The sequence below is a fragment of the Bombina bombina genome, chromosome 4 (genome assembly GCF_027579735.1).
Source record: "Bombina bombina isolate aBomBom1 chromosome 4, aBomBom1.pri, whole genome shotgun sequence".
In the NCBI taxonomy this organism is placed as follows: Eukaryota; Metazoa; Chordata; class Amphibia; order Anura; family Bombinatoridae; genus Bombina; species Bombina bombina.
Window position 1 is genome coordinate 165430950 of NC_069502.1, and position 61079 is coordinate 165492028.

Consider the following 61079-nt stretch of genomic DNA (forward strand, 5'->3'; position numbering starts at 1 on the left):
AGGGAGTTTTTTTGCTTCAAGATTAAGTTCTAAGGGTAAATCTTAAGCTTATATCAGTTTTTGTTCTTAATAAGGAACAGAAACCTAATTCTTCTCCAAGTAATATGTTTCTAATTGGAAGCTTTCTTCAAAATGGAATGAATTCAAGCCATTTAAGAGATCAAAGCCAGCCCCAAATTCGCATGAAGGTGCGGCCCTTATTCCAGCTTAGCCGGTAGGGGGCAGGTTAAGATTTTTCTAAAGTTGTTTGGTTCAATTCGGTCCAGACTTCTTAGATTGGGGTACAGAATAGGATTCAGAGTAAGACCGCCTATGAGAAGTCTTTTTCTCTCTCACATATTCCAGCTATCCCAGTAAAGGCTCAGACTTTCCTGAAGTGTGTTTCAGACCTGGAGTTATCTGGGGTATTCATACCAGTTCCGTTTCAGGAACGGGGTCTGGGGTTTTGTTCAGAACTATTCATTGTCCCAAAGAAAGAAAATCTTTTGAATTGTCATGTAAGAGTATCATCTTTCAGAATGGCGATTATAAGGTCTATTCTGCCTTTTGTTCAGTAAGGGCATTATTTGCCTACAATAGACTTGCAGTATGCATATCTTCATATTTTGTTTTCATTCAGATTATTTTCATTTTCTGAGATTCTCTTTTCTCTTGTAAGATGTATCGAGTCCACGGATTCATCCTTTACCTGTGGGATATTCTCCTTCCCAACAGGAAGTGGCAAAGAGAGCACACAGCAGAGCTGTCCATATAGCTCCCCCTCCAGCTCCTCCCCCCCAGTCATTCTCTTTGCCGGCTCTAAGCAATCGGAAGGGTAAAGTGAATGTTATAGAAAAATTATAGTTTTTATTTTCAACAAGCAAGAAATGGTACCAGTGTGTACTCTTTACTCTCTAGCAGAAAGGAGATGAAGATTTCTGCAGGGAGGAAGATGATTTTAGCATGTTGTAACTAAAATCCACTGCTGTTCCCACACAGGACTGAGGAGTACAAGAAAACTTCAGTTGGGGGGAACGGTTTGCAGGTTAGGCTGCAATAAGGTATGTTCAGTCTTTTTTCTTCTAGACAAGACTGTGATAATGCTAGAGAAGACTGATAATATCCCCATGAGGGAAGGGTAAGCTGTATTCAGAGACTAAGTATGGAATTTCAAGCTTACATAACAGGGCTAGTTTATGCTGGTTGACACTAATTTCAAGGCAAACGGTTTTTTATTGAAAATATCGTTTTTTGAGACACTTTGAAGGTTCCTTTGGGTTTCTTACAGGGGTTGTTACCCACATGGCTAATATTTAAACACTTTGGAGTGTTTCTTTAGGCCTCACAAGCACCGTAGTGAGGTGGGAGGGGCCTAATTTCGCGCCTCTGTTGCGCAGTTATATTTGACTAGAAGTTCAGGCTGTTTCACATGGAGGGTCCTGCTGCAGTTTGAGGGCCTATAAGAAGCTTTTTCCCCACAAATCTGGTTCCTAAGGGAAGGTAGGGCCACAGCAGAGCGGTGGCAAGGTGCTGAACGTTTTTTAACCGTTTTTTGGCTTACTGTCGATCCGGTTTGGGCATTAAGGGGTTAATCGTTTTTATTGCTAGTGGTGCAATCTTACTAATGCTTTAGGTACATACTGTAAAAATTTCGAAAAGTTTGCTGCATTTTTCACTGTTTTGCAAAATTGTGTTCCTTTTTTTATCTCTTAAAGGCACTGTAACGTTTTTTTCAAAGTGTGTTTTTACTTGATTAAAGTGATTTCCAAGCCTGCTTATTTTACTACTAGTCTGTTTAAACATGTCTGACACCAAGGAAAATCCTTGTTCAATGTGTTTAGAAGCCATGGTGGAACCCTCTCTCAGAATGTGTCCCACTTGTACTGATATGTCTATACACTTTAAAGATCATATTGTTACACTTAAAAATGTGGCCCAAGATGATTCTCAGACAGAAGGTAACGAGGTTAGCCCATCAACCTCTCCCCAAGTGTCAGTTACGCCCGCTCAAAGGACGCCTAGCACCTCTAGTGCGTCTAACTCTTTTACCTTGTTCTTATCTGTGTTCTTATCTAAACTTACCTGCAAAGCGTGATAGCTCTGTTTTAAGAACAGATAATGAGCATTCTGACGCTTTAGTAGCCGTATCCGATATACCCTCACAACGCTCTGAAGTTGGGGTGAGGGATGGGCTGTCTGAGGGAGAAATTTCCGATTCAGGAAAGGTTTCTCCTCAGACAGATTCAGATATATTGGCTTTTAAATTTAAACTAAAACACCTCCGCTTATTGCTCAGGGAGGTATTAGTTACTCTGGATGACTGCTACCCTATGGTGGTTCCAGAGAAATTGTGTAAAATGGACAAGTACCTCGAAGTTCCTGTTCACACCGATGTGTTCCCGGTCCCTAAGAGGATTGCGGATATCGTTACTAGGGAGTGGGATAGACCAGGTATTCCCTTTGTTCCCCCTCCTGTTTTTAAGAAAAAGTTCCCCATATCTGACACCATGCGGGACTCGTGGCAGACGGTCCCTAAGGTGGAGGGGGCTATTTCTTCACTTGCTAAACGCACAACCATACCAATTGAAGACAGTGGTGCTTTCAAAGACCCTATGGATAAAAAATTAGAGGGTTTACTTAAGAAAATTTTTGTTCAACATGGTTTTCTTCTCCAACCTATTGCGTGCATTGTTCCTGTAACTACTGCAACTGCTTTCTGGTTCGAGGCGCTGGAAGATGCGCTCCAGACGGAGACCTCATATGAGGACATTATGGACAGAATTAAGGCTCTTAAGCTGGATAATTCTTTTATCACAGATGCCGCTTTCCAACTAGCTAAGTTAGCGGCAAAGAATTCAGGTTTCGCCATTTTAGCGCGCATGGCACTATGGCTAAAGTCCTGGTCGGCCGATGTGTCGTCAAAATCCAAACTCTTGAACATCCCTTTCAAAGGAAAGACCCTCTTCGGGCCTGAATTGAAAGGGATTATTTCAGAAATCACTGGGGGAAAAGGCCATGCTCTCCCTCAGGACAAGTCCTTCAAGTTAAAGAACAAACAAAATCATTTTCGTTCCTTTCGGAATTTCAGGAGCGGTATCGCTTCATCCTCCCCTGCTGCAAAGCAAGAGGGTAACTCTTCCCAACCCAGGGCAGCCTGGAAACCTTACCAGGGCTGGAACAAGGGTAAACAGGCCAAGAAGCCTGCAGCTGCCTCCAAGACAGCATGAAGGGGTAGCCCCCGATCCGGGACCGGATCTAGTAGGGGGCAGACTTTCTCTCTTCGCTCAGGCCTGGGCAAGAGATGTACTCTATCCCTGGGCCTTAGAGATTGTATCCCAGGGATATCTTCTAGAATTCAAGGACTCCCCTCCAAGGGGAAGGTTCAACATTTCTCGTCTGTCTACAGACCAGACAAAGAAAGAGGCGTTCTTACGCTGTGTAGAAGACCTACATACAATGGAAGTGATCCACCCAGTTCCAATGGCGGAACAAGGGATGGGTTTTTATTCAAACCTGTTTGTGGTTCCCAAGAAAGAAGGAACTTTCAGACCAATCCTGGATCTCAAAATTCTAAACAAATTCCTCAGAGTCCCATCATTCAAGATGGAGACCATTCGGACAATCTTACCAATGATCCAGGAGGGTCAATATATGACCACCGTAGATTTAAAGGATGCGTATCTGCACATTCCTATCCACAAAGATCATCACCAGTTTCTCAGGTTCGCCTTTCTGGACAAGCATTACCAGTTTGTGGCTCTCCCTTTCGGGTTGGCCACTGCTCCCACAATTTTCACAAAGGTGCTAGGGTCCCTCCTGGCGGTTCTAAGACCGCGGGGCATAGCAGTGGCGCCTTATCTAGACGACATTTTAATTCAGGCGTCGACTTTCCAAAGAGCCAAGTCTCACACGGAAATTGTATTGGCCTTTCTGAGGTCTCACGGGTGGAAGGTGAACATCAAAAAGAGTTCTCTCTCCCCCCTCACAAGAGTTTCCTTCCTAGGAACTCTGATAGACTTGGTAGAAATGAAAATATTTCTGACGGAGGTCAGAAAGTCAAAAGTCTTAACCACTTGCCGAGCCCTTCATTCCATTCCTCGGCCATCTGTAGCTCAGTGCATGGAGACAATCGGATTAATGGTAGCAGCAATGGACATAGTCCCTTTTGCACGGATACACCTCAGACCACTGCAACTATGCATGCTCAAACAGTGGAATGGGGATTATGCAGATTTGTCTCCTCAAATACAGCTGGACCAGGGGACCAGAGATTCTCTTCTCTGGTGGTTGTCTCAGGATCACCTGTCTCAGGGAATGTGTTTCCGCAGACCAGGGTGGATCATCGTAACGACCGACGCCAGTCTGTTGGGCTGGGGTGCAGTCTGGGACTCCCTGAAAGCTCAGGGCTTATGGTCTCGGGAAGAGGCTCTTCTCCCGATAAACATTCTGGAACTGAGGGTGATATTCAACGCGCTTCAGGCATGGCCTCAGCTAGCCGCGGCCAAATTCATCAGATTTCAGTCAGACAACATCACGACTGTAGCTTACGTCAATCATCAGGGAGGAACAAGGAGTTCCCTAGCAATGATGGAAGTAACCAAGATAATCAGGTGGGCGGAGGATCACTCCTGCCATCTCTCAGCAATTCACATCCCAGGAGTAGACAACTGGGAGGAGGATTTTCTAAGTCATCAGACTTTTCACCCGGGGGAGTGGGAACTCCACCCGGAGGTATTTACCCAGCTGACTCAGCTATGGGGCACTCCAGAATTGGATCTGATGGCGTCCCGTCAGAACACCAAACTTCCTCTTTACGGGTCCAGGTCCCGGGATCCCCAGGCGGTGCTGATAGATGCTCTAGCAGCGCCTTGGTCATTCAATCTGGCCTATGTTTTTCCACCATTTCCTCTCCTCCCTCGTCTGGTTGCCAGAATCAAGCAGGAGAGGGCTTCGGTGATTCTGATAGCGCCTGCGTGGCCACGCAGGACCTGGTATGCAGACCTAGTGGACATGTCATCTGTCCCACCATGGACACTACCAATGAGGCAGGACCTTCTAATACAAGGTCCTTTCAAGCATCCAAATCTAATTTGTCTGCATCTGACTGCTTGGAGATTGAACGCCTAATTCTATCAAAGCGTGGTTTCTCTGAGTCGGTTATTGATACCCTGATTCAGGCTAGAAAGCCTGTCACCAGGAAAATCTACCATAAGATTTGGCAAAAATATCTTTTTTGGTGTGAATCCAAGGGCTACTCATGGAGTAAGATTAGGATTCCCAGGATATTGTCCTTTCTCCAAGAAGGATTGGAGAAAGGATTATCAGCTAGTTCCTTAAAAGGACAGATATCTGCTTTGTCTATCCTTTTACACAAACGTCTGGCAGAGGTACCAGACGTTCAAGCGTTTAGTCAGGCTTTAGTCAGAATCAAGCCTGTTTATAGACCTGTGGCTCCGCCATGGAGTCTGAATTTAGTTATTTCAGTTCTGCAAGGGGTTCCGTTTGAACCTTTACATTCCATAGATATTAAGCTTTTATCTTGGAAAGTTTTGTTTTTGGTAGCTATCTCTTCTGCTCGAAGAGTTTCAGAGCTATCTGCTTTACAGTGTGATTCACCTTACCTGGTTTTCCATGCAGATAAGGTAGTTTTGCGTACCAAACCCGGTTTTCTTCCTAAGGTTGTGTCTAATAAGAATATTAACCAGGAAATTGTTGTTCCTTCTGTGTCCTAATCCTCCTTCGAAGAAGGAACGTCTGTTACACAATCTGGATGTGGTTCGTGCTTTAAAATTCTATTTACAAGCAACTAAGGATTTCAGACAAACACCTTCATTGTTTGTTATCTATTCTGGTAAGAGGAGAGGTCAGAAGGCGACTGCTACCTCTCTTTCCTTTTGGCTGAAAAGCATCATCCGTTTGGCCTATGAGACTGCTGGCCAGCAGCCTCCTGAAACAATTACTGCTCATTCTACCAGAGCAGTGGCTTCCACATGGGCTTTTAAAAATGTGGCTTCTGTTGAACAGATTTGTAAGGCAGCGACTTGGTCTTCGCTGCATACTTTTTCCAAATTTTACAAATTCAATACTTTTGCTTCTTCGGAGGCTATTTTTGGGAGAAAGGTTTTACAAGCAGTGGTGCCTTCCGTTTAAGGTACCTGTCTTGTTCCCTCCCTTCATCCGTGTCCTAAAGCTTTGGTATTGGTATCCCACAAGTAAAGGATGAATCCGTGGACTCGATACATCTTACAAGAGAAAACAGAATTTATGCTTACCTGATAAATTACTTTCTCTTGTGATGTATCGAGTCCACGGCCCGCCCTGGCTATTAAGTCAGGTCGTTTTTTTGTTAAACTACAGTCACCACTGCACCCTATGGTTTCTCCTTTTTCTTCCTAACCTTCGGTCGAATGACTGGGGGGTGGAGCTGGAGGGGGAGCTATATGGACAGCTCTGCTGTGTGCTCTATTTGCCACTTCCTGTTGGGAAGGAGAATATCTCACAAGTAAAGGATGAATTTGTGGACTCGATACATCACAAGAGAAAGTAATTTATCAGGTAAGCATAAATTCTGTTTTTTAGACAAGCATTACCAATTTGTTGCTTTTCCTTTCTGGCCTAGCGACAGCTCTAGGAATCTTTTCAAAGGTTCTCGGTGTTTCCTTATTTGGACGATATCGTGGTACTTGATCAGTCTTTTCGTTCTGCAGAATCTCATACGATTCAACTTCTGTTGTTTCTTCAAAGACATGGTTGGAGGATCATTTTACCAAAAGTTCCTTGTTTCCTCAGACAAGGGTCACCTTTTTTTAGGTTTCCAGTTAGATTGTATCAATGTCTTTGTCTCTAACAGACAAGAGACAATTTATATTGGGTTCAGCTTTTCGGAACCTTGAGTCTCTATTATTTCCTTAAGTAGCTATATGCATGGAAGTTTTAGGTCTTATGACTGCAGCATCGGATTCGATTCCCTTTGCTCATTTTCATATGAGACCTCTCCCGTTTTTAATGCTGAATTAATGGTGCAGGGATTATTCTAGGATATCACATTTAATATCCTTGAATCCCAATATTCAACTATCTCTGACTTGGTGGTTAGATCACCATTGTATAGTTCTACGGGTCTCTTTGGTTCATCCAACCTGGACCGTGATCACAACAGATGCGAGTCTTTTAGGTTGGGAAGCTGTCTGGGGATCTCTGACAGCACAAGGGGTTTGGAAATCTCAAGAGGCGGGATTACCAAACAATATTTTGGAACTCTGTGCGATTCTCAGAGTTCTTCAGTTTTGGCTTCTATTTGAAGAGAGAGACGTTTATTGGTTTTCAGACAGACAATGTCACAACTGTGGCGTATGTCAATCATCAGGGTGGGACTCACAGTCCTCGGGCTATGAAAGAAGTATCTCGGATACTTGCTTGGGCAAAATCCAGCTCCTGTCTTAATTTCTGCGGTCCATATCCCAGGTATAGACAATTGGAAAACGGATTATCTCTGTCGTCAAGCTTTACATCCGGGAGAATGGTCTTTTCACCCAGATGTGTTTTTTCAAATTGTTCAGATGTGGGGGCTTCCAGAAATAGATCTGATGGCATCTCATCTAAACAAGAAACTTCCCAGGTACCTATTCAGGTCCAGGGATCCTCAGGCGGAAGCAGTGGAGGCATTGACACTTCCTTGGAGTTATCAACCTGCCTATATTTTTCCGCTTCTAGTTCTTCTTCCAAGAGTGATTTTCAAAATCATCATGGAGCAATCGTTTGTGCTGCTGGTGGCTCCAGCATGGCCGCTCAGGTTTTGGTATGTGGATCTTGTTCGGATGTCCCGTTGCCTTGGCCACTTCCATTAAGGCCAAACCTTATATCTCAAGGTTCGTTTTTCCATCAGGATCTCAAATCATTAAATTTGATGGTATGGAAATTGAACGCTTAGTCATAGAGGTTTCTCTGACTCAGTGATTAATACTATGTTGCAGGCTCTTAAATCTGTCTAGAAAGATTTATTATCGAGTTTGGAAGACTTGCATCTCATGGTGCTCTTCTCATATATTCTCTTGGCATTCTTTTAGAATTCCTAGAATTTTACAGTTTATTCAGGATGGTTTAGATAAGGGTTTGTTTGAACTGATATTCATTGTTTTGTACAGGCTTTGGTTCGTATCAAGCCTGTCATTAAATAAATATCTCCTCCTTGGAGTCTTAATTTGGTTTTGAAGGCTTTACAGGCTCCTCCGTTTGAGCCTATGCATTCTCTGGACATTAAATTACTTTCTTGGAAAGTGTTGTTCCTTTTGGCCATCTCTTCTGCTAGAAGAGTTTCTGATTTATCTGCTCTTTCTTGTGAGTCTCCTTTTCTGATTTTTCATCAGGATAAGGCGGTTTTTGCGGACTTCGTTTACATTTTTACCTAAAGTTGTGAACTCCAACAACATTAGTAGAGAAATTGTTGTCCCTTCTTTGTGTCCTAATCCTAAGAATTCTCTTGAGAGTTCCTTACATTCTTTGGATGTGGTAAGAACTTTGAAATATTATGTTGAAGCTACTAAAGATTTCAGGAAGACTTCTAGTCTGTTATCTTTTCTGGTTCTAGGAAAGGTCAGAAGGCTTCTGCCATTTCTTTGGCATCTTGGTTAAAGTTTTTGATTCATCATGCTTATTTGGAGTCGGGTAAATCCCCGCCTCAGAGGATTACGGCTCATTCTACTAGGTCAGTTTCCACTTCCTGGGTTTTTAAGAATGAAGCTTCTGTTGATCAGATTTGCAAAGCAGCAACTTGGTCTTCTTTGCATACTTTTACTAAATTCTACCATTTTGATGTTTTTTCTCTTCTTCAGAAGCAGTTTTTGGTAGAAAAGTACTTCAGGCAGCTGTTTCAGTTTGATTCTTCTGCTTGTAATTTCAGTTTTTTTCATTATAAGATTAAAACTTTTGATTTGGGTTGTGGATGATTTTTTCAGCGGAATTGGCTCTCTTTATTTTTATCCCTCCCTCTCTAGTTCCACATCTTGGGTATTTGCTATCCCATACATCACTAGCTCATGGACTCTTGCCAATTACATGAAAGAAAACAATTTATGTAAGAATTTACCTGATAAATTAATTTCTTTCATATTGGCAAGAGTCCATGAGACCCACCCTTTTTATGGTGGTTATGATTTTTTTGTATAAAGCACAATTATTCCAATTCCTTGTTGATGCTTCCGCTACTTATCACCCCACTTCTTGGCTATTCGTTAAACTGAATTGTCGGTGTGGTGGGGGGTGTATTTATAGGCATTTTGAGGTTTGGTAAACTTTGCCCCTCCTGGTAGGAATGTATATCCCATACGTCACTAGCTCATGGACTCTTGCCAATATGAAAGAAATTAATTTATCAGGTAAATTCTTACATAAATTGTTATTTCTCAGTACCACGACCAATATTGCATTGCTGATCTTCAGGACAGTACATGTTCTATGTGTTTAAATGGCAATGTGGAACCCCCTGTAACTTTTTGTCCCTCATGCACTGAGAGGGCATTGCAGTTTAGAGAGCAGATTTTCTTTAATAAAAGTATTTCTAAGGCGGATGTTTCTCAGACTGATGAGACTCAGAGTATGCTGCAACCTTCTCCCCAAGCGTCACAGCCCTTAACGCCCGCTCAGGCGGCGCCAAGTTCCTCTACAGTTTCTGCTGCAATTACTCTGCAGGATATTGCTGCGGTCATGTCATCTACCCTTTCTGAGGCGTTATCTGTCTTTCCGGCTCTCCAGGGCAAACGCAGTAGGAAGGATAACCTCATGGTCAATACAGCTTCTGATGTACCCTCCCAGGGCTCTGAATTGGAGGTTCTATCCGAGGGGGAACTTTCTGACTCTGATCAAGTAGCTTATCTCCAACGGATCCAGATGCGGTTTCCTTCCAGTTTAAACTTGAACACCTCCGCCTGTTGTTGAGGGAGGTTTTGGGGACTCTGGACGACTGTGATTCAATTGTGGTTCCTCCAGAGAAATTGAGTAAGTTGGACAGATACTTAGAGCTCCCTTCTTATTCGGATGTATTTCCAGTTCCTAAGAGAACTTCAGAAATGATTGCTAAGGAATGGGAGAGACCGGGTATTCCTTTTTCCCCTTCTCCCGTTTTCAAGAAGATGTACCCTATCGCGGATGCCATTAGGGACTCATGGCAGAAGGTCCCTAGGGTGGAGGAAGCTATTTCAACCTTTACTAAACGAACTACTATCCCTTTTGAGGATAGTTGTGCTTTTAAGGACCCTATGGATAAGAAATTGGAGGGTCTGCTTAAAAAAATATATGTTCATCAGGGGTTGCTATTGCAGCCGGCAGCCTGCATTGTTACAGTTACGACTGCAGCTGCTTATTGGTTTGATGCTTTAGAGGAGTCTCTTAAAACTGAGACTTCTTTGGAAGAAATACAAGGTAGAATTAAAGCTCTTAAGTTAGCTAATTCTTTTATTACAGATGCTTCTTTTCAAATTACCAAATTGGCGGCTAAGAGTTCAGGATTTTCCATCTTAGCACGCAGAGCTTTACGGTTAAAATCTTGGTCTGCTGATGTTTCATCTAAGTCTAAGCTTTTGGCTATTCCTTACAAGGGAAAGACCCTGCTCGGGCCTTACTTGAAGGAGATTATTTCTGACATCATGGGAGGTAAGGGTCATTCCCTCCCTCAGGATAAGAAATACAAACAGAGGGGTCGACAGAGTAATTTTCGTGCCTTTCGAAACTTTAAGGGAACCCCCTCTTCCTCTAAACAAGAAGGTAACTATTCGCAAGCAAAATCTACCTGGAGACCAAATCAGTCTTTGAACAAGGGTAAATAATCCAAGAATATTTATTTAGAGATAAAGGGTTGGGGGGAGTAGATTTATGGAAATATTGCCAGGTTTTACCCGAATTAACGTTTTACATATAATATTCAGATACTGGAATTATTGATTCTGCAAAAAAGCAAAACCTGGAGTGGATTACTCACTAAGAAACCTAACAACAACTAGACAAACTAGTTGTAACTGAGAGTACAACAAAGTTATAAAGAGAGAGTAAATCCACTAGTGTATAATCACACTGTAACATCTACTGATATCATAAGGTTTTCCAAAAAAATAGTATTGAAAAATTAGTTCCCATTCATTCATACATTATAGTTTATTAATAAGGCTAAGGAACTCATACAAGTAGCAAAAGCTGTGAATTAAAACCACTTGAACTCTGTGATTAGCATAATAGCCTTAAAGTTAATATGTCACTATTAAATATCCTCAATCCAGATAGATTAAAGTTAACTAAACCCTTACAATCCGAGGGCTGTTTTACTTTTACATATGCAATAAAGGATATGAGGATATAGTATTAACTATTTAGTACATAATTTGTCACAAGAGTAAGCAAAGTTAAAAACGGACGATAGGAGAGACAAAGCTGCCCTAGGGTGATTGCTCGAGTCAAACAGGAGAGGGCTTCAGTGATCCTCATCGCTCCTGCGTGGCCTCGCAGGACTTGGCATGCCGATCTGGTGGACAAGTCATCTCAGCCACCGTGGAGGCTTCCATTGAGGAGAGACCTCATTCAGGGGCCCTTCCATCATCCAAATCTAGTTTCTCTGCAGCTAACTGCTTGGAGATTGAACGCTTAATTTTATCTAAGCGAAGGTTTTCTGATTCAGTTAGAGATACCTTGATTCAGGCTCGTAAGCCTGTTACTAGAAAGATTTACCATAAGATATGGCGTAAATATCTTTATTGGTGCAAATCCAAGGGCTACTCATGGAGTAGGGTTAGGATTCCCAGGATTTTTTCTTTTCTCCAAAACGGATTGGAGAAAGGGTTGTCAGCAAGTTCCTTAAAGGGACAGATTTCTGCTTTGTCTATTTTGTTACACAAGCGTCTGGCTCCTCCTTGGAATTTATAATTTAGTTCTTAAAGTTCTTCAAGGGGTTCCGTTTGAACCTATGCATTCCATAGATATAAAGTTATTATCTTGGAAAGTTTTATTTCTGGTTGCTATTTCTTCTGCTCGCAGAGTATCTGAGATTTCGGCATTACACTGTGATTCTCCTTATCTTAGTTTTCATTCAGATAAGGTGGTGTTACGTACCAAACCTGGTTTTCTTCCTAAGGTTGTTTCAAATAAAAATATTAATCAGGAAATTGTTGTTCCTTCTTCTGCAAAGGAGCGACTGTTACATAATTTGGACGTGGTCAGTGCCTTGAAGTTTTACTTACAGGCCACTAAGGATTTTCGTCAATCATCTTCCCTGTTCGTTGTATTTTCGGGGAAGCGTAGGGGTCAGAAAGCTACGGCTACCTCTTTCTTTTTGGCTGAAGACAGAGTATCATCCGTTTTGCCTATGAGACTGCTGGACAGCAGCCTCCTTAACGAATTACGGCTCATTCCACTAGGGCGGTCTCTTCCTCATTTGCAAAGCTGCAACTTGGTCGTCTCTTCACACTTTTTCCAAATTTGACACTTTTGCCCCGTCTGAGGCTGTTTTTGGGAGGAAAGTTCTTCAAGCAGTGGTGCCTTCCATTTAGGTTCCCTGTCTTGTCCCTCCCTTTTCATCCGTGTACTATAGCTTTGGTATTGTATCCCATAAGTAAGGATGAAATCCGTGGACTCATCGTATCTTGTAAAAGAAAAGGGAAATTTATTCTTACCTGATAAATTTGTTTATTTTACGATACGATGAGTACACAGCTCACCCTGTTTTTTCTGAGACAGGTCTTTAATTTGTTAAACTTCAGTCAACTCTGCACCTTGGCTTTTCCTTTCTCTTCCTAACTTCGGTCGAATGACTGGAATGGGAGGGAAGGGAGGAGCTATATATACAGCTCTGCTGTGGTGCTGTTTGCCTCCTCCTGCTGATCAGGAGGCGATATCCCATAAGTAAGGATGAAATCCGTGGACTCATCGTATCGTAAAAGAAACAAATTTATCAGGCAAGAATAAATTTCCCTTTTTATTTCTACTCTTTTAAAAGAATTTCATCAAATTTTTGACTATAGTGTCTGCTACTATGTATTTCATTGCCACCAGATAAATACACATGCACGCTCCTGAGCTCAACTAAGTTTACTCTTTAACAAAGCATACCAAGAGAACTAAGCAAAATTGAGAATATACAGAAATTGTCAGGTTAGTCCCTTTCACTGCAAGAGAAGTAAGCAAATTAAATAATAGAAGTAAAGTGTAGAGTTGTTAAATTGTATGCTCTGTCTGAATCATGAATGTCTAATTTGACTTTACTGTCCCTTTAAGTGTATTCTAAAATGTGGTATTTTATTTGTTTTAACCCCTTAGTGACCAGACCACTTTTCAATTTGTTGACCATCTGGGACCAAGGCTATTTTTGCATTTCTGCGATGTTTGTATTTAACTGTAATTTTCCTCTTACTCATTTACTGTACCCACACATATTATATACTGTTTTTCTCGCCATTAAATGGACTTTCTAAAGATACCATTTTTTTCATCATATCTTATAATTTACTATAAAAAAAAATATAAAATATGAGGAAAAAATGAAAAAAAATGCACTTTTTCTAACTTTGAGCCCCAAAATCTCTTACACATCTACAACCACCATAAAATACCAATGCTAAACAGTTTCTAAATTTTGTCCTGAGTTTATAAATACCCAATGTTTACATGTTCTTTGCTTTTTTTGCAAGTTATAGGGCAATAAGTACAAGTAGCACTTTGCTATTTCAAAACCATGTTTTTTCAAAATTGGCGATAGTTACATTGTAACACCAATATCTGTCATGAATCCCTGAATAACCCTTCAAATGTATATATTTTTTAAAAGAAGACAACCTAAGGTATTAAACTTGGGGTATTTTGACTTTTTTCATGCAACCATTTTACCACCAATCTATGCCAAAGTTTGGGGGGGAAAAAAAAATAATTTGATTTTTTGACAAAATAGCAATTTAAGAATACATTTACTGATAATATTAAGGGTTACTGCCAAATAACACCCTCATATGTCTTCAGCAGCATCTCCTGGGTACAGTGATACCACCCATGTATAGGTGTGTCGGGTTCTCGGGGGGCTAAAAGCTCTTATTTTTAGGGAGCGCATTCCAGTTTTTCAACTTGGAATTTTCACATCGGTCATCATGCACCCATGTCCTATTTGGGACATTTCTGAAGCTGGTCAATGGAATTTACCCCCATCAAACCATATATTTTTGAAAAGTAGACACCCTAGGGTATTTCAAATGCTTGTATTTTAACACTTTCCATGCACTAATTCAACCACCAGTCTTTGTCAAACTTTTGGGTAGTCATTATTTTGTGTTATTTTTCACACACATTGTACTTTAGGCATGGATTCTCAGTTCCTGTTATGTGTTACTGCCAAAAAAAACCTCAATATGTGTTCAACAACATCTCCTGAGTACAGTGATACCACCCATGTATAGGTGTGTCGGGTTCTCTGGGGGCTAAAAGGCCTTAATTTTAGGAAGCGCATTCCAGTTTTTCAACTTGGAATTTTCACATCGGTCATCATGCACCCATGTCCTATTTGGGACATTTCTGAAGCTGGCCAATGGAATTTACCCCCATCAAACCATATATTTTTGAAAAGTAGACACCCTAGGGTATTTCAAATGCTGGTATTTTAACACTTTCCATGCACTAATTCAACCACCAGTCTTTGTCAAACTTTTGGGTAGTCATTTTTTTTGTGTTATTTTTCACACACATTGTATTTTAGGCATGGATTCTCAGTTCCTGTTATGTGTTACTGCCAAAAAGCACCTCAATATGTGTTCAACAACATCTCCTGAGTACAGCGATACCACCTATGTATAGGTGTGTTGGGTTCTCTGGGGGCTAGAAGGCCTTATTTTTAGGAAGCGCATTCCAGTTTTTCAACTTGGAATTTTCACATCGGTCATCATGCACCCATGTCCTATTTGGGACATTTCTGAAGCTGGTCAATGGAATTTACCCCCATCAAACCATATATTTTTGAAAAGTAGACACCCTAGGGTATTTCAAATGCTTGTATTTTAACACTTTCCATGCACTAATTCAACCACCAGTCTTTGTCAAACTTTTGGGTAGTCATTATTTTGTGTTATTTTTCACACACATTGTACTTTAGGCATGGATTCTCAGTTCCTGTTATGTGTTACTGCCAAAAAAAACCTCAATATGTGTTCAACAACATCTCCTGAGTACAGTGATACCACCCATGTATAGGTGTGTCGGGTTCTCTGGGGGCTAAAAGGCCTTAATTTTAGGAAGCGCATTCCAGTTTTTCAACTTGGAATTTTCACATCGGTCATCATGCACCCATGTCCTATTTGGGACATTTCTGAAGCTGGTCAATGGAATTTACCCCCATCAAACCATATATTTTTGAAAAGTAGACACCCTAGGGTATTTCAAATGCTTGTATTTTAACACTTTCCATGCACTAATTCAACCACCAGTCTTTGTCAAACTTTTGGGTAGTCATTATTTTGTGTTATTTTTCACACACATTGTACTTTAGGCATGGATTCTCAGTTCCTGTTATGTGTTACTGCCAAAAAAAAACCTCAATATGTGTTCAACAACATCTCCTGAGTACAGTGATACCACCCATGTATAGGTGTGTCGGGTTCTCTGGGGGCTAAAAGGCCTTAATTTTAGGAAGCGCATTCCAGTTTTTCAACTTGGAATTTTCACATCGGTCATCATGCACCCATGTCCTATTTGGGACATTTCTGAAGCTGGTCAATGGAATTTACCCCCATCAAACCATATATTTTTGAAAAGTAGACACCCTAGGGTATTTCAAATGCTTGTATTTTAACACTTTCCATGCACTAATTCAACCACCAGTCTTTGTCAAACTTTTGGGTAGTCATTATTTTGTGTTATTTTTCACACACATTGTATTTTAGGCATGGATTCTCAGTTCCTGTTATGTGTTACTGCCAAAAAAAACCTCAATATGTGTTCAACAACATCTCCTGAGTACAGTGATACCACCCATGTATAGGTGTGTCGGGTTCTCTGGGGGCTAAAAGGCCTTAATTTTAGGAAGCGCATTCCAGTTTTTCAACTTGGAATTTTCACATCGGTCATCATGCACCCATGTCCTATTTGGGACATTTCTGAAGCTGGTCAATGGAATTTACCCCCATCAAACCATATATTTTTGAAAAGTAGACACCCTAGGGTATTTCAAATGCTTGTATTTTAACACTTTCCATGCCCTAATTCAACCACCAGTCTTTGTCAAACTTTTGGGTAGTCATTATTTTGTGTTATTTTTCACACACATTGTACTTTAGGCATGGATTCTCAGTTCCTGTTATGTGTTACTGCCAAAAAAAACCTCAAAATGTGTTCAACAACATCTCCTGAGTACAGTGATACCACCCATGTATAGGTGTGTCGGGTTCTCTGGGGGCTAAAAGGCCTTAATTTTAGGAAGCGCATTCAAGTTTTTCAACTTGGAATTTTCACATCGGTCATCATGCACCCATGTCCTATTTGGGACATTTCTGAAGCTGGTCAATGGAATTTACCCCCATCAAACCATATATTTTTGAAAAGTAGACACCCTAGGGTATTTCAAATGCTTGTATTTTAACACTTTCCATGCACTAATTCAACCACCAGTCTTTGTCAAACTTTTGGGTAGTCATTTTTTTGTGTTATTTTTCACACACATTGTACTTTAGGCATGGATTCTCAGTTCCTGTTATGTGTTACTGCCAAAAAACACCTCAATATGTGTTCAACAACATCTCCTGAGTACAGTGATACCACCCATGTATAGGTGTGTTGGGTTCTCTGGGGGCTAGAAGGCCTTATTTTTAGGAAGCGCATTCCAGTTTTTCAACTTGGAATTTTCACATCGGTCATCATGCACCCATGTCCTATTTGGGACATTTCTGAAGCCGGTCAATGAAATTTACCCCCATAAAACCATATATTTTTGAGAAGTAGACCCCCTAGGGTATTTGAAATGCTGGTATTTTCACACTTTCCATGAACTTATTTAACCACCAGTCTTTGTCAAACGTTTGGGTAGTCATTATTTTGTGTTATTTTTCACACACATTGTACTTTAGGCATGGATTCTCAGTTCCTGTTATGTGTTTACTGCCAAAAAACACCTCAATATGTGTTCAACAACATCTCCTGAGTACAGTGATACCACCCATGTATAGGTGTGTTGGGTTCTCTGGGGGCTAGAAGGCCTTATTTTTAGGAAGCGCATTCCATTTTTTACACTTCCCATTTTCACATCCCATGCACCCATGTTCTATTTAAGACATTTCTGAAGCCGGCCAATGTAATTTACCCCCATAAAACCATATATTTTTGAAAAGTAGACATCCTAGGGTATTTCAAATGCAGGTGTTTTAACACTTTCCATACACTAATTCAACCACTAGTCTTTGTCAAACTATTGGGCATTCATTTCTTTGTGTTATTTTTCACATACATTGTACTTTAGACATGGATTCACAGCTCCTGTTATGTGTTACTACCAAAGAAGACACCAATATGTGGTCACCAACATCTCCTGAGTTCAGTGATACCACCTATGCATAGGTTTGGTGGCTTGTTTGGGCGGTGCAATGCCAAATGTCTGACATGTGTTTGTGATTTTTTTTCACATTTAACATATTTTCTTTGCCTATCGTCTTTTTTTGGGGGTCTTTTAACATACCCCAATTTATTTGTTTTCCATAAATGTGATTATATTTAAAAAGTTGACCCCCCAAGGTATTATACATGGAGTGGTTTGATGACTTTGATGCAACCGTTTTAGCCCAAAAAATTGGAGAAAGTATATGGTGGTAATTTTTCAATTTTCATTGTTACAGACACATTGCTTTTTTACTATGATTTAGGAGAGACTGTTGTAAGTTATTGCAAAAGAATACTTTAGGTTGTTTTCTGCAAGGCACCCTGAGTACACCTATGCCCCCCATGCATAGGTTTGCCAGGATTTTGGGAAGGTTATGTTACATGATTTTAGTTATTAAAAATGAGAGTATTTCTTCTGATAGGCCTATCTTTAGTTTGGGGCCTATCACATACCCCACTTTTATTTATTGCATTCAAAGTGTATATTTTTTAAATGTTGACACCCCAAGGTATTGTATATGGTGTGCTTTGATGCCTTTGAAGCAACCGTTTTAGCCCAAAAAATTGGAGAAAGTATATGGTGGTAATTTTTCAATTTTCATTTTTACAGACACATTGCTTTTTGACTATGATTTAGGAGAGATTGTTGTAAGTTATTGCAAAAGAATACTTCAGGTTGTTTTCTGCAAGGCACCCTGAGTACACCTATGCCCCCCATGCATAGGTTTGCCAGGATTTTGGGAAGGTTATGTTACAATTTTATGACTTGTGATTTTAGTTATTAAAAATGAGAGTATTTCTTCTGATAGGCCTATCTTTAGTTTGGGGCCTATCACATACCCCACTTTTATTTATTACATTCAAAGTGTATATTTTTTAAATGTTGACACCCCAAGGTATTGTATATGGTGTGCTTTGATGCCTTTGAAGCAACCGTTTTAGCCCAAAAAATTGGAGAAAGTATATGGTGGTAATTTTTCAATTTTCATTGTTACAGACACATTGCTTTTTTACTATGATTTAGGAGAGACTGTTGTAAGTTATTGCAAAAGAATACTTCAGGTTGTTTTCTGCAAGGCACCCTGAGTACACCTATGCCCCCCATGCATAGGTTTGCCAGGATTTTGGGAAGGTTATGTTACATGATTTTAGTTATTAAAAATGAGAGTATTTCTTCTGATAGGCCTATCTTTAGTTTGGGGCCTATCACATACCCCACTTTTATTTATTGCATTCAAAGTGTATATTTTTTAAATGTTGACACCCCAAGGTATTGTATATGGTGTGCTTTGATGCCTTTGAAGCAACCGTTTTAGCCCAAAAAATTGGAGAAAGTATATGGTGGTAATTTTTCAATTTTCATTTTTACAGACACATTGCTTTTTGACTATGATTTAGGAGAGATTGTTGTAAGTTATTGCAAAATAATACTTCAGGTTGTTTTCTGCAAGGCACCCTGAGTACACCTATGCCCCCCATGCATAGGTTTGCCAGGATTTTGGGAAGGTTATGTTACAATTTTATGACTTGTGATTTTAGTTATTAAAAATGAGAGTATTTCTTCTGATAGGCCTATCTTTAGTTTGGGGCCTATCGCATACCCCACTTTTATTTATTGCATTCAAAGTGTATATTTTTTAAATGTTGACACCCCAAGGTATTGTATATGGTGTGCTTTGATGCCTTTGAAGCAACCGTTTTAGCCCAAAAAATTGGAGAAAGTGTATGGTGGTAATTTTTCAATTTTCATTTTTACAGACACATTGCTTTTTGACTATAATTTAGGAGAGACTGTTGTAAGTTATTACAAAAACATACTTCAGGTTGTTTTCTGCAAGGCACCCTGAGAACACCTATGTCCCCCATGCATAGGTTTGACAGGGGTTTTGGTTAAAAAAAAAAACAGGCCCAATTTTAGAAAAAAATAGAGTAGTGAAATGTAAAAATCTGGCACAGTAAAAGTAAAAAAAACAAAAAAACATCTAACTATAAACATAACCAAAAAAATATATATATATGTAACAGCAAATGTATTTATTTTTTTTAAAAATTGACCATTGTATGGTACCGCTTGAAGCAGTCCCCAATGCAGAGTGCAGGCTGTCCAGGGCAATCAGGACAGTAATATATGGTGTCCCTTCTCTTCCCCCTCTTGGTACAGACTCTGCATTTTTTTTGTGGTTTCTGCTTTGTGGCATTAGGGGGGATTTTAAAAATAAAATGGGTAGCCCCAACTCTGCTCTCTCCCATCACCGCCCGGGGAGCAGGTGCATCATGGTACAAAATCCCCGTAATAATCTGGAGCTGAAACTGTAAAAAAGTCTTTTTAACTCTGGGGTTTGCTTTTTTGAACAACAAAAAAGCGTTGTGGGTTGCAATCTGCATTAGGTAAATTGCAACCTTTTTGTACCAGGCCCTTGTCTTCCGCATAATTAGATAGGGCTGCAGCAGCTGATCAGCCAGATCAACCCCACCCATATGCCGGTTATAAGACTTGATGCACACTGGCTTCCTTATGATCTCAGCTCTGCCACGTACAGAAACCGCCACCGTCCTCTCTGTGTGGATGGTGGTAAGAAGGTATACATCCTTCTTGTCTCTGTACTTCAGTGCCAACAGCTCCTCTTGGCGCAGAGCTGAGGTCTCCCCCCTTCGTAGCCGGGTGCGTACAAGCTGTCCTGGGAAACCTGCGCGGTTCTTTTTAATTGTACCGCAAGCTACTGTATCAAAGCAATACAGTAGCTTGAACAAAAGGACACTTGTATAAAAATTGTCTAAGTACAAGTGATACCCTTTGTTCATTAGGGGTAATATCAGGTCCCAGACAATCTTGCCAGTGGTTCCCATATGTTCTGGGCAACCTGGAGGGTCAAGGTGGCTATCCTTTCCCTCATACACCCGGAAGGCCTGAGTATACCCAGTCTCGCTGTCACAGAGCTTATACACCTTTACCCCATATCTGGAGCGTTTGGAAGGAATATACTGCTTGAATCCCAGCCTTCCCTTATACTTCATTAGGGATTCATCAACGCATATATTCCTTCCAGGTGTATAAGCCTCTGCAAACCTGGCAGAAAAGTGGGTTATCAGGGGGCGGATTTTATACAGCCTGTCAAATTGGGGATGCTCCCTAGGGGGGCACAGGCTGTTGTCGCTGAAGTGCATGAAATGCAGAATCATTTCATACCTCTTCCTCGACATAGTCTGGGAGAAAATGGGGGTAGAGCAGATGGGGCTAGTACTCCAGTAGGAGCGAATGGAGGGTTTCTTTATGATGCCCATCAGCATAGTCAATGCCCAGAATTTTTTGAATTCTGGCACATTGATGGGGGCCCATTGCTGCTTTGCCAAATATGTTCCAGGCTTTGCAGCACGGAACTGATGGACATATAAATTAGTTTGGGCGACAATGTTCCCCAATATATCATCGCCCAGAAACACTTCCAGAAACTGCTGGGGGCTAAAACCTGCCACATCTATATTTATGCCAGCATTTGCTGTGAAGGGTGGGATATCTGGCCTCTGGAGATGAGGCGTTACCCACTCTTCAGCAGCAATGGCAGCAACACGCCTCCTTCTGGCAGGGGGGCTGGCAGGGGGGCTGGCAGGGGGGCTAGCAGCCACAGATACATCACTATCAGTTGAGACTGCATCTAGTGATGTATCTGAGCACATGGCAGGGTCAAAATTGGGGTCTGAGTCAGAAATAGAGGCATCTGACTCTGACGCAAGGATGGCATACGCCTCCTCAGCACTATATCTTTTCTGTGACATTTTTGTATCACAGAAAACAATTACTAAAAAAAATTAAATTAACTAAATTAATTAACTAAATTAACTAGCAAAAAAGTACAGCTATGCTACTGCCAGTGATTTATAGCGATCACTGGCAAGCTAGAGGTTAATGGCTCTGAAAATTAAATTAAATTAACTAAATTAATTAACTAAATTAACTAGCAAAAAAGTGCACCTTTGCTACTGCCAGTGATATATAGCGATCACTGGCAAGCTAGGGGTTAATGGCTCTGAAAATTAAATTAAATTAACTAAATGTTTCTGAAAAGAGCCTTTGGGTTTTTAAAAAATTACAACAACAAAATTAACCCCTAAAAAAATGCACAGACAGCAAAATGCAGCAAAAAAAAAGTGCACCTTTGCTACTGCCAGTGATATATAGCGATCACTGGCAAGCTAGGGGTTAATGGCTCTGAAAATTAAATTAAATTAACTAAATGTTTCTGAAAAGAGCCTTTGGGTTTTTTAAAAATTACAACAACAAAATTAACCCCTAAAAAAACGCACAGACAGCAAAATGCAGCAAAAAAAAAGTGCACCTATGTTACTGCCAGTGATATATAGTGATCACTGGCAAGCTAGGGGTTAATGGCTCTGAAAAGAGCCTTTGGTTCTATATTTTTTAACAAATAAAAGAAATAAATCTCTCTCTCTGCTAAATACAGGTCTCTCTCTCTCTCCAACAAAATGGCAAGTGAGGAGAGGGAGGGAGATCCACACTGATCATAGTCAATATTTACAAATATTGACATGATCAGACAAATGGGGTATTTTATTATTATTTTTTTTTTTAGGGTGGGAGGCTCAGATTGGGTGACCCTAGCTTGCCCCTATGATGATGCAGGCTAGGGACACCCCCAGAGGCCCCATGATGCACTGGGCATCGCCATCTTGGATGCCTAGTGAAGGGGGAGGGGGGGGGGCTATTTAGGGCTTTTTTTTTTTATTATTCGTTTTTTTTTTTTTTTTTTTTTATTTTAATTTATAACTAACTAAGTGCCTCGACCCACCGAGGCACTTAGCAAACAAGCAGAGCATCGGAAGCGTGTCCGATCGCTTCCGATGCTCTAAAACACTGCCGGGCTCCACGTGGAGCGAAACCGGAAGTGATCACTCGTGGGGGAGTGATCAATCCGGTCCCGGCACTCGGGAACAGTATTGCAGGATGCCTAGACCTCAAGGCAAGCCTGCAATACTGTTAGAGCAGCTGGAAGCGATTTCGATCGCTTCCAGTGCTCTGTTAAACCGACGACGTATGCCATACGTCCTCGGTCGTTAAGTGCTTTTTTTTTGAGGACGTATGGCATACGTCGTCGGTCGTTAAAGGGTTAATGTATGTTATTGGTAAAACATCCCAAAACAGTGTTAATTGTCCATAGCAGCCAGTGAATAATCCATCCCATGCAGGTGGTGTGCACAAACCTGTATGTCCTGTTTCAAAATAAATGTTTGTGCAAATAAGTAAAATACAGTCTTTAAATAAACAATTTTATCTTGTTTAATGTTGTATTTGAACAAGTGTTTATGTGATGCTGTATTCAAGCAACATTTCAAAACAAACCAGCTTTTTGTAATTCTTTGTTTTATTTGCAGAATTGAATAAGCAGAATATGTGAGGGTAATGCTTAGATTGGTGTCACACCTTTTATCTCTAAAACAAAGAACTGTTTCATCCAACAATCATTACAAATGTATCAGTAGTGAAACCCCCCACCACCATCACATTGCTGTCTTCTATATACACACACTCAGTGACAGCTTCTAGGTAGCTCCAAGTATATAGCAAAAGAAAAAAGGAAGCAGTAATTGTATCTTGCATTCATGGGCATTAATAACCTTAGACCAACTACATCCAAGTCTAGGCAGATAATTTTTATGATATATATATATATATATATATATATATATATACACATATACACACACACATACACAATCGCATACATACATACAGTTGTGCTCATGAGTTTATATACCCTGGCAGAATTTATGATTTCTTGGCCATTTTTCAGAGAATATGAATGATAACACAAAAACTTTTCTTTCACTCGTGGTTAGTGTTTGGCTGAAGCCATTTATTATCAATCAACTGTGTTTACTCTTTTTAAATCATAATGACAACAGAAACTACCTAAATGACCCTGATCAAAAGTTTACATACCCTGGTGATTTTGGCCTGATAACATGCACACAAGTTGACGCAAAGGGATTTGAATGGCTATTAAAGGTAACCATCCTCACCTGTGATCTGTTTGTTTGTAATTAGTGTGCGTGTATAAAAGGTCAGTGAGTTTCTGGACTCCTGACAGACCCTTGCATCTTTCATCCAGTGCTGCACTGACAATTCTGGATTCTGAGTCATGGGGAAAGCAAAAAAAATTGTCAAAGGATCTGCGGGAATATGTAGTTGAACTGTATAAAACAGGAAAGGGATATAAAAAGATATCCAAGGAATTGAGAATACAAATCAGCAGTGTTCAAACTCTAATAAAGAAGTGGAAAATGAGGGGTTCTGTTGAAACCAAACCACGGTCAGGTAGACCAACTAAAATTTCAGCCACAACTGCCAGGAAAATTGTTCGGGATGCAAAGACAAACTCGCAAATAACTTCAGGTGAAACACAGGACATGTGGTGTGGCTGTTTCAAGATGCACAATAAGGAGGCACTTGAAGAAAGATGGGCTGCATGGTCGAGTCGCCAGAAGAAAGTCATTACTACGCAAATGCCACAAAGTATCCCGCTTACAATACGCCAAACAGCACAGAGACAAGCCTCAAACCTTCTGGCACAAAGTCATTTGGAGTGATGAGACCAAAGTCAAGCTTTTTGGCCACAACCATAAAAGCTACATTTGGAGAGGAGTCAACAAGGCCTATGATGAAAGGTACACCATTCCTACTGTGAAACACGGAGGTGGATCGCTGATGTTTTGGGGATGAGTGAGCTACAAAGGCACAGGAAATTTGGTCAGAATTGATGGCAAGATGAATGCAGTATGTTATCAAACAGAACGCCTCATTTTCCACTTCTTGATTAGAGTTTGAACACTGCTGATTTGCATTCTCAATTCCTTGGATATCTTTTTATATCCCTTTCCAGTTTTATACAGTTCAACTACCTTTTTCCCACAGATCCTTTGACAATTCTTTTTCTTTGCATAACCAATCAAATAATAAAGCAGCAGGCACCAGCTTGAACAATTATATACGTTCCTTTATTGGGTGATAAAATAACATGGAAGTAAACGGGTTTACAACTTCAAACCCTTCAAGCAACAACAAAGTGGATGGTGGTACTACATGTACCCTAACGCTGACGCGTTTCGGCTATTGCCGTAATCGTAGCTGAAGGGTATCTCTACCAAACTTGTATTTAAACCATATAACATTAAATCATTGGTTAAAAATTGTACCATGTGACAGACACACCTCCACTTACCAAATCATATGATCACTCCTATGTCTTGCCTGTTCTGCTCGGTTGCCAAATCACTAACAGCACTATAAGTTAAATTATAAGTATAACACTTCACGGTCCTAGTGCTCATCTCCTATATTGACAGCCTGGTTTATCTAACATATGGATGTGGGTATATGGGTATGGGTATATGTATACTGTGTGATGTTTATGACCTTATATCATATCTTGGTGTTAAGTTCACTTTACTTTCAGAATGTTAAATAGAAATACCTATTTTATATTTTTATATCCCTAGTCATTTACTATCCATTATAACCCATACCCTCACATATATATGTAAAAGATTCAGAGGTGAATCTAAGTTTTATCCTATACAATCTAGAGGCCACCTTTTGGAAAAGTTTCACAAAAGGGTTGAAGAGGATCTCAACAAATTGGCTTACACCTCTGAATCTGGGTCAAAAGACAATTTGACCCCCAAAGAAAAATCTGCACTAAAATCTTTGAGTGAAAGTAAAGATCTGGTGATAAGAACAGCAGATAAGGAAGGCTCTATAGTGTTGATGAGTAGAGATTTCTTTGTGAAGGAAGCACACAGACAGTTAGAAAATCCTCAACAATATACCATATTAGCTTTTGATCCAACTATTAGGTTTCAGAGAGAATTATCTCACCTGATAGATGATGGTAAAGAAGCAGGATTTTTAGATGAGGATACCAGCAATTTCCTTTATAACAAAAATCCCAGGGTTCCTACCTTCAACCTTTTACCAAAGGTACACAAATCTTTGGTGAATGTTGAGGGTAGACCTATAATTAGTGGGATAGGATCTATGCTTGAGCCACTCTCTAAGTGGCTAGATTCGCTACTCCAACCATTAGTTGGGGAGCTTTTAAGCCATTTGAGAGATACAAAGCATCTTCTAAAGGAAATAGAAGAGATTACCTGGGAAGAAGGCTATGGCTGGTTAACCATCGATGTTAAAGCATTATATTCATCCATTCCGCATGATCGAGGTCTGGAGTCCATTGCCTTCTTCCTCAGGAGATCCACTATCTATGATACACCTTTCATCAGGTTTGTTCTAAAAATAACAGAATATCTTTTGACACATAATTTTTTTGAGTTTGAGCAGGTATTCTATCTCCAGAGATGTGGCACGGCTATGGGGGCGAAATTCGCCCCCTCATACGCCAACCTATACATGGGTTGGTGGGAGCTGTGCCACATTTTTGGAGATAGAAATAAATTCAAGGACAATATTGTCTATTATCGTCGTTATATAGACGACCTGCTCATTGTCTGGAAAGGCAACAAAGAGGAAGCACAGGATTTTGTAAATAGTTTGAACATAAACAATGCCAACCTCCAATTCACATATGAATATCGGAAGTCCAAGATAAATTACTTGGATGTAACTCTCCTAGGAGAAAGGGATGAAAAAGTGAGTGTTGAACTCTTTACAAAACCGATTACAGGGAATACCGTGCTGCACGCTAAGAGCAGCCATCCCAAGCAGGTATTCAGATCTGTTCTCAAGGGACAATTCACTAGAGTGAAGAGAAATTGTTCCAGAGACATTGAATATTTCAAGCATGAGAAAGAGTTGTCTAAGAAATTCTTAGAGAGAGGGTACCCTAAACAAGAAATAGACAGAGTACGTAAGGAAATAATGGATAGAGACAGAATGAACCTTTTGGAGGATAAAGTAAGGCCCACAAAAAATGATATTGGTTGCAAACAGATAACGTTTATCACGCAATATAGCAAACAGTACAATCAAATCTTGAACATCATACGCAAAAATCTTACAATGCTAAAAGCAGACGATGACTTGGCACAGGTGGTGTCACAAGGATGTAGATTTGCTTTTAGGAGAGGAAAGACACTAGGGAATCACCTAGCACCTACACAACTAAAAAAAGACACAACCAGGGACTCTACTTGGTTAAGATTTAAAGGGGTATACAAATGCAGCTATGGAAACTGCATAGCTTGCAAACATGTAAAAATGGGGAATGTCTTTAAGAGTGCATACACAGGTGAAGTTTTTTCACATAGAGCACTTTTTAATTGCAGATCCTCGTATGCAATTTATATACTAAACTGCGACCTATGCAATATTCAATATACAGGCCTAACGACCCGCCAAGTTAGGACCAGGATTAGGGAACATATAAGCGACATCAAACAAGGTAAATTAACAACAGCATTAGTTAGTCATTTCAAAGACAAACATAATCAAGATCCCCTATCCCTCTCATGGACTATTGCAGAAGTGGTACACACTGACAATAGAGGAGGGGATAGGGAAGCTCTCCTTTCTAAGAGAGACATTTTCTGGATACACAGGTTAAACACCAGAGTTCCCAATGGGTTCAACTCTGAATTTGATTTAATAAATTACTGGTGTTGACCTGTGTGTCCAAAGAAAATATGCTGTTCATTCATTTAGCTTATTATATGAATATATGATAAGTAATGTAAATAGGTCTGACCTTCCTCTGAAATTTAAGAATTTGGTGCTTCAAAATATCTCCAGCTGGGCTTTTTGATCTCTTTTACATATATATGTGAGGGTATGGGTTATAATGGATAGTAAATGACTAGGGATATAAAAATATAAAATAGGTATTTCTATTTAACATTCTGAAAGTAAAGTGAACTTAACACCAAGATATGATATAAGGTCATAAACATCACACAGTATACATATACCCATACCCATATACCCACATCCATATGTTAGATAAACCAGGCTGTCAATATAGGAGATGAGCACTAGGACCGTGAAGTGTTATACTTATAATTTAACTTATAGTGCTGTTAGTGATTTGGCAACCGAGCAGAACAGGCAAGACATAGGAGTGATCATATGATTTGGTAAGTGGAGGTGTGTCTGTCACATGGTACAATTTTTAACCAATGATTTAATGTTATATGGTTTAAATACAAGTTTGGTAGAGATACCCTTCAGCTATGATTACGGCAATAGCCGAAACGCGTCAGCGTTAGGGTACATGTAGTACCACCATCCACTTTGTTGTTGCTTGAAGGGTTTGAAGTTGTAAACCCGTTTACTTCCATGTTATTTTATCACCCAATAAAGGAACGTATATAATTGTTCAAGCTGGTGCCTGCTGCTTCATTATTTGATTGGTTATGCTGAGGACATGAGCAAGGCACAGATGAACTTCCTTTGATATCCAGCGGCACATCGTGTCTCCCGAGAAGAACGGCATCTGGGGACGCAAACTGAGTATTCCCCCAGTTCACCTACACCACTCCCCTCCCCCTGGACATACGTCAGATGCCAACTTAGCCAGAACCCGGAAGAGGGTAGAAGTCCTTCTCACACACACACACGCGCTACATGCCATAGGGACCACTGCTACGGAGACCGGTCAAGGGTTGGCCGGTAAACAGACGAGTGTGGACAAATATCCCCAGGACTGGCAGTATGCATCATTTGGAGATAGTAAGTACAATGATCTTACTACATGTGTGACTGTTTGTTCTGGCTAACATAAGTAATATTGAGGAGGGGAGTGTCGAGCTGAAGCCGTAACAGGGGTAAGACATGAAGGCAATATTCATATGATATATATATTTATACATGTGTATCACGGACACAGCAGGTGCTACGAATGTCATTTGGTAAATTTAATTATTTTTCTTTCCCCATGACTCAGAATCCAGAAACCTCAGTGCAGCACTGGATGAAAGATGCCAGGGTCAGGAGTCCAGCAACTCATTGACCTTTTATACACACACACTAATTACAAGCAAACAGATCACAGGTGAGGATGGTTACCTTTAATAGCCATTCAAACCCCTTTGTGTCAACTTGTGTGCATGTTATCAAGCCAAAATCACCAGGGTATGTAAACTTTTGATCAGAGTCATTTGGGTAGTTTCTGTTGTCATTATGATTAAAAAGAGTAAGCACAGTTGATTGATAATGAATGGCTTCAGTCAAACACTAACCATGAGTGAAAGAAAAGTTTTTGTGTTATCATTCATATTCTCTGAAAAATGGCCAAGAAATCATAAATTCTGCCAGGGTATGTAAACTTATGAGCACAACTGTAAATACACCATACGGGAAAAGTGGCACACACCATCCAAACGGCTGCCTGGTGCACTGCTGTAGTAGAATTGTACAGAATCCTAGTATCCCAACCCTGGCCAGAGGTGAATGGTAATACCAATAGAGCAGGCAACACAGTAACAAGTATCAACAGAAGCCTTTAATCCATAATACGGAAAATAACAGGTAGGGCCTTAACCCATAACGTTTCAGTTCAAATTCGAACCTTTGTCAAATGGAGGCTGTGACAGACATGGGTTAAGGCCCTACCTGTTTTTTTTCTGTATTATGGATTAAAGGCTTCTGTTGATACTGGTGTTGCCTGCTCCATTGGTATTACCATTCACCTCTGGCCATGGTTGGGATACTAGGAATATATATATATATATATATATATATGTGTGTATTATAAGGTGTCGACAATATATGTTCATAGTCCACATTACAATAACACTCAAAGTACAATATGTTGTAAAACAGTCAAATACTGTAGAATCATTTAAAAACAGCTGTAATACTATTCATTTTGCCGTTATGCTTTTAACTATTCTGAGTAAATGGGGGAGAAACATAACAGACCAATCAGTTGTTGAGGAAGATCATTTTGAAACTATACAGTCTAAACAAGCATGTTGTGGGAATAGTTTATTCAGAACTATTTTGAGATGCTCTTAAATTGGAGTAGTCCACAGATGTGGTAACAGCTATCACATTCTACTAGTAAAAACAAGAACAGTAACTGATCATTGCAGCTATAAGATTTTCTACTAGAAATAAATATAGCAAACCATGAATTTCATGCACAAGTGTACATTTTTGCTGTAGCAAGAATATAAAAGTCCAATATGCCGTTAATTTCCTACATTAGCAAATATAAACCTCCTTACCAAAACTATAACAAAATAAACACCTAACTGAAAATATAATCTAAGTAACCCTTCAACATGTGTATATACAGTGTCTCAATATATTCATACACCTTAAAATTACAAAAATAAATCTTGCCATTCAAAACAACATTTAGACATATACTAAGTCTACCACTTATTAAAAAAAAACTTCCTGACACTGTGCAGTAGTGTGCAAATAAACATAACAAGAGTTCTATTATCTGAAGGTCACCTTTACATTAGTACAACTTTAATAATCATGTGATGAAAGGGCCACCTGTGTAGGAGAGAGGCTGCGTTATCTGTGATGACATGAAGAACGGAGCTAAAGTATGTCGTTTTGTCTACATATGCAGTGCTTGGCTAAATAATCCATTCATGGTGGCTAGTTTTTAGTGGTGTTATATTGTATGTGGTGTGGATATGTGTGTGTGTGTATATATATATATATATATATATATATATATATATATATATATATATATATAGTTACCGTCCACCAGATTATTCACTCTCGTCTGCTAGTATGCTCTAGGAATTTGTTAATAAATCACAAAGACTAGCACTTGGATTGTATTCAATTGACTTTAAGCCCAGCAAGTACTTGTCTTTGGGAATATATATACTTATCAAAACACAACATATATATGTATCATTATTGCCTTACGAATGTGTTAGCATATAGGTACATAGCAGGACAGACCACTGTATGTGCTTGTAGTCCCTTTATCCTGACAATGAACAATTCTCAGTTGTACATACTGTTAGGTACTTTTTTTTTATCTCCCTAACGCTTACTGGTTAAGTTTCAGAATTTTTCTTGTACTGACCACTCTAAAAATTAATTGACACAATGGGATGTTCCTGTAATCAGTTTTAAGAATAAATGAAAAACACTTGCTTAGAAGGGGGGAAAAGTGTGATTTAGTCAGTTTTCTCGGTTTTCTTTCTGTATTTTAGTATAGCTGATGTGACCCACACGTTGAGAAACAGCATCACAACGAAACGGAGAAGAACTAAAGAGGGAGACAGAGATAAATGATTTAGTTATGAATTTCAACATCACTCATGGAGTAGTTGACCAACAAATGTTATTTTTCTTTACATCACAGGTTGATGTGTATTTAAAGTGGACAGCAGGGAACATGAGAAGCGAAACACTGGTATATATATATATATATATATATATATATATATATATATATATATATATATATATATATATATATATATATATATATATATATATATATATAGATAGAGAGCACTCTCACTTACAGAACTTGATGCCAGGGTGCCTGCAGTTAAATATACACGATGAAGGAAGGCACTCGCTGGTCTTTAATTCAAAAGAAAACTTTTAATAAGCGTGACGTTTCGGGGACAGGGGAGTGTGTCCCCGAAACGTCACGCTTATTAAAAGTTTTCTTTTGAATTAAAGACCAGCGAGTGCCTTCCTTCATCGTGTATATATATATATATATATATATATATATATATATATATATATATATATATATATATATATATATATATATATATATATATATATATATATATATATATATATATATATATATATATATATATATATATATATAGGTCTTGCACTTTAAGTTTGGTAGAAATGACCAGAAATAATTTTACACAAATATACATTGTAACTGGTATTAGTTCTGTTTTTACCAATATGGTGTTGAGTACTGAAGATTTGTTTTTCCCACAAAGAGGAGAAGGAAGAGGGTGATGTTCTCTCTTAAGAATAGAATACCTCTGCAGAAAGCACTGGATACAGTGAGGGTATATACTCTGATTTTACTGCCATGAACTGTGTTTTATTCCCTGGGGTATTACACTCTTAGACAGCAAGGTGTGTCTCAGGTGTGCCCAGAATGTTAGATCTCCGCCTGTCCTGATTGCCTTTCTGTAACTACAGTACTCTAGTGGTCTAACAAAAGCACATTAGGTTATATGTTCCTCTTACTCTTTTGGGCAGTTTGTAAGTACATGGTTCTGTGCCCATATTCCTAGGGTATTATAGGGTATGTGTGCCAACGCACGGTAGCATTTCCTTATGTTTTAACATACATATTGTTTTTTTTACATGCTTCTGTTTTCTCTTTCCCATGTGCTTAGAGCAATCACCTTTGTTGATCTCTGACCTTTTCCCTACAATTGGGGGGGAACTTCTTTTTGATTGCCTTGCAAATTCAGGACCAGCTAAGTGCAGATTACTTATATTCACTTTGGTAAAGGTACTATTTTTAGGGAGTGATTTACTAATCCAACCACAGATTGAAGTGGATTTAGGGATCCACAAGAAGGAACTAGACCAATCAGAATATATATGGTCTGTTTATTGTGCTCTCCTGGAAACCAGGAAATACATAAACCAAGATAAAGATAGTGTGTGTGTGTGTGTGTGTGTGTCCAATGTTAATAAACCATATTCCAGATTGAGTTATATTTAACTGATCAAGAATTCTCACTACTGACTGAAAATAAGATTTCCCCCAAAACCTGCTATTACCATTTTATGTGAGATTGTTCAAATACACCGCTCACACCTATTTTTATGACAGCCCAGTAGCCCCTTTACAGTTATGTAAATGTTCAAAAAAGTTTGAGGGACAAATTAATTATAGTGGTAAAACAAACAGCCAAGAGTACTCAACGGTAAAATTAACAAATGTAGATTTATTAACATAAATTAAACCCTACTGATGTATCAATGTACCTATCAGTATACATACTAATCATTAGGTCTGTGCAAAATTTGTTGTTCAGATATCCATATGTCAAACGAATTCCAAAATATGGCTGCGGGCAGCAGCATTCGAACATTTTCAGCACCGGATATATTAGTGTCAAAGATCTGTGGCAATCCGCTAACATATCTAGCTCTGAAACTAGCCGAATACTACTATTACCATATTTGCAATTTGTTTGTGAAACCTACCAATCAGCACCCAGTATAATTAGTGATTGGTACACCGCAAATTCATGTGGTGTAGATCTCGGGTTTGAAGGACTCAACATTATAATAGTAGTTACTATGTAGATATTTCCTTATGTCCATGTTTTCTATTTAAATCAATGTGGTGTGTGGGCAAGCAAATTGTGAAAATGTTTTGATTCTATTTTGGCAATTCTAATTGTATTAATTTTTTTTTTATATTTATTATTTTTTTCTCCCCATGATTGCTTAAAGAACTTTAGTGTCCAACCTTAAACTTGATGGTTTGCAGCAGGTGATACATGAAAGTTGCTATAACCTCATATTATTTAGATGTTATATAAACAACAGTGTGAAAATAATACACTTGATGCAAATATGATATATACATAATAGATACGGAAAACCAGAAATGTAATTCTTACCGGCAATGTCTGTAGTGGTCATAAAAGTTGTAAATATTCTTGCTGTAACAAATAAAACTCTTGTTACAATATACATTTTCATAGAAAGATTTTAAATTATTCACTACATTGGTTCAGATTTATTTATATGGTGATTCTGCTTAAAGGGACTTAAAAAACAATTTTTTTATTTAGTGATAGAGCATGTAATTATAAACAACTTTCCAATTTACTTCTATTATCTCATTTGTTTTGTTCTCTTACTAGTCTTTGTTAAAGGGACAGTAAATGCAAAAAATGTTACATAATTCTGCACATAGTGCAGAATTATGTAATATTAACTTAGCAACAGGTTTAAACATCTAAACATTTTAGAGATTTTACCCCTCAAAATTGAACTTACCTGGTCTCCTCTCCAGAATCTTCTGATCGTATCTTTTTTTTTTTTCAAAAGCACTTCGCCCGATCGCGCTATTGAACTGAATGTAGCCCGCTCCCACTCTGGTCTGGTAGCGAAAGCGCACTACATTCACTTCAATATCGCGTTTGGGCGCGCTGTGCTTTTGAAAAAGTAGATACGATCAGAGGATCCTGGAGAGGAGAACAGGTAAGTTCTACTTTAAGGGGTAACATCTAAAAAAATCTTTAGATTTTTAAACCTGTCGCTAAGATCATTTTTTACACTTACTATCCCTTTAAAAAAAGAATACCTAGGTAGGCTCAGGAGCTGCTGATTGGTGGCTGCACATATATGCCTCATGTTATTGGCTCACCCAACACATTAACTAGCTCCCAGTAATGCATTGCTGCTTCTTCAACAGAGAATATTGATAATAATTAGATAATAAAAGTAAATTGGAAAATTGTTTAAAATTGTATTCTCTATCTTAAAGGGCCAGTAAACATAGAAAATAATGTTATATAACATTATATTAGTGCTAGCTTTATGTAATCTAATATTCCCTGTGAACTTTTATTAACAAAGTGTTTTCCAGACCCGCTCTCTGTGCTCTACTGAGCGGGACTGTTTTTTTACATTGAGCGCATCAGGCTCCGTGCAGCTCGCTCCTGCTCTGTCTGACAGCAGGAGCGAGCTGCACTGCGTGTAATGGCGCTGTCGGGCCGGGCTGTGACTAGACAGCTGGTCAGATGCGCTCAATGTAAAAAACAGACCCGCTCAGTAGAGCACAGAGAGCGGGTCTGGAAAACATTTTTTAATAAAAGTTAACAGAGAATATTAGATTACATAAAGCTAGCACTAAAATAATGTTATATAATTCTGCACTATGTGCAGAATTATATAACTTTATTTTCTGTGTTTACTGGCCCTTTAATCATGAAAGAAAAAAATGTGGGTTTCATGTCCCTTAAAATTTAAATGGCCCTATTATGTGTATACAGTTTTCTTTCATAAGGTGGTGAGAGTTCACAAGCAATCACATTTGGGAATTAAGCTCCCTCCACCAGGAGGCAGGCAAACATTACCCAACATATAAAGAGCTTTAATCCCTCCCACTTCCTGATTCCCCTCCGTTTTTCATTTTTGCCTTCACAAGAGAACATTGCTATTTATTTATGACTGAAAGTGGTACTCAAATTGTCTCTGAGGCCTGTTTATCCTCCTCAGAGAGCTGAGAAAAGCCAGAGGTGCGGTGAGTGTAAATCTTCTGCGAAAGTTATTCACCAGCCTACCATAGTGGGTACTAGAACTGGTCCTGAGTCACCTACTGTTTTTGCCATGTCTGGGGATGGTGACATCTGTGTATATGGGTTGAGTGTGGGCATGAATGGGGTTAATAGCCTCTGGTTCTCTTACACCTTTCCTATACAAGGACCTAAAGGGACACTAAATTAACCCCAAATGCTGCCTATATCACCCCAGATTTACTATGCTGCTGTCACCACCCCAAACTTTAGATAAGGGTGTCTACAGGAACCCAAATTACACTCTAGTAACATTCAAAAGAAAATGATGTCAGTTTGGGACATAAACTAAACACAATACATACACTTTGAACATATCACTAAGCTACCATTAGACGTCATTCACATGTTGTCCCAGTGAAGTTTTGATCCAATTCCCTTTTCCTTATTACTAATGTTCGAATTTTCCTTTGGCTTGTCAAAAACCGCCCCCTTGTTAAATACAACCACTTTTTGGAATTCCTTTTCTAACAGTACTAAGATGTCCCAGACACAACAGGAGGGGTGAGGAAAAGGGGGGGTCTAGTTCAATGCAGGCTAGGAGAGAAACAGATCAAGTTAACCCTGGCATTGCTGGGAAACCACACCACCTCTGCTGGGTGGCTATTCCAGGTAGTTACTATTCCTCACAAGTGTATCATGACAACATCTAACTAGGATGATGGCATTGCTGCAGGAAACAGGTATGTGTAGCTGTGAGTGCCTATAAGGTAAGTAGCTAAACACAGATACAGAGGTGCTGCACAGAGCCTAAGGGGACTTCGTTTTAGTGGGGAACTTTATTATGATATAGCTGGGGACTGAGAGATTACCCATATTTTAGCTATTGACGCGGGGGGGGGAATAATGCAGACAGTGGAGATTTTGGAGTGCTCTGTTTTAATAATACTGGGGTACGAGTGAGTGTTCGTGTATACTGATATTGATGCCTATGTGTGTATTCTTATACTGGAGCACATTTTTGAGAGACAAGTCTGAGGTTTTTATATTTAGAGTACTGTGAGGGAAAGTTTTTAATTGAGCTCTTCTCAGAACTGTTCCATTCATTAGTTTTCAGTTCTATAACATTATGGCAGTAGCATATATGAATAATCAGGGTTGTACTCGCAGTGGATAGTGATGAAAGAGTTTTCGTTATTAACTTCTCTTAAGAATTCTAATAACGTATTTTGCATAATTTAGATGTAGTCAGAGCATTGCAATTATATATTCAGGCTATCTGCAGTCTAAATCTTTAATTCATTTTTCATGTCAACGTAAGGGCAAAAAGGATTTAGCAATTTCTTGGGCTTCTTGGATAAAGCAGCTGATTTGCAAGGCTCACTTGGAGGCAGGGAAGGTTCCACCATCTCACATTATGGCTCATTCCACATTTTGGGCCTTAGAAATTAAGCGACTATTGAACAAATGTGCAAAGCTGCTACTTGGTCTTCCCTACACATGTTCACAATGTTTTATTATTTTGATGTTTTCGCATCTTCAGAGGCAGCTCTTGTCAGGAAAGTTCTTCAGGCGGCAGTTTCTGGTCAATGATGTGCATTCTCAGTTTGTCCCAACCTTTTGTTTCATGGTATGATGGACTCAATGGCTTTGGTATTAGATCACAAATGTTATGACTCTCACCACCTTATAAAAGAGAACCCAATTTAGTCTTACCTGAAATCTTTCTTTCACGGTGGTGAGAGTCCATGAGACCCACCCAATATTTTTATGTTTAGTCATCCGAAAGTTCTGCATGCACCTCATTGCCCGCCTTTGTTCTGCTTTCTTGCCTATACATAAACTGAGGGAATCGGGAAATAGGATGGATTAAAGCTCTTGATATATTGGGTAATTTTTGCCTACCTCCTATGGGGAGGAGCTTAATCCCCAAATGTTATGGCTTGTGGACTCTCACCACTAAAAGAAAGAAATGAATAAATCGGGTAAGAATAAACTGTTTTTGTTTTTTTTTAAATTCCAGATTTGTTTTTCTTTGTGTAATAATTTATGCTATATATCAGCATTTGGAGTCAGGTACAAACTTCCTTGCACAATGGGCCTAGACGGATATGGCTGCACCTCACTGATGAGGCACAAACGAATGTCTGGGTTTGTCATTTCCCTTGTTCAGAAGAGAATTGCTTGGTATTTCAGGGCTGGACTGACCAAGCTAGGCGGGATATACAGTACTTCAGGAAAGTTCTCTGTGAAAATCACAATTGGGCCATAGAACAAGCCCCTGAGCTGTTGTTCGTTCCTGGCAGATTGCGTCTCTTTCTGTATGTATAAGTGTTATGACTATAGGGAAAGTCTATCTAAGGGTGATGGGATAAATCATAAGTGGACTCCTTGCTCAGGGTGCCTAGACTCTGGGAATTGGCTGCACCTCACATACATGGGTGAAGGGATTGTCTGGGGTTGCGATTTTCCGTGTTCAGAGGAGAATTGCCTGGTATATTGGGGCTGGACCAGAGTGATAGACTTTAGGCAAGTTCTCCTCCGTGAAAAGCACAATTGGACTAATATAACCTACTCCCAGGTGGTAATCGGGTCATAGAACAAGCCACTGAGCTGTTTGTTCATGGCAGATTGCTTCTCTTTCTGTATATAGAAACTTTCCAGAAGTCTATCTCATTTAATAGACAAATATTTACATATTTATTTAAAATCTGGTAAGACTAGTGTCACCTTCTCATTGGCTATAGTGACAGTCATTCCCCTTTAACACTATAAATACCCTGTTCTCTCTCCCCAGCTTCAGTCCTGTATTTACTTATTTGGAAGTATGTTTTTGAACAGATGTAGAAAGATTGTAACCAAAGCTGCCTGCAGCTGACTGGACCCAAACACATATACTGCAGCACCCAATATAATCCTTCCATATAATGCTTGTATGCAGAAACAAAGTGTACTAAAATGGTTTGGTATCCCAAGACATCCTATTTTATGTGCCCTCATGTATTATAAGTCTATAATACAATATTGTTCAAGCTACATTCTTTGAAAACATCCGGTATTATGTTCTAAATTTTAGAGACTTTTTTATGGTCAATAGGTTCAAGGTCAGTAACCCTTCTTCCCCTACATTCTTTAAGAGCATCTTTCTCTGTGCATTTAGACTAGTGCTTAGCTGCCTAGCATGCTTTCTATAACATCTGCTGTAACAAAACAAACACTGTATGACTTAAAAAAGGTATATGAAACCCAAAATTTCTTTAATCAGATTGTGCGAGTCCATACGTGTGGGAATATTCCCCTCCTGACCACTAGGAGAAGAGACACCCCAACACACCAAAGCTTTACATCCCTCCTACTTACTATGATACTCAGTCATTTTGTTTTGCCTCTATGATGAGGAGTGAAGTGAAAGTGATGTACTTGTTGTTGAGATGCAGACAAAGAATTATCAGCAAGGCAGTGAAAGGTGTTTTTTTTTTTTTGTTTTTTTTTTTTGGGGGGGGGGGGGGGTTTATCAATGAGAAATGACTTTCCTTGACAGAAAAGAGAAGGCTGAAGTTAGCAGCCTCAAATGCTATTCCTTTTGCTCAGTTTCACATGAGACCTCTTCAGCTTTCTATGCTTCATCAATGGTGCAGGGATTACAATAGGTTGGCTCAAAATATTTTGGATGCCAATACAATCCCTTTCTTGGTGGATCAATCATCGCTCCATTGGTCTCAAGACAGATGCAAGTGTTTAGAGCTGGGGTACAGTTTGGGGGTCTCAGAAAGCACAGGGAGTTTGGTTACTTAAAGTTACCCATAAATGTTGTGGAACATTTTCAGGGCCCTTCAGTTTTGGCCTCTCCTGAAAATAGAGATTTTTCTACGATTCCAGACAATGTCACAGCGGTGGCTTACATAACTCATCAGGGGGGAACTCGCAGTTCTCTGGCGATGTGGAAAGTTTCCCAAATTCTAACTTGGGCAGAGAGCAATTCCTGTATAATTTCTGCAGTTCATATTCCAGGGTTGAGCAATTGGGAAGCGAATTTTTTCAGTCGTCAAGCACTTCACCCAAGAGAATTGTCTCTTCGTCTTGAAGTCTTCAGTCAGATTGTAGACCTATGGGGTCTTCCAGAAGTGGACATGAGGGCTTCTCATACATGTCTCTATGTTTTTTTTCTGCTATTTCGGAGCAACTGATTTTTCAGATAGGGAAAAAACCTTTACACAGGCCTCCTTTGAAATGGATAATTGGGACATTCTGGCTTGTAATGTGTATTCTAGTCACAGCAGGGGGTGTTTGTGTCATCCTGAGATTTTACAGATTTGAGTTAATTTGTTCTTAGATGTTCTGTTAATCAGGAAAAAGGGGGGTTGGTCTGTTATGGCTATAGCCCACACAATTCATGTCAAATTTGATATTAACTAAAATGAAATATCAAATCATGTGGTATATCTGTAGTTTATTTTATGTTACTCACAGATACCCTGACAGCTCTGATAGATGCTCTGGCGGTTCCTTGGTATTTTGGTTTAGCATACCTGTTTCCTCAGTTTGCGTTCCTTCCACAAGTTATTGCTCGTATCAAACAGGAGAGAGCATTGGTAATTCTAATAGCTCCTGCATGACCTCGCAAGATCTGGTATGCAGACCTAGCGAAGATGTCATCTCAGCCATCTTGGAGGTTGCCTCTGAGGAAGGACCTTCTAACTCGGGGTCCGTTCCTCCATCCAAATCTCATTTCTCTGAAGCTGACTGCTTGGAGATTGAACGCTTAGTTCTGTCTAAGTGTGAATTTTCTGAGTCGATCATAGAGACCATGATCCAGGCTCGAAAGCCTGTTATTCAAAAAATGTACCATAAGGTATGGTGTAAATCTAAGGGCTACTCTTGGAGTAGGGTCAGGATTCCTAGAATTTTGTCTTTTCTCCAGGAAGGTCTGGAGAAAGGGTTGTCAGTCAGTTCTCTGAAAGGTCAGATTTCTGCATTATCTATTTTGTTACACAAGCATCTGGCGGATGTGCCAGATGTTCAATCTTTTTGTCAGGCCCTGGTCAGAATCAGACCAGTTGCTCTTCCTTGGAGCCTTAATCTTGTTCTTAAAGTTTTGCAGCAGACTCCGTTTGAGCCAATGCATTCCATAGATATTAAGTTGCTATCTTGGAAGGTTTTGTTTCTAATTGCGCTCTCTACTGCTCGGAGAGTTTCGGAACTCTCGGCTTTGCAGTGCGATTCGCCTTACCTTTCATGCACATAGGGCAGTTATTCGTACTAAATTGGGGTTTCTTTCTAAAGTGGTTTTGGATAGAAATATTAATCAGGAAATTGTTGTTCCTTCTCTCTGTCCCAATCCTTCTTCTAATAAAGGACGTCTGTCTGATGTTGTGCATGCTTTAAAATTCTACCTACAGACGACTAAGGATTTTCGACAGTCTTCTGCCCTGTTTGTTTCTCAAGAAAGCATAAGGGTAAACAGGCTACTGCTACTTCTCTTTCCCTCTGGTTGAGAAGTATAATTTGTTTTGCTCATGAGACTGCTGGACAGCAGCCTCCTGAGAGAATTACAGCTCATTCCACTAGGGCTGTCACCTCTTCTTGGGCTTTCAAAAATAAAGCTTCTGTGGAACAGATTTGTAAGGCTGCAACTTGGTCCTCTCTGCATTTTCCAAATTTGATACTTTTGGGAGAAAGGTTCTTCAAGCGATGGTGCCTTCTGTTTAGATTTGCCTGTCTTGTTCTCCCTCCCTGTTCATTCTGTGTCCTCTAGCTTGGGTATTGGTTCCCACTAGTAATTGAATGACGTTGTGGACTCTCCATATCTTAGGAAAGAAAACAAAATTTATGTTTACCTGATAAATTTCTTTCCGGATATGGAGAGTCCATGACCCCACCCTTTATTAAGACAGTTATTTTTGATAAACCCAATACATACATACATACAGCTCTACACCGTTGTGTTTTTCCTTTTCCATTTCCCTTTGGTTGAATGACTGGGAAATAATTGGTAGGGGAGTGACACTTAACAGCTTTGCTGTGGTGCTCTTTGCCTCCTCCTGCTGGCCAGGAGTGATATTCCCACTAGTAATTGAATGACGTTGTGGACTCTCCATATCTGGAAAGAAAGAAATTTGTTTTCCATGATACTCTGGATTCTTTTTTGATTCCTGCAGTAATATCTCACTCCTGATGAGGTGATAAGAATTGCTAACCTTGTGGCTTAAAGGGAAAGTCTACTCCAAAATTGTTATTGTTTAAAAAAGGTAGATAATGCCTTTACTACCTATTCCCCAGTTTTGCACAACAAACATTTTATATTAATATACTTTATAACCTCTAAAGTTTTGTCTGTTTCTAAACCCCTGAGCCTTTATCTCAGTGCATTTTTATAGCAAGACACTTCTAGTTCATGTGTGCCATATAGATAACACTGTGCTCACTTCTGTGGAGTTATTCATTAAACAGCACTAATTAGCTAAAATGCAAGTCTGTAAATAGCACTGAGATAAGGGGCAGTCTGCAGAGGCTTAGATACAAGGTAATCACAGAGGTAAAAAGTATATTAATATAACTGAGTTGGTTATGCAAAACTGGGGAATGGGTAATAAAAAGGGATTATCTATCTTTTTAAACAAAACAAATTTTGAAGTAGACTGACCCTTTAAGCCATGGTTTTCTATCTCCCAATTTTTTCCTCCAACTTTTTCCAATGATCCATTTTACAAATAAGTCATTTTACTTTATTTTGGCATTTTGAATAGCTGATTTTTTTACTGTGGTATCCCTGTCTATTCTAAAAGTTTCTATACTTAAAAGGGACAGTCAACACCAAAATTGTTATTGTTTAAAAAGATAGCTTATGCCTTTACTACCGATTTTCCAGCTTTGCACAACCAACATAGTTATATTAATATACTTTATAACATTTAAACCTCTACATTTCTGCCTGTTTCTAAGCCACTACAGACAGCCTCTTATCACAGTGCATTTTATTAGCTTTTCACAACAAGAGACTGCTAATTCATGTGGACCATATAGATAACATTGTGCTCTCTCCCGAGATGTTGTGACGGACACTGCACTAATTGGCTAAACTGCAAGTCAATAGATAATAAATAGCCATGTGATAAGGGGAGCTGTCAAAAGAGACTTAGAAACAAAGTAATCACAGAGGTAAAATATATTAATATAACTGTGTTGGTTGTGCAAAACTGGAGAATATGTAATAAGGTATTTATCTTTTAAAACAAGAACATTTTTGAAGTGGACTGTCCCTTTAGGTATAGGCTAATGAAAACCTGTGTAGACATAGCCAGCAGATGAAATTACACTCCCAGTAGGATGTAGATAAGATACACAATAAAATGTTAATTTTATAGTATTGGGCTTTGGTTTACAGAGAGAATATAAAGAAGTATGTGTGTGAACAGAAAGTGATAAACTAAGAATACTGGATTTCCCTGCAAAAACAACCCAATTTGATGGGTTGTGGTTTCAAAGAACAAAAACAGCTATTTCAAATACAAAAATACACATGAATGGTTAATTTCTTATACATGTTATACTCAAAATTTACTTTTTATACAAGCTGCAAACACATTAAGGTGAAAATAATTTTACAGAACACTGTCCCTTTAAAATCTTACATGTTAGGAAGAACTAAAGAAACACTACTATAGCTAAAACAAAACTCTCTTACTTGCACTGGTGTATGCAGCAAAACCCCAAGTCAGTGCACTTGCTTGGCCGGAATCTTTGGTCTGCCATATATACTGCAGCTGTAAAACCTTGCTTGAAGCACTGATCACAGTGCACAGATTCTGCAGAAGAAGACAACAGTAAAGAAGGATAAGATAGTAACACAATTCTAACTAGCTTTGCTTCAGCATATGTAACTATTCAAATTATCTTGACTTACGGAACAGTGCATTGGTTTAGTATAAAGCAAATTGTTTCTCAGTTATCTGAAAGCCAATTAGGGACATATGTGTAGCAAAGTTAGCCTTTCATATTCCGAGAATTAGAAACTGCTCAACTTTCAGTGCTACAGAATTTTGCGGCGCTATACAAATAAATAATAATAAATTATATAATTTATACTTACTTGATAAATTAATTTCTTTCAAGGTGGTGAGAGTCCATGATCCATTGTTCCTGGGAATTACACTTCCCTGCCACTAGGAGACACCTCACTGGTAAATCAGTCTGACGTATAGCCAAGCCAATAAGATGGGAAAAGTAATAAAAGCAAGAAAATAGGAGCAGCGAAAAAAAATAAAATAAACTAACACTTGTATGAATGAAATTAAGTTATAAGGTAAGCATAAATCATTTTCTTTCATACAGGTGATGAGAGTCTACGACAGGCCTCGACAAACCCATGGAGCCACTAACTCCTAGAAGTTTACCCCTGGCTCCTAACTTTTTGAATTATTCTCCATATATCTATATACAAATACCACTGCCTGGCTCCTAAATATTCTTCCTGGCAACTAAATTTTAAACACATTTGTCAACCACTGGTCTACGATTCATTACTCCTGGGAACTAATACCCAAGCAGTGGAGTCCACGAGTAATAAGAAATAAGGGTGGGATAAAAAGAGCATTTAAAACAAAATCTACAACCCAAAAAGAACCCAAAGAATAAACAGGGTAAATATACCACTGATCTGTTAGAATGAGCAGTAATCCATCTTAAGAGAAGGCTGACTCATCTCCAAATAAGTCTAAGGATCAAAAAGTAAAACCATGAATCAGTAGAAGCTTTCTGCCCCTTTCTGGAACCGGAAAAGAGAACAAACAAACGAGAAGTTTGCCTGCAAGCCTTAAAAGCAGCTGCATTGTACTTCAAGCCTATTACAACATCTAATTTAAGAAGACTCTCTGAAGTACTCTTAGGATTATGACATACAGCAGGGACAACACATTTCCGACATATAATAATACAAAGACACAACCTTAGGTAAGAAAACAAATATAGTCCCGAAAACTGCCTTGTCCTGACAAAAAAAGAAGATACTCTGACTCTTTTAGCAGAATAGCCAAAAGAAACAAAAACCTTCCAAGAGAGAGAGGCTTAAAAACCACCTTATGCATAAGCTCAAAAAGGCAAAGCCTTCAATGCCAGATTAAGATTCCAAGGAGGAGAAATTGGCATAACAGGTGAAATTCTAACCAAAGCTAGAACCAAACTATGAATGACAGAAAGAACAGGAATCTGACCTTTTAAAAACAAAAACAAAACAAAGCTGGTAAATAAACCTTTATCTAAACCATCTTGCAAAAAATTGCTATGAATTCTAAACGAATGCCAGGAAAAATAAAAGGTCTTTTAGACCTTATAATAATCTTTATAGTCCCAGGAATGGGGGCCTGTAACAAAGTCTCAATAACAGAAACAAAAAACTTCTATGCCTGAGAACCAATTGTTCAAACTCCATGCCATTAAGATTAAAAATTTAAGATTCTGATGAAAATAATTGACCTTGAGACAGAAGGTCTGTACGCAGAGGAAGTAAACATTGAGGGCAACTGGACATCAGAATAAGTTCTACAAAGCCAAGCCAGAGTAATCGGATTACTGATAATGTCTCTTGCCTGATCCTGACAGTCACACTGGAAAGAGAACCAGAGGGGGGAAAAAACATATGTTAGCAAAAATAACAATGGGGCTATTAGAGCATCCACAAGCTTCCGACTGAGGGTCCCTGGACCTCACATAATATCTGGGAAGTTTGTTGTATAACAGAGGCCATAAGGTTTATCTCTGGAAGACCCCAAAGATCCACTATGAAAACATCCAGACGAACTACTACTGTGACATAGTCTGTCTGAAAATGCCACCCTTCTTTGGAACAATGAAGAGACAGAAACCAAGCCCCCTAAAAAAGGCAGAACTTGCCTTTACCAAAGACTCTGGATCAGAGGACCTGTATTCATGCAGACTTGGATGAGGAGAAGATTTTTCTGACTGCTCGCCCTGTTCCAGCTTGAACTAGGATTCCAGGCAGGACTGGAGAAAATTAGTTACTGACAGAAAAAAACCTCAATTGTGTTGTGACAAAAAAGAGCAAAAAAATCTTATTAGAAGCTTTGGACCACTAATCCTGAAAAAGAAAAAAAAAACTCCCTTACAACCAGTTACAGTACAGATAATAGAATACAAACCAGAATCAAACAACATCTTTCCCTGAAAAGACAAAGATAAAAGCCTGGATTAGAAACCATATCAGCCGACCAAGACTTAAACCATAAAGCCCATCTAGAATATAATGCCAAAAACATGATTTTAAAAGCAATCTTAATGTCAAAAACAGCATCAAAAATGAAAGCTTCAGAACATTTAAACAATTCCAAAAGATTCAAAAAAATATTTACCAGCAGAATCAACAGAAAACTGCTAAGAAAAAGTATTTAACCAAATGGAAGAAGCAGCGGCCATACCAGCAATAGAAACTGCTTGCAGGAAAACCCTCCTAAGGAAGGAATCTATTTTCCTATCTAAAGAGCCACTAAAGGAATAGCTATCTTCCAAAGGGATAGTAGTACACTTATCCAAGGTAGAAATGGCCCCAACAACTTTAGTAACAGTTACCCAAAGTTCAGTAATAGAAGCCGGAAAATGATACATATTCTTAAACCTTGCAGAAGGAATAAAGGTATTACCTTGCTTAGCCCATTTCCAGGAAACTATCTCAGAGACAGTATCAGAAAAAAAAACCTCAGGAGATTTAACCATAGGCTTAAAAAAGTCTAAATGATCTACAGACTTATTCTCAGTAAAATCTTCTTTTAAAGGACCAGTCAACACAGTAATTTGCATAATCAACAAATGCAAGATAAGACAATGCAATAGCACTTAGTCTGAACTTCAAATGAGTAGTAGATTTTTTTTCTGACAATTTTAAAAGTTATGTCTTTTTCCACTCCCCCTGTACCATGTGACAGCCATCAGCCATTCACAAATGCATACATGTACCATGTGACAGCCATCAGCCATTCACAAATGCATACACGTACCATGTGACAGCCATCAGCCATTCACAAATGCATACACACTTATTCTTGCACACTCAGTAGGAGCTGGTATCTCAAAAAGTTTAAATATAAAAAGACTGCACATTTTGTTAATGGAAGTAAATTGGAAAGTTGTTTAAAATAGAATGCTCTGAATAATGAAAGTTTAATTTTGATTGAGTGTCCCTTTAACAGTGAACGAATATGTTCGACTTTAAACAGAAAAGAGGATGTCTCATGATCAGGGAAATACCCCTGAACATTAGAGATAACCTCTCCCTCTGAGGACTCAGCAACAGAAACATTAACATCAGCAGGTTTAGAGCAAGTAGAAGGTAAATAATAAACTGACCTTTTATGCTTACTTGAAGGCAGCATAGCAGTCAACATTTCAGATACTGTAGAGGGTACGAAGTCCATAACTCCCAGAGCAAAATCTGACTGACTAACTCCACTGTAAGGAACAAACAAAAGAAGCAGTAACACCTTAAGAAGCAAGAGCAGCATTAGATTAAATGGACATTATATCCAAATATTGAAGCAATTGAAAGTGATGCAACATAGCTGTAAAAATCTGACTAAAAAAATAACACCTCAATATCTATTTTTTTATATGTAAAAAAGGAAGGATATTTACTTCATAATTTCATTCACACCCTATTGTAAACAGACTAGTCCCAGGACTTGCAAGGGAGTGTGTATCTCATGTTATTTTTTTACATAGAGATGTTAAGGTGATATTTTTTTGTCAGCTTTTTACAGTTATGCTGCATCACTTTCAAGTTTATTTTAGACCATGAGAACGCCTCTCTCTCTGAAGAATAATCTGCACATCTTCATTCTTCACCTTCCTCCACCAGAGGCAAAGACAAGACTGATTTACCAGTGAGGTGGGAGGGCTTTTATAGGGCTCTTGGGGTGTGGGAATCTTGGCAGAGAAAAGTAATTTCCAGGAGTAAAGGATTGTGCACTCTCACCACCTGTATGAAAGAAAGGGGGGGGGGGGGAATAATGACAAGATATTACTAAGTTACTTCATTACATATAACTAAACATTTGGTATAAAAATCTCAAGGTGTTCACTGTCCATTTAAAGGCAGGAGCTCATTCATACAAAAAATAATGGCTTCATCATGAAGCTGCTGTTTAACTACTGTGCAAAGAACTACTGGCCTTCTTTGCTCATGCTGATTACGTTTTCCCATTTATAGGTTTGCACCATACAATGAGCATGTTAGAAAGGTTTTCCTTCTATGCAAGTCACAGAGAGGCAATCTTTATAATCTCCTACCTATACCTTTATAAGGCAGCATAATGACATCACAAGAGTATAAGAAAAAGCAGATTTATTTAGTTAAAAGGGACATGAACCCAATATTTCTCTTTTCATTATTCAGACAGAGCATACCATTTTAAACAACTTTCCAATTTACTTATCCATTTTTCTAGTTCATTCTCTTGGTATCCTTTATTGAAGCAGCCCTACTGGGAGCTAGCTGATCACATTGGTAAGCCAATGATAAGAGGTATATATGTGCAGCCAGCAATCAGCAGCTAGCTCCCGGCTCCTGAGCTTACCTAGGTATGCTTTTCAACAAAGGGTATTCCAAAGAATAAAGCAAATTAGATAATGGAAGTAAATTAGAAAGCCGTTTAAAATTGTATATTCTCTCTCACTGGTTTTTAAACCTGTCCTCAGGCCTCCCCAACGGTCCAGGTTTTCTTCATTACCTTGGTTGAGAGCAGGTAAAATAGCCATATTTACTTATTAGTTGATTATTTCACCTGTGCTTCTGTTCAGATATCCACAAAATGTGGCCTTTTAGGGAGGCCTGACGGGTTTGAAAACCAGTGCTCTATCTGAATCAGGAAAGTTTAGATTTTGACTTCTATGTCCCTTTAATATGGAACTATGATGAACTTAAAACAACACATCTATACTGTGTTAGCTCACCCGTGCCTTTAAATGATTACTTCTGGCTCCCAAACATTTTAAAGAAAATGGTTAAAGATCCATTCTAAAGATAAAATCAAATTCATTCATTACAGCATGTCGTTTTATCACTAGCTACACAGCAAAGCTGCGTGTTTAACATCCGCAAGGGATTAAACACGCATAAAATACCACTCGAGACCTGCACAGCACTGCTGGTCCAGAGTGGAAACTGCCACTAATCCAAATCGGCAGCGCTACTTATACAGCTTTATCATGTGAATAGCACTGCTGATTGGATTAGTGGCAGTTTCTGATCATGACCAGCAGTGCTCTGCAGGTCCAGAGTGGTACTTTTACTGCGTGTTTCACATAGCTTTGGTGCGTCACTAGTGATAAAAATTGGAAATTAACAACAAAATATAAGCAATTTATATATCTTGGCCTATACCCTGGGCAATACTTACCAGTGAGACCCCTCTCCAGAGGGGTGTGGATAGAGCTATCCACTCCCCTCATTTACCTTAAAAGCTTCAGTGAAACACCACCCCTTCCTCCTCCTAGAGAGGTCCAGCCAAAATAGGTGAACCAAACAAAGGGAGGGAGCCTGGTAAGCATTACCCAGGGTATGGGCCATTTTGTTGTTAATTTCCAATTATCTTGGCCCCCCTGGTAATACTTACCAGTGAGAGAATACAGAGCAATAAAAAAAGAAAGGGTGGGAGGGGGAGCGTATCCGAACACCGACCAAGATGGCTGTTCTTTAATTTCGGCTGAGCTTTGGAGCTGATAAATCCGTTGAATATCGCTCCTCTGACCTGTTCTCCAAGCCCTACTTGGACAGCCAAGCAGTCCTGAATAGATGTGGTACGCAACAGAGGCCCAGTGAGCGGCCTGAAGTCTCATCTACACTCCATAATCCCTGACATGTCAGGCCCAAAAGCTACATGAGCTGTCCTAAACCCTTAAAATACTGACAAAGAAGATATAGGGGGACAACCTCTACTTAATCATTACCTTAGCATGAGCCGCGCAAAAGAATCCAGTTATGGAAGAGATTCTCCAGGCTATGCAGGCCCTGTTGGGAAAATTTGAAAGCAAGATATGCAATATCATAGAAGAAGCACAGAATCCAATAAGCCAGAGATCATCTAGCTGTGATGTAAGTCACAAGGTTTCGGGAGGGTGAAGATTAATTTCCGATCACATACTGGAACTCCTCAGAGAATATAAGAGCCCCAGAGATAACTATGTCTGTCCGACACCGAATTAAACCTCTTCCTACCCACTTACCTCCTACTATCGAGTCGGCGTTTTACCCAGAGAGTATGCAGAGGGAGCCTTGCGCACCGAGAAGATCGCCAGAGGTGTGGTATAACGGAAATCCGACCGACAACATGTGCAACTCCAACATGGGCCTATTGTTTTTTTGCACACAGGGCAGCATGGCTGAGCTACAAAGCTACGTACCAGATGAGTATGGGGACTGCAGATGACTGCCCTGGTCTTCATTTTTCCCTGAAACAGCTACCTAAGACCCCCGATCCAGAGATGATGATGAAAATGGGAATCGAATAGGTTATTTCAAGCCACACGTTATTGAGGCAGGCATCTGGAATTGCTGGAATGCCTTTCCTGTATTTTTATGTGAGACCCCAGTAGCTATGATGTCTGCTTTGTTGCATCAGTTATATTTGCATCCGCTGGGTTGATCTGCAACTTAAAAGTGCTGGCATACATGAATACTATGTGTTTGAGATTTTATCCAATGCTTCAAGTTTATGCTCTCTGGACACAGCTTGAACAGATAGTGGATTACTTTACTCCAAGTGTACTACCTTTACCTAGTGAATATGTGTATATTGTTTTCCAGACATATTCCGATATATCATATATGGGGATTATCTGTTCTTTCATTATGTATATTAAGCGGTACTGCCCCTTTTTCTATTTTACTAGCAAAGGGTTTGCTTGTGTCTTTTCACATATGTGCTTAAGATGGGATGCTATAGTCTAGAGTTCAGAATTGCATGACATCAACTTTATCGATTTCCAAAGTGTCCTACTTTGTATATTGCTGGCACACACACTCTAATGCTAGACTGTAGGATGATGGCATTCTATGTTAAGTGCTGAACACTGGTGACACTACATTCCTTAAGTGAACTTATAGGGGTCTATTTATCAAGCTCCGAACTGAGCTTGATGCCCCGTGTTTCTGGCGAGCCTTCAGACTTGCCAGAAACACAAGTTATGAAGCAGCAGTCTAAAGACCGCTGCTCCATAACCTGTCCGCCTGCTCTGAGGCGACGGACAGACAGACATCGCCGAAAATCAACCTGATCCAATACGATCGGGTTGATTGACACCCCCTGCTGCCGCAAATTTGCAGGGGGCGGCGTTGCACCAGCAGTTTACAAGAACTGCTGGTGCAATGATAAATGCTGACAGCGCGTATGCTGTCGGCATTTATCGATGTGCTGTCGGACATGGTTCGCTATATCGATCATGTCCGTCCGCACAATGATATATATATATATATATATATATTATATAATGGTTTGCTTTTCCTTTAGGAAGGAATTCAGGAACAGTACGAAGAACAACCTTATGATAAGGAAACTTCACATAAGGGTTCAAAGGGTGATCCCAGAAGAGAGTCCAAGACTAAAGGCAGGTCCCAAGATGGAATTCGTGTTTTGATAGATGGACGGATATGGGCAAAAGCTTGGAAGAATTGAATTATCAAAGGTTTCTGAGCCCACCTAATATGAGTTCTAGCACTGAGACCCTGAAAAACAACATTGTGTAGAAAATCAAGCAGATGGAATATCTTGATTGTTGCTGTAGAAATATTATGTGAAATCATCCATGATGAGAAGATGTCCCAGATGCGATAGTATGCTTTAGATGTAGTTCCCTTTCGGGCCTGTAGAAGTGTCTGAATGACAGGTGCTGAAACTTTCAATTGTTGTAATCTGGAGACCTCAGCTAACCTCAAAGGGCGTGGATTCGGATGAACCACTGGTCCTTGGTTCAGCATGTCCCAAGAGACAGGGAGATGCCATGGAGTTTGAATTGCCAGTTTGTGTACCAGAGGAAACCAAGGCCTGTGAGGCCAGAAGGGAAGGATGACAATGAAGGTTGTAGATTCCAGAAGAATCCTTTTCAACAGTCTCGGGATGAGAGGAATTGGAGGGAAGACGTATATGAGATGGTATGACCAATTTTGGAGAAAGGCATCTACGCGTAAGGCAAGAGGTGTCAGGTAACGGCTGAAAAACTTTGGGACCTGATGATTCAAAGCAGAGGACATGAGATCGATTTCCAAAAGTCCCCAGAAGCTGATTATCTTTTGAAACAGCCATCTGTTCAATTGCCATTCTGTTGGAGTAATCTGACTTCTGCTCAAGTAATCTGCCGTGACTTTCTCCGTCCCCGGAACATGGACTTCAGAGAGGAACTGAATGTGGCGCTGTGCCAACCTGAAGATTGGAGAGACCTCTTTCAAGGCACTTAAACTTCTTGTTTTTCTTTGAAACTGGAGATAAGCTGTAGCTGTCCTGTTGTCGGTGAGTATTTTTACTGCTTTTCCCTCCAACAGTTTCTGAAAGGCAAGAAGAGCTAAGAAGACTGTCCTGATATCCAGGATGTTGGATGGAAAAGATTGAAATTGTTTCTCCCATGTTGCTTGGGCAAATTTGCCTTGGCAATATGCTCCCCATCCAGTCTTGCTGGCATCTGTTTGTACAATGATCCAATTCAGCTCCTGAAGAGGAAGTCCCTTGGATAGGTTATTGGTCTGGAACCACCAGAGAAGGGATATTCTCAAATTCACAGGTATCCTGATGTGTTGGGACAGTCCCTTGCTTCTGTTGAATCCTTGTAAAAAAAAAAAAAAAAAAAAAAAAAAAAAAAAAAAAAAAAATGTATCTGAAATGGACTCATTCTCCATCTGGCCCATCTCACCATATGAATCACTGATGACATATGACCCAGAAACTTCCATTGGCGAGCTGTGAGGTATTTGACATGACAGAACAGCTGGAAATATTTCAGTAGAAATTTGAAGCAAACTTCTGGAAGAGAAACAATCTCTTTTTGGGTGTTGAAGTGTGCTCCCAGGAACACTAGCTTTTGACAGGGTCGAAGCTCGCTTTTTTGAAAATTTATGTTAAAACCGTGATCCTGAAGGAACTTGAGTAGGATAGTCTTGTGGGCATATGCCTGTTGAGGTGAATTTACCAGGAGAATAATATCGCCTAAAATGTGGATGACGAATAACCCGCTGACATGTAGCTCTGCTATGAGAGGAACTAAAACCTTTGTAAAGACCCTTGGTGCAGTAGATATTCCGAAGGGGAGAGCTGAGAACTGAAAATGGTGGTCTCCGACCACAAAACAGAGGAACTTTCTGTGCAGTTCTGCAATAGGAATATGGAAGTATGCATCCTTGAGATTTACAGAAATCAGATAACTTTTGGAGGGATAAGATTGATTACTGAAAGAACGGAGTCCATCTTGAAGCACTGAACCCTGAGAAAGGTGTTGAGAACCTGAAGATCCAGAACAGGCCTCCAGGAACCGTCTTTTTTTTTACCAGAAAAAGAGGTGAGTAAAAGCCTTTGTCATGAGCTTGAATTGATAGGTGTTGAATAACACCGTTGCACATAAGTTTGCTGAAAAACCCGAGAGTGGCCTTCAGTTTCACAGGATCCCTGGGGAGTGGAGATTTTACTAAGCAAGGAAGACCTGGGTTTTTTTTTGTTTTTTTTTTCGGAACTCAAGGTGGTACCCGGTTTGAAGAATCCCCAGAACCCATCGGTCTGATATACTGGACACCCAGACCTCTCTGAAATTGTATAATCTTCCTCCTAGAGTAAAGATCTGGGACAGCTCATCATCATTGCTTTTTAGACTAAAAGGACTGAAAGGAAGGAAAGGACTTACCACATCCCCTGCCTCTAAGCTGAAAGTTAGACCTTCTATCCTGAGGTTGAAAGAATTCTCGTTGTGAGGAAACTTAAAAATGTTGATGTATATTGTGTTGCCTGTGAGCATAAGAGGGCCCCTTCCAGCCTCTGGTAACCTGCGGGAGAAATGGACTCTTACCTCCTGTTCTCTTAGATATTAGAGTTTCCAATTGCTTACCGAACACCATATCCCCTTCAAAGGGAAGACTCAGCAAATTCATCTTGGAACCTGGGTCAGCCTCCCAATGACGTAGCCATAGGGCCCTTCTGACAAGATTAGCAGTAGCCATAGACTTTGCATTAAGTTCCAAAATATTGGCAGCGGGTGATAAGCAGAAAGAAGTTACCATATTAAAATATAAATGAAAAGATGTAACATTTTCATTGTCTTGCATAGTATGAGACAAATTAGAAGACCACACCTCAGTAGCTTTAAGGTTGAAAATTAAGCAAGCAGAGGGTGAAATAAGGCCCTTTGTCGAAGATAATTTTTTTTAAAATTCTGCTCCATTTTTTTAATTTTTTTTTAACCATGACATCTTTAAATGATCCTGCATCATCTACAGGAAAGATCATCTTTTTTGAAAGTCTAGCAATTGCAGCGTCAATTTTGGGAGGAGAAACAAATTGGTTATGCGAAGGTTTTTCCAAGGGAACATTTTTATATATTTTATCAGGAACTCCAAACTGTTAATCTGGTTTTGCAAAAACATTTAAATTTATAGACTTCAAATTATCAGAAACAGGAAAGAACTGATCTGGTGCAGAACTTGAATTAAACCAATCAGATGGTACTTGAGACAGTTCATTTTCAATGCCCAGAGAACTCTTAATCCCTTTAATAAACTCCAAAATATTTGCAGTGTCAAACACCATAGGTAAGTCAGATTCTAAATCTTCACCATCAGAGGCACAATCAAGATTTTGCAAATTATCCATAGAACCCTCAGATGATTGAGAAAAGCTTCCACCATAAATCTGCCCAATACATACTTTACAAAGTTTATTGTCTTGCCGGCAAGGGTTAGCACACAGGGAACAGGTGGGCATAGGTTGGGCTATATTGTTAAGAAAAAAAAGCAAAAACCAGCCATAAATAAATAGTATGTAAACATTACTAGGAAAATGCACACGCATAGTAAAATATCATACCTTATAGTTGCCCCTGATTCCTCCTGGGCTGTAACAGGTTGAGGCTCAAGCTGAGGTTGATCACCTTCACCATCCATAATAAGGCTGGATATACAGATTATGTAGATGTATTAAGCCCTAGAAGCTTATGTAAAAACGATCCCCTTTTTACATTTCTTTAGTGCTATAAATGAGCACTCACCGGTATACAGAGACGCTAAACTCTAGATGCTGTGTTGAGGTTCAAAAATCTTCATTAGGGAGAGAGGTACGCTGCAAGTTGAAAGCTACGCTAAGGCTTAAATGTATTCATGCACGCGAAAATGACAGCCCTCTGAAGCGGCCCCCACAACGTCCCCTACCAGTGATGTCACAGTAACATGGTGGCCCCCACAAGGAAACTATAGTGAACGGAATTCCACCGCCTATCACCACAACAGTGACCGCGGTCACAGAAAAAATGGCGTCAGACAGCTGGGTAGATTGCCAACTCTAGAAAATAGCCTAAGTACGCTATTCAAGTAAGGAAAATGTTTGTTGCCCAGAAGGAAAGAACGGAGAGGGACTTAGCAGGCTGGACAGAACTAGGAGGAGGAAGGGGTGGTGTTCCACTGAAGCTTTTATGGTAGAGGGGAGTGGATAGCTCTGTCCACGCCCCTCTGGAGAGGGGGTCTCACTGGTAAGTTTTACCAGGGGGGCCAAGATATTATGTGATGTAACAAATTAGAACATTTCATTGTATCACTATAATAGCCCTTTAACTTTGTTGACTACCCCACACTGAAGATTATTTCAAGCTCAATTTAATGATATTTGTCTAATGCTACCAATTCCCACTCATTCCTTGTTTTGCATGAATGTTATCATCTAGTTTTCATACTCACCAATGCTAGATAAATTAGCCAGCTCTGAAGAACTAAAATGTGCCATAAGCCAAAAAATCTTGTTTGTAATTAAGGAGATTTGCGCTTTATAATAAAAACATGTATTGCTACAACAGTATTACTTATAGGTAAAATAAAGTTATCAAACACAATGGGAAGTAAACTAAAATTCCTAAGTAGACAACGTGATTGGAATACAATTTCAGTATTTTCCCCAGGACCTTTTTAATGCAAACAACTTTCCAATTTACTTATATTAGTTAATTTGCTTCCTTCTCTTGTTATCCTTTGCTGAAAGGTTTATCTAGGAAAGCTCAGGAGCAGCAAATAACCTAGGTTCTAGCTGCTGATTGGTGGCTGCATATATATATATATATATACATACATACATACATAAACACCGATTGTCATTGGCTCACCCATGTGTTGTTAGAAACCAGTAGTGCATGCTCCTTCAACAAATGATACCAAGAGAATGAAGCAAATTTGATAATAGAAGTAAACTGGAAAGTTTAAAATTTTATGTTCTATCTAAATAATGAAAGAAAAATTTTGGGTTTCATGTCCCTTTAATCTAAAATGCCCTCATATTAAAATGTTCCAATGTTTATTACATAAATAATCATTAAATAATTGTTAAATTATGCAACTCATTTTGCTTCGGATAGCAGAAAATTGTATTACAAAGTATTACACTGATCCTACCTAGTGGTAAAAATATTCTTTGGGGAACCCTGTAAATTAATTTAAATATACAATTCCTATATATTCTGATTACACAAATATAGTTACAAGCTTGATTCAAGATACAGTGTCCTGTTGAAATTTCTTTCCGTGCTTTACGCATGCGCAAAATGAGGTTACCACATTCAACATATGATCCTAACGCATGTGTGTAATGCACAGACGTCTTGTTTGCTCATGCGCAAATCACTTGGTAGGAAATTTCGACTGTTAAGAAAAATGTACTCCTGCATTCCACATGAGCACATGCGCATTTAGCTGGTATTATTATAGTATGACTTTGTAAGTGTGACGGAGCCACGCCTATGCTTGTGCAAATGCCCTGAGACAGTTTTTCCCCCGTCGAAATTTGCTACCAGATGATTGCGCTCGGCTACGTTATCACATTCATGAGGAATGCCGGTGTACATTTTTCTCAACTGTCGAAATTTCCTACCATGCGATGTGCGCATGACCAAACAGATGTCGGTGCATTCCACACTTGCTTAGGATCATATGTGGAATGTGGTGATGTCATTTTGCACATGCGCAAAGCGCTGTAGGAAATTTCAACAGAGTGGGAAATCTCGAAAGAACACCTGCTTGTTAGTGGATGCGTATTTTGCTACAATCCATATCAATGTTTATTAAAAAAAAAAAAAAAAAAAAAAATTACAATAGAAAACACAAACCGTGTAAAAGCTTTTATCTTAGCATGGAAACCACAAGCAAATTTAAGATCATTTTCATAAACTTTTCAACTATAAAAGATAAATGTTCGCAAAGGATACATTCCAGCATACAATAAAGCATTTTTCAGATTTCCGTTATAGAGAAACATTAAAAGTAAAAGGACAGTATCTGAAAAATAAAATAAATTCAAATTTAATAATTCAGTCGCGCAGTTGTACATTAGCAAAAATATCATTTTCACGTGAGAAACAATAACTGTACCTTGCACAATAAGCATTGGATATTCTAGGTGGGTTTCCAGAGGGTAGTTGTAGTATATTTGGTATCTCAGAAATACAATGAATCTAAGGATTAAGATAAAATTAGATTAATAGTTCAGATGTTCAAATCTTAAAGGGCCATAATAGTCGAAAAAAATACATGCTCACTTAACCCCTTAGCTGCTTTTCCATTTTCCATCCCTGTGCTGAGCTTTCTTGGTGTTTTTTAAATGATCACATAAAAGCCCTACTGTATGTCATCTTTTAGTATGAAACTCGCACATATTATATATTGTTTGTTTCAGCAGACCTAGCACATTCATACTATACCTTTAATGTATTATCATATGTGAAATCTGCAAGAAAAAAGTGTGAAAAATGCATTTTTATTAAAATTTTAATAAACTAATAGTGTGTTTTTCTCCTAATAACTACAGTCATATGAAGAGGTTCCCCTCATATAAATTGATCTGCTTATATGGGGCTCCCATGAGTCTCTACTTATGTATGTATGGGGTACTTGTAAAGCACAGCTAATCACCCTAAGGGTCTCAAGGCGCTGCTCATTTTATCGACCTCAGAAGGATGAAAGGCTGAGTGGACCTCGCCGGGGATCAAACCTGCAAACCTTGGGTTGCTACAGAGCTCAGCCACAGTGCCTTAGCATGCTGAGCTATCTGTCCGGTCTTAATATACACATTTATTTACGCCAGGTGATCACTATAACCAGTTATCACCAGGCTATTAAAAGCTATATAGGAACTTTATTTTACTGTATACCTCCAAGCAGGCAATTACCTTTCAGACGGTAGGTCTTGGGGGTTTCTAGAACTGAGCTGTTTTTGTATTTAACCCCCACATCCTGCTACCTTCCAGTACATCTGCTTATGAGGTTTCTGGGGCTTGATTTTTCCGGTGATGATGATGCCCTTGACCATCTTTAAAAGCCCCCCCCCCCTTCTAGTATGACGACACAGTCATCCGAATTTACAAAATAGTGCGGATAATAACCGTGTGGTGCCATCTGCTTTTAAGATACATCTGGATATGCATTAGGGCTGTTTTATTCATAGCAATATGAGGTTATGCAATATCTGAATCTCATGAGGCTGCAGTTTTTTTTTTTATAACAAAAAACAAACAAAAAAAAAACTGCTTCCTGAACATGTCATGTCAGTCACACAAATGCTCCAGTCCAGCCCAGCACTGAACACTCCTCCAGGGGGCAGACCACATATTAGTGTCAACGCACGTAACGCTACTAACACAATTTTACTTGCCTAGTTGTTTGTTGCACAGCCCTAATATGCATACATGTCATGCATAGAGGGTACATATTTTTTAGGAGACCTGAAATATTTCTGCCCAGTTCCTTCGCTCCAAATATGAGTGCGCTAACCCAAATGCCCCCTTGGACTAGTGAGGGAAGCTTTAAAGCTGCCCCCACAACACTCATCTGACACTGCCATGGTGCTACATGGTGATATGAAAATGAGAGGGGAATGTGACTCTACCACATTAAAAAGAAGGGAATCCCCTCTTCAAATGAGGGTCTCACCACCCTCAAATCTGAGGGGGTTGAAATTTGAGTTATGCAATAAATCCTTCCCCCACATTAAAAATTACCTAATGAACAGTGTGTAGGTGATCACCTCTTCAATCCCCCCGAAAAAATAAAATACAAAAATCTTATTATCTCTGCTGAAGCCAATTAGGAACAGGTATGTAGCAGGGTTAGGCTTGTTACATACCTCCTAACTGCCCCATATCTAGTGGGATTGTCCCAGGTTGGGAGGTATGGCCTTCCAACCCGCAGCCCCTCAGTTTCCTGATTTTAAGGGACTGGTTAAGCCCCTCCCACAACACACCCAGACACGTCCATGCCCCCCATAACCCTGCCCATACAGATGGGTTATTGTTGATCACACATTCTTAAAGAGTTAGTGAACTGTAAAATTGGTTTCCCTTTTAAAGGACAATTATAGTGTTAAAATTAGATGCTCTAATCCATTACACCATGTAATATTAACACTAGCGAAGCTGTAATGTGTGTTTAACCCCTGCAATAAGATACGCTAGTTACACAGCTGGGTCATGTGGCTAGCACCATTGATTATCTCAATGTCAGTTTCCGCTCTGAACCAGCTAGGCTCTGCGGTTCTTGAGCAGGACTTTAAGTATGTGTTTAACACCTTTAGAGAAGTTAAACACATATCATTGCAGTGTTGCTAGTGTTAAAACTACATGCTTCAATGGATTAGACCTGCACACTATATGCTGTATGGGAAATTGCTCTTATTTTTGTACATGAAATAGCGGTTTCTGTTAATTGAAATCAGAACCCAATTAAATGAGCTGAGCTTACATAGAGTTTCTCTCTATATTTATGCAAAATCTTCAATTTCTCTCTATACAACGTGTGATATATAATCTAAAACAATAGTAAATGAAAGTTTTTGGAACTTTTTAACCAACCACACACACTGGGAATGTGATTTTTTTATCTTAACCTTGTTTGCATAGCTTTTCTGTAACCAGTACTCAAATATTTAAATTTTCAGTATAGGATACAACAGGCAAAAACAACTATTTCAAATAATAAAATAAAAGGTAAAGGAACAGTTTGTAAACCGTTTAATATCTATTAACTTTCATTTTAGCCAATTAGTGCAGTGTCTGCCAAAAGCCACGGGCGTGATCACAATGTTATCTATATGGTTCACATGAACCAGTGTTAATTTTGACGACAAATTTCAATTTAGTCTTAGTTTTAGTCTTTTGACTAAAATGCCATTTTAGTTTTAGTCGTATTTTAGTCATCTGAATTGTTTTAGTTTTAGTCTAGTTTTAGTCGACTGAATCTCCAGTAGATTTTAGTCGACTAAATCTCTAGTATCTACTGGAGATTTAGTCGACTAAAATCTACTGGAGATACAGAAGTGCAACTTTAAAATATAAAAAAAACAAAACTGTAAACTGTATTGGCTGTATTGCACATATTACCCAATATAAAAACTTTAACAGTTCTCTGTTAATAATTAAAACAAGTATCAAGTAACTCAACATAACAAAAAGTTTCTGCAGCTAGCACAGGCACAGCATAACTTAAATCCATACTCATGGGTTATGCTTATTTCTATAGGAAGAATCAATTGATTGTTCACAGATTCGAAACATTTTCGGCAACGAAATTATCACTGCTCTAGAACTTTGAAACAAATTATATAGTCCTGGAGTAAAGGTTTATTAACCTGATTTGATTTATGGTATTAAGGTTTGAACATGCAATACAGATTTAACAGATTTAACTGTTGTGGTATATAACATGTCTTTATTTATCTTAAAATTTAATAAAATTAAGTTTAGTAAATTTTACAAAAGAGCAGTAATTGGATAGGGATTGATTAACACCTTGCATAAAATGTTTTTGTCAGCAAATTTTGATTTAGTTTTAGTCATAGTCTTTTGACTAAAATGTCATTTTGATTTAGTTTTAGTCATAGTCTTTTGACTAAAATGTCATTTTGATTTAGTTTTAGTCATAGTCTTTTGACTAAAATGTCATTTTAGTTTTAGTCGTATTTTAGTCATCAGAATTTCTTTAGTTTTATAGTCATTTTAGTCTAGTTTTAGTCGACGAAATTAACACTGACATGAACTAGCTCTCCCCTGCTGTGAAAAGCAAATAAAAAAAAACATGTGATAAGAGGCGGCCTTCAAGGGCTTAGAAATTATCATATGAGCCTGCCTAGGTTTAGCTTTCAACTAAGAATACCAAAAAAACAAAGCAAAATTGGAAAGTTGTTAAAAATGGCATGCCCTATTTGAAACATGAAAGTTTTTTTGGACTTGACTGTCCCTTTAAACATGAAACCTACCCACCAGATCCTTGTGAGTTTACTACATTATGTTACTCAAATACAGTGCATGGTTTAACACACAGACAACACAAACCGCACCAAAATTATTTGCAGGTCTGTAAGTTAACAGCAGGAAAAGAAGAAAAGCATAAAAAAAAGAATCTTTATCATTTCATACACGTGGGACATTGTTTACAGGACACACTGTCAGCTCCTCTTACCCTGTAAGCTCCAGCAAGACGCTGTTCAAACTCACTCCCTCTGCAGATCTAGCTGACAAGACAGAGTAGATCTGAGGGAACTTCAGCACCATGCAGATCACTACCGTGCTCCAATTAGCAAAGATAATTAGCTCAGGCAGGAGCTCCATCACTGCAAGACAATAGGAACCCACCCCAGCAATACAGTCACTTCACAAAATAAAGGAAAGTCATTTCCTCTTCCTCATGACATCGTGAGATCTGGCAGGGGAGGGAGCTGCACTGGCTGCTCGTCTGGCTCCTCCTATAGTAGTGCTGGTGGTGGGGACAGAATGGATGGACTGTTATATTGTATTCCACCTGGGACAGATAGGCAAGGGTTAAGGGTAGCTGTGCACCAAACTGCCTGATATCCATTGCCAAGTTAGGTTGAACTGATCCTGGTTGGCAGCACAGAATGTTTTTTGGTTATAGTCATGTAATTAAAAGTTCTGTTGCTTTTGTTACTCTCTTCGCTGGGATGTGTTGGGAAGCAAGGGAATACACAATAGAATGCCCATAGACTTTAAAAGGAAATATAAAAAAATGAAATGCTTTAATTTGTTATATGATGTAAATTTAAAGGGACACAAGT

At 39.1% G+C, this 61079-nt stretch overlaps 1 protein-coding gene across 1 annotated transcript; it reads right to left on the reverse strand.

Moving 5' to 3' along the window:
* Positions 1-29523: 29523 nt before the first annotated feature.
* On the reverse strand, positions 29524-60683 carry SLC66A3 (solute carrier family 66 member 3). The gene is made up of 7 exons (XM_053709680.1): positions 60467-60683; positions 56387-56469; positions 56224-56293; positions 54710-54767; positions 42470-42590; positions 33163-33204; positions 29524-30797 (listed from the first exon to the last, which is right to left on the reverse strand). Exons 1-7 carry the CDS (start codon positions 60613-60615, stop codon positions 30706-30708), a joined length of 615 nt encoding a protein of 204 aa, XP_053565655.1. The 5' UTR covers positions 60616-60683; the 3' UTR covers positions 29524-30705.
* Positions 60684-61079: the final 396 nt, after the last annotated feature.

Coding starts and splice junctions, on each gene's coding strand:
- SLC66A3 (XM_053709680.1), bottom strand. CDS start 60,615: ATGGAGCTCCTGCCTGAGCTAATTATCTTTGCTAATTGGAGCACGGTA. Junction 56,294..56,386: donor TCCAATGCTTATTGTGCAAG/GTACAGTTATTG, acceptor TTTATTTTTCAG/ATACTGTCCTTTTACTTTTA. Junction 54,768..56,223: donor GCTTTATTGTATGCTGGAAT/GTATCCTTTGCG, acceptor ATTACAAACAAG/ATTTTTTGGCTTATGGCACA.